This window comes from Suncus etruscus, chromosome 16 (genome assembly GCF_024139225.1).
Source record: "Suncus etruscus isolate mSunEtr1 chromosome 16, mSunEtr1.pri.cur, whole genome shotgun sequence".
Classification (NCBI taxonomy): domain Eukaryota; kingdom Metazoa; phylum Chordata; class Mammalia; order Eulipotyphla; family Soricidae; genus Suncus; species Suncus etruscus.
In genome coordinates, this window is record NC_064863.1 from 86,193,449 (window position 1) to 86,264,439 (window position 70,991).

Consider the following 70,991-nt stretch of genomic DNA (forward strand, 5'->3'; position numbering starts at 1 on the left):
ACTTGTTCAAAAAAACTTGAAGAGGAGGGTGTAGAGAAGGCCCTTTGCAGTAAATGCCTGCCATGTGACAATGTGATGTCTGTTGTGAAATGCATCAACCAAATCAGATCCAGGGGCTTAAAGCACAGGAGGTTCCGTGCTTTTTTAGAGGAAATGGAGTCAGAATATGGAGATGTGCTCTATTTCACTGAGGTATGTTGGCTCAGCAGGGGAAATGTCCTGAAAAGAGTTTTTGAGTTGAGAGAAGAAGTGAAAGCCTTCATGGAGAAGGATGGTAATGCTGTTTCTGAGTTGAGTGATCACAAATGGCTCATGGACTTAGCTTTTCTTGTTGACATCAGACATAAGCTGAATGTACTAAACAAGATGTTACAAGGCCCGGGGCAGCTTATCAGTGCTGCCTATGACAACGTGAGAGCATTCTCCACAAAACTTGTGTTATGGAAATCCCAGCTCTCTCAGACAAACCTTTGCCATTTCCCAGCATGCAAGGAACTTGTGGGTGCAGGCATACCATTCAGTGATGAGAAATATGTTGATGCTATTTTAAGCTAGAGAAGGAATTTGATCACAGATTTGCAGACTTCAAAAAGCACAGAGCCACTTTCCAAAATTTTTTTTGGGGGGGGCCACACCCGGCGTTGCTCAGGGGTTATTCCTGGCTGTCTGCTCAGAAACAGCTCCTAGCAGGCTTGGGGGACCATATGGGACACCGGGATTCGAACCAACCACTTTTGGTCCTGGATCAGCTGCTTGCAAGGCAAACGCCCCTGTGCTATCTCTCCGGGCCCGCGATTTCTTTTTTCTTACTAATGCGATTTTTATTGCGATTATTCGGTAAGCGAATAATCCGCAAATACTGCAATATTTAAAGGCCGGCCACAGGCCACAAAATGTTGTACGGAGGGCCGCAAGAGTTGAGACCCCTGCTTTACAGCCTGTTAAAACAAAATGATATATATATAAGGCCGATAAATTTGTCGGTGTTGTATGGCCTACACTTATTCGAGTCGCAGCATCCCTTGAGCACTGGCAGGAGTGATTCCTGAGTGTCGTCAGAAATCAGCCTCTGAGCACTGCTTTGCTGTTCTGCCAGGATGTCAGTGCTGTGAAGTTTGGAGGAGGTGTTGTTGAGTGGCACATGAAGCATTGAGCCTGGGGAGCTGGGCTGTTTATATGTCAGAGGTCGGGTGTGGCGGCTACTGGGCCTTTTCATAGCGGAAGGGAAGCTTTTGCCCCCATTCCAGAAGGCCACAGTGGTGCTACTATTTTATTTCTTGGTTTTGGTTTTGCAGCCACACCCAGCACTGTTCAGGGCTTACTTTTGTCTCTGCACTCAGATCTAACTCAGGTTACCTGCGTGTAAATTTTTACTTTTTTTCTATATATAAATGTGTTGTAATATCAGAATTGTTAGTGTGGTCTTGGCTTTGTTAGTTGGGTTTTGATAGTGGGATTTCATTTCCATTGCAGACACCGTTCAATTTTGGCATGAACCACAGAAGCCCGCCCTACCCTGCTGGGGATCATTGCCTCCTGTGCAGAAGTGAGCGGAAAGATCCAGTGTTCTCAGAGAGTGGCCTCAAAAATACTAGCAAGCTGGCCCTGTCCATGGCCCCCAAGGGCAACAACGTGCTGCATCTGCCTCTGTGGGTGTGCCCCGACTGCCGGCGCACTGTGGAGAAAGAGGACAGGCCCAGCCTGGAACAGCCCTCGTCCCCACCGGTGAGGTGAAAAAAGGAGACTCATTCTTGTCCAGGTCTAGATGAGACCCAGTGGGGTTCCATGGATCTGGTGCCTGTGGGGCTCTAAGGGTAGTGTAGGAAGATTCCCTTCTTCAGCACGCACCTGCCTCTGAATTCAGGGCTTTTATTTTTGTGGTGCTAGGGGCTCCCACATACAAGGCCAGGATTCAACCACTGGATTCATACCCCCAGCCCCTGGGCCCTGCTTTTGAAAGGACCCACCTGCACTTGTGGGGCTGCTGGGCTCTGTTCTCTCTTTCATTTCTGCTCACAGCAGGGACTCCCTGCTAGTTAGGGACCCTTCCTAGGCCCCTTTTCCTGGGCCTAGACCAGGTGGTGCTGTGCTACCAGTTTCCACATGGCCAGAGCCACCTTTGACTAGAATCTCAGGTCTCCCTGCTACTGCTACTAAGCCAGTAGCTTCTGCTCTGCACTTCCTCAAAAGGAGAGCCTCAGCTCTAGTGTCCTGAATGAGAGAGTTACACTTAGGCTCCTGCGTATGCCCATCACTGCAAAGTGCCACAGGCTCCCTCCCCCACTGTCCTGTGTCATTTCCTACCCACTTCTTCCTTCCGTGGTCCTCAGGTAAGTGAGGTGCTTTACTATTCCTGTTCCCCTGATTTCCTCATCTCATTGAACTTTGAGGGGTTTGTTCATTTGAATTCCCCCACAGGCAGCTGACAGATTTCTGCCAGGACTGGTCTGCCTTTTCTACAACTGAATTACTGCCTTGATTTTTTTTTTCTTCATTATTCCTGTGGTGCTTGGGGATTACAGTGCTGTGGTAGTACCAGGGCTCACTCCTGCAGAGTACATACTGGGTCTCTTCTTTTTTTTTTTTTTTTTATTTTTGGGGCGGGGAGCGCATTGTTTTTTGGCCCACACCTAGCGGTGCTCAGGGGTTACTCCTGGCTCTTCGCTCAGAAATCACTCCTGGCATGCTCAGGGAACTATATGGGATGCCGGTAATCGAACCCAGGTCCATCCTGGGTCAGCCACGTGCAAGGCAAATACCCTACCACTGTGCTATCTCTCCGGCCCTATGCTGGGTCTCTTTAAACTTTCTCCTTGGCTACTTTCCCCATTTTTCGTGTGACTGGGATTTGGTTTGTTCCTTGGCCTCTGAATCTGCTCTTTCTGGGCTGCCTCTGCACTTTGTTAGTTTCCCGGATTTTACCATCCTTGTGTCCTTTGTCCTGGCCTTCTCTCCTCTTAGCCTGCCTGGAAGCTGCTGTTTCAGAGGCAAGTGAGAACACAGCCCATCCATCCCCTTCTTAAGCTAGCCTGGGGGCTGAATCTCACACTACCCCAGGGCTGATGCTGGCCTATATTTGTGTGTCAGAGGCCTTCTGTTGTGGTGGCCCCTTCCTTAAAGCTTGTCAGTCAAGAGTTGGTTCCGGAGCGGTGCCACTAGAGGTAAGGCGTCTGCCTTGCAAGTGCTAGTCTACGATGGACCGTGGTTCAATCCCTCAGTGTCCCATATGGTCCAGGAGCGATTTCTGAACTCATAGCCAGGAATAACTCCTGAGCATCAAACAGGTGTGGTCCACAAAAACTAACAAAAGCTTGTCAGAGTTACTAGGTACAGTCACTTCTTTAGGGGGCAAGAGCAGTAGCACAGCAGGGATGGTGTTTCCCTTTGCATATGGCCAACCTGGGTTCTATCCCCAGCATCCCATATTGTCCCCTGAACCTGCCAGAGGTGATTTCTGAGCATAGCAATGAATAAACCCTGATGTGTGTGGTCCAAAATCAAAATAAGGAGTCACTTCTTAGAGCTGGTTAGAATTACTGACTTTTTGGGCCCGGAGAGATAGCACAGCGGCGTTAGCCTTGCAAGCAGCCAATCCAGGACCAAAGGTGGTTGGTTCAAATCCCGGTGTCCCATATGGTCCCCCGTGCCTCCCAGGAGCTATTTCTGAGCAGACAGCCAGGAGTAACCCCTGAGCACCGCCGGGTGTGGCCCAAAAACCAAAAAAAAAAAAGAATTACTGACTTTTTAAGATTAAGGCTCGGACTGGACAGTGGCACAAGCAGTAAGATGTCTGCCTTGCCCGAGCTAGCCTAGGACGGACCGTGGTTCGATCCCCTGGTGTCCCAGATGGTCTCCCAAGCCAGGAGCGATTTCTGAGTACATAGCCAGGAGTAACTTCTGAGAGTCACCGGGTGTGGCCCAAAAAAAACAAAACAAAGACTGAGGCTCAATATTGAGTAAAACTTCTGCTCAGTGCATGTCCCTGCTGGTCAAGCAAGTGTTGTGGTGAGCCTGCTGGCCTGAGAATGCTGAGGCCTATTACTGTTCATGAAGCTGATTTCGAGGAAGACTATGAGGCACACTGTGCAGTTCATCATAGACATTCTCCCCCCTCCATTTTTGTTTGTTTTATTTTTTATTTTGGACCACACCTGGAGTAATTGAGTTACTCCTGGGTCAGCCGTCAGGAATTGAACCCAGGTCAGCTGTGTACTTAGCAGATGCCCTCCCTAGCCATTGTACTAGTGCTCCAGCCTGTCCATACCCTTTTGCAGGCTCAGCTCATCAGCTGCTCAGCCTCATGCTTCAGGGATTAAATCAAAATGAGGGCTAGGGCAGTGCTTCTCAATTATTTTCTGTCATCCCCCCCTAGGAAGAAGAAAACATTTTTGCACCCCCCCACACGACTGTAAATAGTATTATTAAAATAATTAAAAATCAATTTTAAAAACTTTTTTTTTTTTTTTTGGTTTTTTGGGCCACACCCGGTGACGCTCAGGGGTTACTCCTGGCTATGCGCTCAGAAGTCGCTCCTGGCTTGGGGGACCATATGGGACGCCGGGGGATCGAACCGCAGTCCGTCCGAGGCTAGCGCAGTCAAGGCAGGCACCTTACCTTTAGCGCCACCGCCCGGCCCCAATTTTAAAAACTTTGACCTGCAAAACATAAATAATTTGAGCTGATTTTTTTTTTCTTTTTTTCTTGTGGTTTTTGGGCCACACCGGGCAGTGCTCAGGGGATACTCCTGGCTCCATGCTCAGAAATTGCTCCTGGCAGGCACGGGGGACCATATGGGACACCGGGATTCAAACTGATGACCTTCTGCATGAAAGGCAAACACCTTACCTCCATGCTATCTATCAGAGGTGATGTCTGGATCAGTGGCTACAATGAGCATGTTTTGCAATGCCAATCAGATGCTCCATTGTTCTCTGATTGGATACAGAGACACTTGTTAGCAGTGTTTTTCGAGGTCAAGCGCGCCCCCCCCTTGTGGAGCCTCATACCCCCCCCCCGGAGGGCGTGCCCCACTATTTGAGAAGCACTGGCCTAGGGGAAGGCACCTGTCTTGGGTATAGAAACCGGTATCACTTATTTGTGAGCTCCAAGCACGAGCAAGTACTGGGCTCAGGAACTCGACCTCTGACAAACCCCTCACCTGCTGGTGCCTGTGTGATGGACGCCTTGGTCTCAGCCAACACAGTGGTGGGAATGCAGGGTTTCAGGGCCTAGGATCCCTGATACTCAGGCATCGAAGATCTGTCCCTCTGTTCCAGCTCAGGCACTCCAGAACTGTCCACAGTTTAGATACCCAGGGATTGCACCACATCCATCTCCTGGCCACTTCACCATGGGTCTCTGGGGATACTTTGCACTCCCATGGCTTTCAGGTTTTGTTTGCTTTTGGTTTGGGGACCACATCTGATGGTATTCAGGGTTTACTTCTGGCTCTGCCCTCAGAGGACCACATGGGGTATTGGGATTGAAACCTGGACCTAGTCCTCCCTGCCATGTTATCACTCAAGCTCTCACCTCATTTGTGTTGACAGGTCAGTAGCAGACATGTACATCTGTGTCTGATGGATTTGTTATCATATCTTCTTTGTGAGCAGGGCCAGGACTTTCTTCACTCTCCTCTGGGCGGGTCGCAGCCTGAGGCTGGCAACGGGAGACTGGCACTGGGCAGTCAGACGATACCCACGGCAGGCCTGGGCACCTCCACAGACTCAGCATGTGCTTGCGAGGCCTGCAGTGAACGAAGGTAGAAGAGTGGTGCTGGGACAGCGCTGGCGGATGGGGGTGGTAAAGATGGGTGGGGCTTCTGAGGAGAATCTAGCAGCCCAAGCATTGGAGAATTTGGGTAGCTACAGCTGGGCCTCCCAGGACACGGCTGCCCAATGACACTTCTCTGGGGTTGGAAGCAGCAGCCATCTTACTTGTCCACAGGGGTGGCAAGTGTCCTGTCTCGGGAAGAAAGGGTACCTAGTACTATACAGACACAGCTGGTCCCTCTGCAGCTGGAGCAGGAGGGGCTCTGGTGGGGAAGAGGGTAAGCAGATGCCCCCTGGTGCTCCCCTGACCCATGTTCTGCATCTTCCCAGAGAGATTTCGGTGGAGCCAGAGCGGGAGCCTCAGCAGCTGCAAAAGTGCTGGTCTGAAGTGCGGTACATGGTCCGCTGTGTCTATCGTCGGGCGGGGACCCCATTGGCAGATGACCAAGACCAGTCTCTGGTGCCAGACAAAGAGGGGCTGAAGGAGCTTGTGGACAGGTTTGTGCCACCGTCGTTACTGCCTTCCTCCAGGCTCTGACTCTTCCCCTGAGCAGGCCTCCAGCCCTCCTCCTTCTGCCCGGGAAGCCAAGGAGGCACCCCCGTGCACCCTCAGGGTCTGCCCTAGACTGTCACATTTGGTTGTCATGGTGGTGTCAGGGGCTTTAGCTGCACATGTGCTGTGTGAGGAGCCTATGGGTGGAGAAACAATGGAGACAACCATATGTGCTGGGGGCCTCATCTGCACGGCTTCCCCAGCCCCAGTGAGGTGGCCTTTTTCCTAGAGAGTGAAGAAAGTCCCTCACCTATGTGTCATGCTGGCAAGTTGGTAACCCTCCAAACCGCCCTCTATCTGCCAGCAGGGGACAGAGCAAGCAAGCACAGCAGGAATTCTGGCCTGTGTACATTGCTGTCTTTGCAGTGCCTGGCCCAGCAGTCCCTAGTGTGCTGGGATCTGCTGCTCCCTTCCAACCACAGAAGCTCCCAGACTGGGGTTCTCTTGGGTACCTTGGGCCTGTTGCTTCACCTCGTGTGCTTGCTCTGCCCCCTGCTGGCCACGTAGGCACCCTTTGGTTCTATGGCTTCCCACTTAGTGGTTCTACAGTGATGAGCCTAGTCAGGCTGTGTGAATCTCCTCATCGCTGCTGAATTTTGGGCAGATAGAGAGTGGTTTGGGGAAGGTTCCTGACTTCCCAGCATGGCTTCCCTTCTATGGTATGCCACCGTGTACCTCACACAGGTTGTTCGTTAAGCTGGTGGTCAAGGCAGCAGGAGAGATAGCACAACAGGGAGATGTCTTGAGCACAGCTGACCCTATTTCAATTCCCAGCATTTCATATGGTCCCCAAGCACTTCCAGGAGTGATTTCTTTTGTGGGGACATACCTGACAGCACTCTGTGCTCAGATATTGCTCCTGGCAGGCTCGGGGAACCATATGGAATGCCAGGGGATCCAAAGTGGGTCCATTCCAGGTCAGCCGTGTGTAAGGCAAATGCCCTATCGCTGTGCTATCTCTCCAGCTCCAACCAGGAGTGATTTCAGAGTGCAGTGCCAGGAGTTAACCGCTGAGCCACTTGCAGTGCCCCAGATGGCCCATGTGATGCCTGCTTCTCCCTGCAGGCTCTGTGAGCGGGACCCCTACCAGTTGTACCAGCGCTTGGAGCAACAAGCCCGAGAGTATGTGCTGGAGATGAAGGTTCGTCTCCTCCGGCAGCTGGCAGCTGCGTCCAAGGTGAAGGCGCCATCAGGGCTGCAGGGCCCGTCGCAGGCACACCAGTTCCTCTCCCTCCTCCTGGAGGAATATGGTGCATTGTGCCAGGCGGCACGCACCATCAGCACCTTTCTTGGCACACTGGTAAGGGCAAGTGCCATCCTGGTCTGCGCTCACTGGGGAGGGCCGAGGAGAGTATGTGGAGGTACAGAGTGACCACAGGTCTGGCTGTGGTGAGGAGGATGGGGGAGAGGGAGAGAAAAGAGAAGAGAGAGAAAGACTGTTTATTTGGGAATGGAGAGCAGCCGTCAGCACTTCCCATGTCTGTCTAGGTGCACAAGGTCTGGTGGGGAGAGAACCTAGCAGGAGAGGAAGCAAGGTGGGGTGCTAGAGGAGCTGTCCCTTGGAGATGGACTGACACAGGCGCCTTCAGCGCTGGCCACTGGCCCTGTCTCAGCCTACCCTGGATAGTTTGTGGGACTAAATCTGGGCACAGTCTCTGGCATTTGCTTGCTAACAGATTTACACTCAAGGCACAGCAGCAGCCAGTGAAGCCTGAACTCTCAGCCATCTGAGACTCTCACTAGAGAGTGAGTTCTCAGTGTGTTCCATTTAATTTGGATACAGTTGAAGCTCACAGTATAAGCAGTCCTATCCACTCCAGGGTGTCATCTTCCTCCACCACTGTCTGAAGGTCATTTCAGGTGGAATGGGCTGTGACTGAGAACAGCAGCTGCCCTCCATCCCTGCGACTTCTCTCTTGGTGTTCTCTGCCCTAGAGGCTTAGCAGGAGTCCCCGCCTATATTCTGGGCCATCAGGGGCTGGGGCATAGCCCAGCTGTATAGATCTGACAGAGGTAGAAGCGTGGTCATTGGTAGAGAGCAGGCATGCACAGGGCCTTCTTGACACTGGGTAGCCCTCAGAGGGCTTGCGTCTCTTCTGTCACACTTCAGGGTCCCCTCACTGGGTGGGTAGAAATCTGCTGCAGGGCAGCATGGGGACACTGGGGTACTGGGCCGATACATGCAAGACACAGGGAGCAAAGCCCAGGAACTCTCGGGTGGGAAGGGTCTTCATCCTTTCAATTCGTCCTCTCCATTGTTTAATTAGGAAAATGAACACTTGAAGAAGTTCCAGGTGACGTGGGAACTGCATAATAAGCATCTGTTTGAAAATCTAGTCTTTTCGGAGCCACTTCTTCAGAGTAACTTGCCGGCACTAGTGTCACAGATCAGGTACTTGGTTTCTCTGGAGGGGCGCACTGGCCATTTTGGGCAGTGGGTGCTACTGAGATATTCTGCGGACGCCCCTGCTTGAGGGAATCTGAATGGAGAAGGGGGTTCAGGCAGAAGGAGAGCGTGGCAGTGCCCAGGGCCATCACACTCTTCCTCATGTCTCTCTGATTTCCCCTGACTGCATACGGGAGCTGAAGGTGGAAGCAGATTCTGGTACTTCCTGGGGAAGGGGGGAATCATCATACTCTCCCTCACTTCCCCTGACCACATTTCTGAGCGTTTCCCGAGGCTTTCTCAAATGCACTGGAGTATTCTCCCAGTAGTTGAGGAGGAGCGCGGTGCCAGAGGAGGTAGTCTCGATTGGCCTCTGTGGGGCCACGCCATCCCCGGGTTCTGTCCTTCACTGCGCACTATGCCAGATCTGCCCCTGAGCTCCTCAGATCCTGGGTGTGTGCTGCTGTCCTGCAGTTGGGCCTGTTTGGCATGATGGATGGAGAAATCAACCTTTGGAGTCACTTCTGCCCTGGGCCCTTTTTCTTAGCAGTTCTCAGCCAGCTAGGATGTGATTCAGTGCTAGGGCCTGAGAATGGACCCTGCTTAGCCTTACATATGTGGCCAGCAATCATCTGTTCTGGTGCTGTTTGGATTCGCTGTGTTCCGGGACTAGAACTATGTTTTGCTCCTCCTCAACTTGGGTGCTCTGTCCAGCCTAACACTGGTCATTTTTCCTCTTCTTAACCCCTATGTCAACCCAGTCTTGGTTCTAGTGGTCCCAGTTGTACACTTAGTGAGAGCTGTGTGGCATAAAGTGGGTTCCGTTTTCTGGGTCTGAAACCACTGCTGTGGCTCCTGGTCAGACTGTGGGTGAGTGGGGGTGAGTGGGTGACAGATGACTTGGATTGAATGTTCTATTGTTCTGTTTTCCTTCCTTCATTGGTAAGGTGGTGAATCCCTCATCTGCAGCATACTCTCAGGCTAGTGGGGTTGGGCTATAGAGCAGAAGCTGGACAAAAGCTGGCCTATCCTCAACCCTAGAAAAAAAGAAATTCTCTCCATGTTGAAGCTGCTGTTGTCTGGGTATTCCCAGAGCCCTTCCGGGCTAAATTTTGTTTTGGTTTGCTTCTGGGGCCACAACCAGTAGTGCTCAGGGCTCACTCCAGCTCTGTGCTCATGAGATAAGTTATTCAGTACTGCAGATGGAATCAGAAGGTACAGCCAGCACCGGCCCTTCACTGCCTCTTAGCCCATGTGCCTGTCTGTTTCAAAAAATGTAGCATCCTTGGGCCATCACTTTGGAGCCCTGGGTGCTTTGTTTTGGAGGCCACAACTGGTGTTCTTTGGGGCTGCCCCCAACTCATTGCTTCAGGGTTGCTCTCATCTATGCCTAGCAAGGGGGAATGGGGTCTGGGGATTTGCCTGAGCGGTTCCAAACTGCCCACATGCGTGTGGTAGCTCAGCCCTTTGGCTCTTATTCTTGTGGCTCAGTCGAGTATTTTGATTTTATTAGCATGTGGTCTCTGTAAACCTCTGGGTAGGTTTTTCTTTCCCATCACCAAGTACAGCCCTCCCAGAAGGTTCTATTGAGCAAATGTGCAGGTAACAGGCTGTACAGAAGACAGCACACACACCCCTGCATGTGACACTCAGGCACTTGCCTGCAGCTTTCTTCTTAGTTGCCACCCACCCCTTTTGTTTTGGGACCACATCCTGAGATGTTCAGGGCTTACTCCTGGCTCTATGCTCAGGAATCACTCCTGACTGGATTCTGGGAACAGCTGGGAATTGAATTACCTCTCCATCCCCATGCAACCCTTCTTTATATTGACACCAGTCACCCACAGACTGCCCTCTTTGGTGTAAGAAAGGTGTCTTTCTTTTCTAAGAGCTTTATGAAGATATGGTGTACATACTATATAACCCACTGATACAAGTGTATGGTCTATTGGCATTTGTCTTAGCACTCTCTTGACTTTTTAAGCCTGTAGTGAATGTGTAGTATATTAGCTGTAAATGATATAATACAGAATAAATGAAAAATAATAACAATTCTTCAATGAGAGCAAATGTTTTGATGTTTTGCTTTGCTTGGAAACCTTCTGACGGAATTTCAAAACCAAATTTTAAAACCTTTGCAATCAATCACTCAGGGCACAAAGCTGCTGTTGAGAGTTGGGAGTGTTTGTGCATCCATCTCCTCTAGGCTACCAAGTGTCTCTTTGTTTCTAGTCCATGTGCTTCTGGAGGAAGGAGTTCCCAGCCCCAGACAGGAGGCTGCCCTGCTGGGCCTTGGCTCTGTAGGCCTGTGGGTGGTGAGCTGTGGTGGTGGCGAGATGCTGACACAGCAGGGGCTCCCCTTTGTCTCGGCAGAGTCGGGGCCCTTTGTAGCACTGACTGTCTCTCCCTGTTCCACCCACAGGCTGGGCACTACGACGCATGATAGTGGCAGCGAGGATGCCTATAGCAGCTTGCTGCAGCGCTATCAGAGCTCTGAGGAGGAGCTGCGCAGGGTCGCTGCTGAGTGGCTGCAGTGCCAGGAGAGGATCGATGCCTACGTAGATGAGCAGGTGAGGCCTCGGCTCCCGCCTGGGGCCCTGGGAGCCACTGAGTTGGGCCATTTCAAAAACCTCAGGCTCTTTCATCCTGGACCAAATTGGCCCACAGGGATGGGGGCGGTGTGCAGAGGGGCCCTGGGTGCCCAGCCTTGTGTCCGTTTGGCAGCAGCGGTGGTGCAGCCTGGCCTGACCCTGACACCCAGCCTTCCCCCCAGTACGTTGCCCCCTCCCTCGGAGTAGCCAGCAGTACAATGAGAGATGAGGGTGTGTGTGCTGTGTGGCCCTGTGAGCCCAGTGGCACTCAGCCCATCTTTGCCCGTGTTCTTCCTGTGCAGGTGCCAGTATCTTCGGCTGCCCACACCTGGCGGGACTCAGCACTGTGGGGCTTGGCCTGGATAGTTAGTCTGGGGACCAGGCCCTCCGGTTTGAGCCAAATGAAAGGCTACTCTACTCCCGGTGCCCTTTAACTGCACCTGGGCAAAGCTGTTTCCCATGGGTCCCCATGCGTCTGTTCTTGTTGTGACTAGACTGTTGTGCTGCAGGCCATGGTACCTACGACTCAGGCCAGAGAAAGCTGGGCTGTCCCTGCATGGCCTACAGTGTGGGAGCCTTAACCCTGGCTGTCCTGACTAAGAGGAGTATGTGTGGGCCTAGAGGCCACACACCTGTCCCACCAGCAGACAGCTATCTCTGTAAGGAGGGCTCCAGGGGAGGCTCGAATACAATGGTGGTGGTGGGGTGGTCTCCCAGGCCTCTGTGCTTGAAGGGAAAGGGCCAGCTTAGACAGACGGCACTGTCAGACTGTAGCGGAGCTTCGTGCTATATGATCCCGACTCCGCTTTCTGTGTGTTGTTCTTTAGAAGCAGAGCTGCCCTGTGCTGGACTGTGAGGGCTGCCTAGAGAGCAGAGGCCATGGCAGTCAACTGTGCTGCTTTCCTGAGAGGTCAGAGGGCAAGGGAGAGCCCTGACTTCCAGGGACTCAGGTCATCGACCCTCGGGAAAGGAAGTGCCTTAAGGTACCAGCCTCTCTCTGCCACTGCCTGTCACTGGGGCTCAAGCAGGTCATAGAGGATACCGCTGTGGGCCCTGATTTGAAGGAACAGGGCTGTGGGGAGACAGAGGAAACAGCACCCCTGGGTGAGGCCCAAAATTAAATAAATGCCATATCAAAATAATGCACTATTTTTGGGAGGGGTCCACAGCTGATGGTGCTCAGGGACCACTCCTGGAGGGCTTGGGGACCATATGGGATGCCGAGGATCAAACCCAGGTTAGCCACATGGAAGGCAAATGCCCTACCCGCTGTACTATAGTTCCGACTCCAGTAACCCACATTTTTATCTCTACTCTGATGAAGATGGGGAGTGCATAGAAAAATATGTGATTTTTTTTGAGGGGGGTTTGGGCCACACCTGGTGACACGTAGGGGTTACTCCTGGCTATGCACTCAAATCGTTCTGGCTTGGGGCACCATATGGGACGCTGGGGATTGAACCTAGGTCCATCCTGGGTCAGCCATGTGCAAGGCAAACACCCTACTACTGTGCTATCGCTCTGGCCCTGATTTTCTTTTATTTTAAATTTATTACTTTAAAACAAAAAAAGATAAAGAATCTGCAACCTAATTTTGTAACATAAAGAACAAAAAATACAGATGACCTCTAATGATAGCAGAAGAAAGAAAATATCAGATTAGAGCAGAGATAAAACAAGTAGAGTAGAAAGTAAAGAAGATACTTAAAATCAGAAGTTGGGAAAAAAATCAGAAGTTGGTTCTATAGAAAAGTAAGCAAAATTATGAGCTTCAATTCACCTAAATAGGTGACAAATAAGAAAAAAATTTTATTGAAGTTATAAGAGGGGCCAAAACAGTAATTCAGCAGGGAGGGCATTTGCCTTGCAGCTGGCCACCCAGGGTTGATCCACTACTCCCTCTACAGTCCCCTGAGTCTTCCAGGAGTGATTCATAAGTGATTGATAAGAGACAGGAATAATTGGGTGTGGCCCAGAAGCCAAAAAAAAAAAGTGATGAAGTGAGTGCTTTACTACTGAATTTCCGAGATATGAAGGATTCGCAAGAGTCCTATGAACTATCTTTGGCCAATATGTTGAATGACTTGGCCGTGGGAGCAGAGATGGAAAACACCCTACATGGAGTGTTGTGAGAGATCTGTGAGTGAGATGATTTCATCCTAGTCAGGCAACCGTGGACAGAAGTGGCTTCCCTGTGAATCCACAGATACTGAAAGTATTGATTCCAACCCTTATTCTACCTGACTACCTAACTTATTTTGTGGCCTGCATTATTGCCATAGCAGAAACAAGAGTTGCTACCAAAAAAACAAAACTGGTGGTGCCAGAGTGATAGCACAGCGGTAAGGCATTTGCCTTGCATGCGGCCGACCTGGGACGGACCCGGGTTCAAGCTTCAGCATCCCATATGGTTCCCCAAGCCTGCCAGGAATGACTTCTGAGCACAGAGCCAGGAATAACCCCTAGCACCGCCAGGAATGCCCCTTCCCCCCCCCCCCCCCACAAAAACAAAAACAAAAACCCTGGAGATCTGTGCAAAATGAAAGAAAGCAAATAGTTCAGAAGAATGTTAAAATATTATTATGTGATCAACTGGGATTGATTAACTGCAACTTTAGTTTGATGTAAGAAGACTTCACTAGGAGGGAAAATTTAGACTCATTTCTGTTAATAAAGAAAAAGTGGCGAATTCCACACCCTTCTCAATAAGTAAACAGTGTAATAATAGAACAAGGAAACAGCCTCTGTAGCATGAAAAGCCACTTGTCAAGGATGCACAGAAAATGTCTTGTGGTGTCTCTGTAGTAGAAACAAGACACGGAGACCCACTTTCTGTGGTCTGTTCAGACCATGCTGTAGGTATTAGCAAGAGATTGTTGTTGAGCAAAAGAGGGGAGATACTTCCAGGTTTGAAGAGCACACTAAATTCTTGGTGTGCAAAGTCCTAAGGACACTGAGAAAAACATCTGCTAGATCTAATGGATGCTTGTTGCTAACACAGTTCACGGTCAACATTCATGATCATACAAATGAAATAATGTAAAGAGGAAATTGCAAGAACAAATCCCATTTCCAGTAGCCTCAAAAGAGAGTAAAATACTTAGGAATTAATTTACTCAAGGATTGGAAAACCTGGGACGATTGAGAACTAAAAATGTTGACGAAATTAAAGATGTGCTTGAATAAAAAATATCTCCCTTGTGCCTGAAAGGAGACATCGGTACAATGTCATTCTTTCCCCAGCAGTCTGCGGCTTCCATGCAGCAGTCCCTTTGAAACCCTAGTGAAGGGTGACAAAGCAGTCCTAATGAAATTTCTAGAGAGAGGGGTACTCATCCTAAATTTCATATAGACTCATAGGCAGAGTGGCCACAGTAATCTTCTAAAAGAAGGGCTAATCTAGAGTGCTCACTTGTGCTTTCAAAACTCACTCCAGAACTCCTGTAACCGGAAGTATCATGTAGATATAAATGTGTGCGAGGGACCTGAGCAATAGCACAGCAGGTAGGGTGTTTTCCTTGTACATGGCCGACCCCGGCTTCTATCCTCAGCATTTCAGACATCCCTGATCCTTCCAGGAGTTAACCCCTGAGCGCCTCTGGGTGTGGCCCCAAAACCCCAAAAAGTAAATGAATAAATGTATGTGAGGCAAGAACTCATTTTAGTTCAGGCACCTGGAGGCCCTTTCCAGAGACTTTTCCCCACTACAGTGCTACAAAGCTACAATACTTCACTGTTCAGACCCAGGGACTTGGACTTAAACCAAGTGTTGCTCAGGAGTGACATGAGCACTAGAGAGAATGTGGAGCCTGGGCCTTGCATAGGAAAGGGCCCTGGTTTCATCACAGACCTACATCCCACCACTCTGTCCTGCAGAGTTCTTGGAATTCTTTGTTCTTCCTGGGGAAAACTCTGGAAAACTAACTTTTGGGTTCATTGATCACATCTGCTGCTTTCTTTTCCCAAAAGATACTGCTTTTGTCTTTTACCCCTTCCTTGTTTCCTGATTTCTTACTTTGCTTATGTGGAATGCTGACTTTTTGGTCCTTTTTGTTCTATTTTGTTCACCCACCCATATTTCTGTACGTTTTCTACTAAGTAGGGATACATATTATAAAACTTGGTTTGTGTGACTGTATAAACAGACATTTCTATTTTAATTTCTTGTCTTAGAGTTCCTTTTTTCCCAAGTACACTGGATTTGATTTTGGGAAATTACTCTTGGGGTAGGTACTTTTGCTGTTTGACCACCCTCAGCAGTGGTCAGGTTATTCCTGGCTCTTCTCTGAAATCACTATTGATAGGCCTGGAGAACTATATGTGCGGTGCCAGTGATAGAAATCAGTCAGCTGAGTGCAAGGCCTGCACCTTAACGCCTGTATTCTCTCCCTGGCTGTGGAGTGTTTGTTGGTAGTATTTTCTTATTTGTCTTTTTTGTTTTGTTTGGGGGCCACTTACAGTGGTGCCCAGAGCTTAGTCTGGTTTTTTGCTCGGAGATTACTCCTGATGAAGCTCATCTGGCTGGGCTGATCAGTACTGGTTTGACCACATACAAGGCAAGCACCTTACCCACTGTGCTATTGCTCCAGTCCTTGTTGTATATTATCTTGCCTGCAAGAGTGAATATTAGTTTACTTCCTTTTTTTCTTCTAATATTATATATTAACATACTATATTGCCTTAATAATTTTCTTATAACCAATTTTATGTTCTTTTAGTGGTTGCTCTTGTTTTCAGTAATTCTAGGAATATGGGGCCAGAGAGATAGCACAGTGATAGGGCATTTGCCTTGAACACGGCTGACCTGGGACAGACCCGGGTTCGATTACCAGCATCCCATATGGTCCCCCAAGCCTTCCTGGAACCATTTCTGAGTGCAGAGCCAGGAATATCGCCTGTGCGCCCAAAAACAAAGGGGGGAAGGGATGATAGCAGTGCTAAGGCATTTGCCTTGCATGCAGCCAACACAGGACGGATCCCGGTTCAAATCCTGGCATCCCACATGTTCCCCCAAGCCTGCCAAGAGCGACTTCTGACTGCTGAGCACCGACAGGTGTGACTCAAAAACCAAAAAAAAAAAAAAAAAAAAAAAATTCTAGGAATAAGAGCTAATCATGTTCGGCCCTCCAGGCACACAGGGAAGAGTGTCTGGAACCAGTCTTACCCCCGCCCAACCTTTCCCTTAGACAGGAGCAGTGTTCTTGCCTGCAACGTGACCCCTGGGTGTCCTGGCTAGTGGTGTTCAGGGCTATTACTTTCTGGATCTCATACTGGGTCCCCACTGAACCCCCCTGAACACGAGCTATGGTAGGGGCTCCTGCCCACCCCCACTCCTCTCCACAGCCCATCCGACATACTGGGCTCTCATGTCTTAATTTTTGTCCCTGTGATGAGGAAGTTGTGTGAGGAGCTGCACAGGGGTCTGTGGCATTGGCGTTTCTGTCTGACGTGACGTTCCTTGGACACATCATTCTAGACTCACCCAGGAAAGGGGCCGGGCTGCCTCCTGCCGGGACTAAGGCTTTGTTTCTCGCGTGTCCTTGTCAGATGACGATGAAGACTAAGCAGCGGGTGCTAACAGAAGACTGGGAGCTTCTCAAGCAAAGGCGCTTCATCGAGGAGCAGGTGAGCCCTCAGCTTCCTAGCCAACCTCTGCAGTCCCCAACCCCACTTTTCTTCAGTTGTGCTGTGTGTCTGCACTGGCGCCCCAGTACCCAGCTCAGATCAATGGCAGAGGCATAAGTTTCAAGACCAGACTGGCTTCCCCCTGCCCTCCACAGCCTTGATAGGCTGGAGCTCACCCCGGCCTGGTTTGGAAACAGATGTATGTGCCTCTCTCCTGAACTGTATTTCTTAGCCCCTCACACCCCATCTCATTCCTATTCCTATAATCTGGGCCACATGTACTCTGGCCTGCTGGCTGCTCCCTCTGGCTTTCCCACTTGGGCCTGCCCTTCCCGCCACTGCTATAGTGGTCCAGAAACCCCTTCTTGAAGTTGTGTTGCCTGCCCTGATACCTTCTCAGGGACCCAGGCCCCTTCTAAGGATACCAGTCTCATTGGCACAGGATCTCTCTGTCCTGCTCATGTGCTCCCAGGAGTATCACAGAATTGAGAGGACAAACTGGCCCCCAGCCCTGCAGCCTCTATGGGCCCCTTCATCCTGGTCTCTTCTCTCCCTGGCATTCTTGTGTGGCTCCCTCAGAACTAGGGCTCCTGGGCAGTGTATATCTCTACATCTGTGTGCCTGGGCCTTCTGGGCATATAGGTGGGGAGATCAAAGGGACGTGGAGGTCCTGGCCTTTGTTATGCACAACCGGGTCTTCTCCCTACATTCCTACATACATCTGCTGGCCTACTTGGAAAAGTTGTGCAAAGGAAGAAAAAGAACTCTGGAACAGGCTGAAGAAATGGTTCAGTAGGCTGAGCACAGTCAGCCTGGGTTCTGTCAGGCATGTCTCCCAGGCAGAAACAGCACGGGATGAAGGCAGGTCTTGCAGAATTAACCTGCTGTGCACACATTGCCCCTAGTTGATTACCAAAAAGGCGGTGGCTGGGGAGAAGAGCTTCACGGACGCCATGCGGCACATGCTCTCATCTCGGCTGAACATGCCCGACTGCCCCAACTGCAACTACAGGCGGAGGTGAGCCCCGCACTGCCCCGTGCCCCTGCGGCCTGGTGCATGGTCGCCTCGGTAACTGACCTGTGTTCCCTGTCAGGTGTGCTTGTGATGACTGCAGCCTGTCCCACATCCTCACCTGTGGGATCATGGACCCACCGCCCACCGGTGACATCCACATCCATCAGCTCCCGCTTCAAGTGGACTCTGCTCCTGACTGTCTGTCGGAGCTACGCCCACCAAGCGTGTCCTCAGCAAGCTCAGGGTCAGGCTCCAGTTCCCCCATTACCATGCAGCAGCATCCCAGGCTCATCCTCACAGACAATGGCTCAGCGCCCACTTTGTAAGTTGGACTTTGCAATGAGTTGTGAAAACTTGAGAAATAAGATAGTCCTGTCTGTGGAATACAGAGAAGCTGTAGTGTGCCTTTTTCCCCTTAGTTTTTTCTTTTTTAAAGCCAGCAGCTTTTTATTTTCACTCCTATTTTATAGGCAGGCTGGAGCAGTACTGCGGAAAGGGTATTTGCCTCGTATGACGCCAACCAGGGCTTAATCCCTGGCGCCCCATAGAGTCCCCTGAGCACCACCAAGAGTCATCCTTGAGCACAGAGCCACAGAGCCAGATATAAATCCTTAGCCCCTGAAAAAAGTATTTCTTTCCTGTTTGATAGAGTAGACAGGGAAGCGGGAGGGCAGGGCCCCAGGAACGGGCAGTTGTCTGCCTCCCCAGCTGACAAGTGGTTGGCTGTCCAGCCCTGGGCAGTCCCGTGTCACTGCAGCTTCCCATCTCCCCTGTTTTTGGCTCTGGGACTTGTAACCTTTCTTACAAAATCTCTGTCCAAGCTCCCCCAGATTCTGCAAGAGATTGACCTCAATCCCATTCCACTCCATGGATAGATCCTTTCCTTAGATATTGCCGGGTGAGCCTGTGGAGGATGCAAGAGGGAAAGCGGTTCCCGCCCTGCTTCTCAAAGACACAGCCCTAAAGGGATGTATGTCGAGTGACCCGAGCTCTGGTGACACTTTACCAGCTCCCAAGTCTGCTGCTCAGAGCAGGTGTGGCCCCTATGCTACCTGGGGAAGCAGCCTTGGAAGACAGACTGAGCCCTGCACCACCATGTGGACACTGCCTGCATGGCAGCCTTATTCTGAGCCGGTGCCCCCAGCTTTCAGGATTCCTGGGCCCCTGGGGCTGGCAAATCTGCCCTCATCAGGGCGAGGAACAGGGTGTCGTGTCTTTGCGTCTGGAGGAGTGTCCTCACCTAGGATCTGTGGGGATGGTCCCTCAGGAAATGTGGGTACCCTCGCCAGGTGGAGCCATCTGGAGAGTGCCAGCAGCACCTGCAGCCACACATTGTCCTGGTGTCTCATTTTCCACGAACAGGAGACTCCTGAGTCTGGTGATTCTCCGTACTTTCCAATGCCCCAAAGCCCCTCGCTTATACATTTTCTTTCCAGAGTGCGCACTGTGTCTGACTGAGACTGGAGCACACAGACAGGGCATGTCCAGCAGGCCACAGGCATCTGTGCTGGTCAGGCCTCACACCCTTGGCTCTCGGAAATCTGCCGGTTCTCTGCCACTGTGCCCCCGGGGTGGGGGGGCAATGTGTGCCGTGGCCTGACACCCTTCACTGGAAACTGGCTTCCATCTGCCCATTTGCCCAATCTTGCTAAAGTTGATCCTCAGTTATTGTCATATCAGCCTATATTTTGATAGTTATAAAGAACAGATGCTAAAGAGCTCAGACTGGCCTCTCCCTTTCATGACAAGCAACTAATGTGATTTCTGGGCAATGGCAGAAAACAGCTGTATTGCACTGACTTGTCCCCATTTACACAGCATCTCCTCAGCCTTTAGTTCCTGATTTGGGATTCAGTACCTGTTCTTTAAGTGCTCCCAGGCTTTTCCTCTGGAGGTGGAGTCAGGCATTCGTCATGTGGTTGGTGCCCACAATGATATTCTTGCACATCAGAACTTGGCTGTGTTGAGGAGTGGCAGGAACTTGGTTGTGGTCCCCTGGGTGGGCACTCACTGCTCACCCTCTGCTCTCTCAGTTGTAGTGATGATGAAGATGTCGCACCACTGTCAGCGAAATTTGCTGACATTTATCCGTTGAGTAACTACAATGACGCCGAGGTGGTGGCCAACATGAATGGGAACCACAGCGAATTGAATGGTGGTGGGGAAAACCTGGCTCTGAAGGAGGAGGTATGGGCCCTGCTCCCCAATTGGAACAGAAAGTCAAGAATGGCAGCCTAGCACCCTTTGGTCTGTCTGGTAGTTGGATCCGTGACAAAAACGCTGTTTCTACAGTCCCCTCAGGTAAGCAGTACCAGCTGTAGTTCTTCTGAGGCTGGTGATGAAGAAGTGGATGGTGAGAATAGTGGGGAGCCACCAGGAGCCCCAAAGGAAGACATCGCTCTAGGGAACGGGGTCCCCAGGAAAGAGGAGAATCAGCTGGAGAGCCCTCCGCCAGCCTACCCAACTCAGCAGGTACCACCTTGTTCCTGTTTCGCTGTGTGCATTTCTAAAGCATAAGTGTTATTGGCTCTAGAATTTAGGGATTTTTTTTTTCTTGGTGCTTGGGACTTATTCCTGATTCTGTACTTAGTGATCACTCGTGGTGGGCTCGGAATCATATGGGATGCTAGGTCTTGTCTCAATTTGTATTCCACTTTTTTTGTTTATTTTTGAGCCACAGCGGCGCTCAAAGGTTCCTCCTGGCTTTGCGCTCAGAATCGATTCTGGCAGGCTCAGGGGACCAAATGGGATGCTGGGGATCAAACGCAGGTCGGTCCTGAGTTGGCTGCATGCAAGGCAAACACCCTGCCACTATGCTATCGTTCCGGTCCTGTATTTCACATTTTGTGGACAAAGTTTTGTGTACTTTAACATGTTTAAGAGCTACTCATTTCCTTTTCTTACCATGAAGTTTTAAGAGGTTAGTTTCGTGTGTGTGCGTGCATGCATGCGCGTGCGAGCGCTTTGGTAAGGTCTTGACTCTTACTTTGGAGAAGCAAGGCTGTTTAGAAAGATGTGAGGAGAGAAAAAGGAATAAGTACATGTTGGAGAGAGAATACAGGCGGTGAGCAAGAGACATGTTCAAGGGAGAACATGGGCTTGAAGAGCCTGTGGTAAATAAAGTCTTTAGCACTTGTTAGCTTACAAGATATTTTGTCATGTTCTATTGTGTATCTCTTCATTTATATGGGGTATTTATTTTTTATTTTTTATTTTTTTTTTAGTTTTTGGGCCACACCCGGCAGTGCTCAGGGGTTACTCCTGGCTGTGTGCTCAGAAATAGCTCCTGACAGGCACGGGGGACCATATGGGACAACGGGATTCAAACCAACCACCTTTGGTCCTGGATCAGCTGCTTGCAAGGCAAACACCACTGTGCTATCTCTCTGGGCCCATATATGGGGTATTTTTTTTTTTTATGGTTTTTGGTTTTTGGGCCACACCCAGTGATACTCAGGGGTTGATCCTGGCTATGTTCTCAGAAATTGCCCCTGGCTTGGGGGACCATATGGGACTTCGAGGGATTGAACCGAGGTCTCTCCTAGGCTAGTGCAGGCAAGGCAAGGCCTTAACCCTTGTGCCACCACACCGGCCCCAAAGCAGGGTTTTTTAAAACTCATTTTCAGTTTTTTGTCTTTTTTTTTTTTTCTTATCTGGATGCTGACTTTGATCTTCTCCAAGAAAACTTCTCCTGACACAAAAGGCTGGAAGCAAAGTACTGAGAGTCGAGCATTTGCCTTGCGTGGTAGCCAACTTGAGTTCGGTCCCCAGCACCCTATATAGACTCCTGAGCCTGCCATGAATGATCCCCAAGTGCAGAACTGGGAGTAATTTCTGGAGTACCACTAAATGTGGTCCAAAACTAGAAAACAAGCAAACAAAACACCATCAATTGCTTGAATTTTAATAAAAATTGCTCTGAGAGGACGGAGCAGCGATGGCACTAGAGTTAAGGCATCTGCCTTGCAAGCGCTAGCTAGCCTAGGACAGACCGCAGTTCAGTCTCCCAGCATTCCCATATGGTCTCCCAAGCCAGGAATGATTTTCTGAGCACATAGTCAGGAGTAACTCCTGAGTGGTCAACGGGTGTGGCCCAAAAACACACATAAAATGTGAATATTGGATAGAATTCACCGAACGAAGTCCTCTTAACCCACCACTTTTATTTGTGAGGTGATATCGCTCCTTTGGGTTGGAGGTGGGAAAATCTTCAAGGCTGTATACATGCTGTATCTTTTCAATTTATTTAATCGTCTTTAATTTCAGCAATTATTTCCATGCCTCTGGGGCCCTGCGCTTACTTTTTTGGGGGTGGCCACTCCCAGCAGCATTCAGGGATTCCTCCTGGTTCTGTGCTGAGAAATCGCTCCTGGCAGGCTCAGGGGACCATATGGGATGCCGGGGATCAAACTCGGATCTATCCCAGGTGGGCAGCATGCAAGGAAATGCCCTTCTCGCTGTGCTATCACTCCAGTCCCCTGTGCTTACTTTTAAAAATCAGTCTTAGTGCCGGAGAGCTTTGCCTTGCATGCGGCCAACCCAGGACAGACGGGGGTTCAATTCCTAGTTTCCCATATGGTCCCCTGAGTGTGCCAGGAGCTCAGATCTGAGCTCAGATCCAGGAGTAACCTCTGAGTGCCGCTGGATGTGACCCCCAAAACCAAAGAAAAAAATCATTCTTAAATGTTTCTCGAATCAGGGGCCGGAGCGGTGGTACAAGCAGTAGCATGCAGCAGCCTAGGATGGACTGCGGCTCAATCCCCCAGCATCCCATATAGTCCCCCAAACCAGGAGTCACCCCTGAGCATCACCGGGTGTGGCCCAAAAACCAAAAAAAAAAAGTTTCTCAATTCTGCAGTAAATGATAGCTTCTAGTTTTCTTTTTTTTTTGTTTTGTTTTGTTGTTTTTTGGGCCACACCCGGCAGTGCTCAGGGGTTCCTCCTGGCTGTCTGCTCAGAAATAGCTCCTGGGGGCCGGGAAGGTGGCGCTAGAGGTAAGGTGTCTGCCTTACAAGCGTTAGCGTAGGACGGACCGCGGTTCGGTCCCCCGGCGTCCCACATGGTCTCCCCAAGCCAGGGGCGATTTCTGAGCTCATAGCCAGGAGTAACCCCTGAGAGTCAAACGGGTGTGGCCCAAAAACCAAAAAAAAAAAAAAAGAAATAGCTCCTGGCAGGCACGGGGGACCATATGGGACACCGGGATTCAAACCAACCACCTTTGGTCTTGGATCGGCTGCTTGCAAGGCAAACACCACTGTGCTATCTCTCCGGGCCCAGCATCCTTTCTCTGCTCGCCTTCTCAGAGTCTCCTGTCCATGCTCAGGCTGGCAACAGGATGTGAGCAGCAAGTGTGAGTGGCCTTGAACTGTATCTGGGGATCCTTGTATACCTCTTGCCCTCGTGTGTGGCTTGGAGCCAGTCAGCAAAAACCTTGCTTCCCTCAGTTGGCCCCTTCCCGTGCCACTACCTAACCCAGCTCTCTCTTGCCTTGCCTTGCAGGCTGAACAGGCTGCCAACACGTGTGAGTGTCATGTCTGTAAGCAGGAAGCTTCGGGGCTGACCGCGGTGGCGATGACAGCTGCTGCCCTCCCCCCCTGGACATCAGTTCCTGAGCCCTGAGAAACCCACACACCCTGCTCTGCACCTCTACCCCCACATCCATGGACATGTACCCTTGCACGCCGTGCCACACCTACCGCGCCCCCTCCTCCACCCTACTCTGTATGCAGCGCCCCCCTTCACACACAGTAAGGTAAGCTGGCGGCCACCTCCTCTTCAGGACCTGCAGGTCCACTAAGCCGATGCCGTGGGAGCACTTCTGTGTGTCCTCTCATCTCCCTTGTGCTCATGAACTTCTGGGTGAACTGGAATGAATAGAGTGTGAGTCCTCCTGGCCTCCCCCTAGCTGTGAGGGAGAGCCTGGCACCTGGAGCAGATTCTTGGCCCAGAAAGCCTCTACTTCAGTTGGGAAACAATCCATCTTCACCTCTACTCAGAGCAAGTCTTCAGTATCCTGGAATCTGTGCCCAGTTAGGTCTATTGTCATTTTTATTGCTATTTGCCTCTCCCACTTTGAACTAACCTTGACTGAGGGGCCGGAGAGATAGCATGGAGGTAAGGCATTTGCCTTGCATGCAGAAGGACCATGGTTCAAATCCCGGCATCCCATATGGTCCCCCGAGCCTGCCAAGAGCGATTTCTGAGCGTAGAGCCAGGAGGAACCCCTGAGTGCTGCCGGGTATTACCCAAAAACCAAAAAAAAAAAAAAAAAAGATTTGACTGAACTAACCTTGATTGGCACATCAGCTCTGCTTGCTATTGGTATTACTGTTCCAGTTCAAAGGTAGACCTTGTTGATAGGATTTTTCCCCTAGATCAGTGTTTCTCAAATAGTGAGGCACGGCCCCCAGGGGGGGGTACAAGGCTATGTAAAGAGGGCCACTTTTGACCTCAGCAAACACTGTCATAGCAAGCTAAGCCCCGTGTTTATGTCTCCGTGTCTCTGGAGCTGAGAGTTGCTATGTCCTGCTTCAAACCCCACTTTGAAAAGCTATGCATTGCAAAACGTGCTCATTGTAGCCATTAATCCAGACATCACCTCTGATTAAAAAATTAGCTTGAGGGCCTGGAGAGATAGCACAGTGGTGTTTGCCTTGCAAGCAGCCAAATCCAGGACCAAAGGTGGTTGGTTTGAATCCCGGTGTCCATATGGTCCCCCCGTGCCTGCCAGGAGCTACTTCTGAGCAGACAGCCAGGAGTAACCCCTGAGTACCACCCGGTGTGACCCAAAAAGCAAAAACCAAAAAAAAAATTAGCTTGGGGCCGGTGGTGGCGCTAAAGGTAAGGTGCCTGCCTTACCTGCGCTAGCCTAGGACGGACCGCGGTTCAATCCCCCGGCATCCCATATGGTCCCCCAAGCCAGGAGCGACTTCTGAGCGCATAGCCAGGAGTAACCCCTGAGCGTTACCGGGTGTGGCCCAAAAACAAAAACAAAAACAAAAAAAAATTAGCTTGAATTATTTTACATATTTTTGTTTTACAGGTTAAAGTTTTTTTTTGGTTTTTTTGTTTTTTGGTTTTTGGTTTTTGGGCCACACCTGGTAACGCTCAGGGGTTACTCCTGGCTATGCGCTCAGAAGTTGCTCCTGGCTTGGGGGACCATATGGGACACCGGAGGATCAAACCGAGGTCCGTCCAAGGCTAGCGCAGGCAAGGCAGGCACCTTACCTTTAGCGCCACCGCCTGGCCCCTAAAGTTTTTTTTTAATAAAGATACTACTTACTTACAGTTGCGCAGGGGGCGCGAAAATGTTTTTTTTTCTTCCTAGGGAGCATGACAGAAAATAATTAAGAAGCACTGCCCTAGATGAAGATACATTTGGTCATCTAAAACATTGACTATTCCTGGAAGAGAAAAACTGGGGACATGGTAGTAGTGAGCAGGGGTACCTTGCTCTGAAGTAGGGAGTAGATACACATAAGTGGAGTGCATTGTTGGTTTTCAGGGATGAGGAACAACTGGGCAGTTCATGAGTTTTAGTCTAGGATCGAATCTCTTTCTCATGATAAATTCTGATCTATCTTTGGTTGTTGCCCAGATTCATGCTTAAATCTGACTCAATTGGAAATGTCATTAATGGGCTGGAGAGATATCATGGAGGTAGCATGTTTGCCTTGCGTGCAGATGGACAGTGGTTCAAATCCTGGCATCGCATATGGTCCCCCAACGTGCCAGGAGCGATTTCTGAGCGTAGAGCCAGGAGTACCCCGAGCGCTGCCGGGTGTGACCCCCCAAAAATGTCATTAATGCCTTTACTATTCAAAGGATTGGAAACCGTGTTTTGAGGCACATATTCAAGACCAGGCTGTTGGCCTGATCCAGCTGCCTGAGTTCCCGACCCTGTATTCTTGTGGCCCTAGGGTACTCTGATTTCCACAAGCAGAGTTCTCTTTCTCTCTCTTCCTTCTCCATGGGCACCACATTGACAGACAGGGTTGGCTGTTCTCTTGCTGGCTCCTAAGAATCTTCAAGTCCAGTAACATTGGTTACTCCCAAAAGCTGTGCTGACTCTGTCATAGAGCTAATTCTTTCCTCTTTCTTTGGTGTTGGGACATTTGAGATCACCTCACAGAAGGATAAACGAGGCTGGGAAGAAGGCACAGAGCCAGGGATCCCACCTCATTTTGAACCCTGGTGCTCTGTGATCTTCTGAGCATAGTCGTGAAGGTCCCTGAGGACCGCCAGGTAGGTGGCCCTGGCACTGCTCAGATCACCAGCATTGAACCACCAACCTGGTTGTCCTGGTGTCACCAGATAGTCATGCAGTGGCTTCTGAATGTGGCTTGGAGACGTGTCCCCACCCAGACTCAGAACCAGACCCGGAAGGGCACATGGAACTTTACCTGCATCTCACATCTGCCTGAGTGTTGATCATGGAAAGGCATGAGCAATAGGGAAAGAGGTACATCCAGATGACTAGCTGTCAATGTTGGATTCTCTCCTCTTTGCTTTTAATGCCAGATCCGTTCATTGGTTCATTTAGTTTTTTTGGGGGAGGGGGCCACACCCATCACTGCTCAGGAGTTACTCTTGGCTCTGCTACTGGTGGGCTCGGGGGACCATAAGGGATTCCAGGGATCTAACCCAGGTCAGCCACATGCAAGACAAATGCCCTCCCTACTGTGCTATTGTTCCAACCCTTGTTTAGTATTATGGAGCACATGCCTGTTTTTTGGTCCCCAGTGCCTCACAGTCCCCTGCAGACTTCCAGGAGCACTGTGTCAAGAGCAGCTCCTGTGTGATGTGGCAGTCACTCTATATATCCATCATATGTTGTGGCAGAAGAGAAGGCTTTGCTTGCAGTGGTTCCACAGTCACCCCCAGCACCAGTGCTTCCCTGGGCACCACAGTCAGTAACCCCTGAGCACCGAGCATGGAGCATTCCAAATTAAGTCAAAATCATTGACAGGGTGCCACTTTTAATTTGGAAACATCCTCTGTATTATTTATAAATACCTGGTATTGGGGTCGGAGAGATAGCGTGGAGGTAAGGCATTTGTCTTTCATGCTGAAGGATGGTGGTTCGAATCCCGACATTCCATATGGTCCCCTGTGCCTGCCAGGGGTGATTTCTGAGCATTTCTGAGAGTAACCCCTGAGCGCTGCCGGGTGTGACCCAAAAATGAATAAATGAATGAATGAATGAATAAACAAACAAACAAACAAATAAATAAATAAATACCTGGTATTAAAGTATTTGCTTCTCCAAACAAGCTCACCTTCCCTCTTACCTGGTCTTGCAGAGTAGTTGAACTTAGTAGATTTCTTCACTGCATCATGTGGTAAATTATGTATGAAGCTTGTATTTTTTTTAATCCCAACCACCCCCCCTTTTCTTTCTTTTTTTTTTTTTTTTTTTTTTTGGTTTTTGGACCACACCCGGTAACGCTCAGGGGTTACTCCTGGCTATGTGCTCTAGAAGTTGCTCCTGGCTTGGGGACCATATGGGACACCTGGGGATCAAACCGGCGGTCCGTCCAGGCTAGCGCAGGCAAGGCAGCACCTTACCCTTTAGCGCCACCGCCCGGCCCCCACCCCCCTTTTTTGGTATGAAATCTTGTACAAACCCATTCAGTCTTGGTTGGAGGTTTTTTCTCTTGATTTTTTTTTTTTTTGGTTTTTGGGCCACACCCGTTTGACGCTCAGGATTACTCCTGGCTATGCGCTCAGAAATTGCCTCTGGCCTTGGGGGACACATATGGGATGCCGGGGATTGACCACTGTCCGTCCTATGCTAGCACTTGCAAGTCAGACACCTTTACCTCCAGCACCACCTTCCCGGCCCCGATTTTTGGTTTTTGGACCACACTTGGCAATACTTAAAGTCTCTCCTGACTCTGCACTCAGGGATCACTACTACCAGTGCTCGAGGGACCAGATGTTGTGCCAAAGGTTGAATTATGGCTCTCTACTTGCAGGTTAAGCACCATGCCTGCTATCTCATGGTTCAGACCCAATGATCTGATTGAGAACGCTGCTGGGGAAAGTTCTCTGAGCCTCTCAGATCATCAGGTGCTAGATAACAGTCATTGGGAGCCCTGAGGCAGTATAGGGACCCAATAAATATTGTTCAAGGTCCACCAGCTCAGGAGTATGTGATTCCCAGCACCTAGTAGACAGAGCTGTGTGTGCAAATGCATTGCCTCTGGTCCCAAGTGCTGTGGACGTGCTGTGTCCCTAAGCAAGACCTTAGTGGGGTCCGTAAATCCTCACTGGGAGAAGCGGGTACACGAAGCAGACGAATATGAAATATGAAATAATGATACCACACGCAGTATGTGTGGGGTCAACACATCTCTGGCAAGAGTGCAACAAATAAAATCTTCAGGCAAGGGAGTATATAAAGGGAGAAAGAGGCAGTCATAACATGAAAGGAATGCAATGTACATTGTTTGATTTTAGAACAAATACACATAGCTTTAGGTGGTTTATAACCTTTAGTAATAGAATAGGTTTTAGTTAGGAGTTAGAGGATAAAAAGGAAGAGTAAATTCTTACATATCAAAGAAGTTCCTGGCCCTAGGTGTCATTAGTGATGTAAATTAAGGGATGGCAGGAATCCTGGTTTACTCCTGATAACAAATATTCTTAACCTGAGGGAAATAGTATTCTAGCTAGGGGCTAAGACCCACTTCCTATGATCTGGTACTAGAAAGAGAATAGCACTAAAGAAAGGGATACAATAATTATACCTAGTGAAATAATCTAATTCTACACTGACCAAACCTGTTTGTAAGCAGGTATTCAAAGTGACAGGGAGAGTCCCTGAGACAAATCATTTGCTGTTGTGCTCAAGGGCAGGGAGAGAAGACCATTGTCTTGAAGATGCTATGTTTTGACTTGGCCTTAGGAAGTGAGAAGGCTGACAGAAAGAGAGAGCTGGCTGGACTTTGAGTTGCAAATATACTGTGCCACCGCTCTGGCCCCGGAAATGATTATTTTAACATTCATCTTGAATTTTTATCTTGAATATTTTTAAGGTGAAACCTATTTACCCACAAAACATCCAAAGTAGGAGCATTAGAGTAATAGGAAAGTAGGAAACATGTTTTCCTTGTTAAGGCTGACCCTAGCATCCCATATGGACCCCTTTATGCAGAGCCAGAAGCTACCCAAGCACAGCTGGTGTGGGCTATAAACAAACAAACAAGACAGAAATTTAAAAATGAAAAACCTGGGCCCGGAGAGATAGCACAGATAGCACAGCGCTGTTTGCCTTGCAAGCAGCCAATCCAGGACCAAAGGTGGTTGGTTCGAATCCCGGTGTCCCATATGGTCCCCCGTGCCTGTCAGGAGCTATTTCTGAGCAGACAGCCAGGAGTAACTCCTGAACACCGCTGGGTGTGGCCCAAAAACCAAAAAAAAAAGAAAAGAAAAACCTGGGGGTCCAGAGCGATAGCATAGAGGTAGGGCGTTTACCTTGCAGGCAGAAGGATGGTGGTTTGAATCCCGGCATCCCATATGGTCCCTCGAGCCTGCTAGGAGTGATTTCTGAGTGTAGAGCCAGGAGTAAGCCCTGAGCGTTGTCTGGTGTGACCCAAAAACAAAAGAAAAAAAAGAAAAATCTAGGGCCAGAGCAATGGTACAATGGTAGGGTGTTTGCCTTGCACGCAGCTGACCAAAATGGACCGCAGTTGGATCCCCCAGCATCCCATATGATCCCCCAAGCCAGCCCCCGAAACACACTAATTTAATTGAATGAACAGCTAACAACTAGAACTTATTAAAATTTCTACCGTTGTATTAACAACTTCATTGGAGATACAATACTTTTCATAAACTTTATTGTTGCTGTACTTTTTCGTTTCCTTTTTAACATTTTTTTCCTTTTTTTTTTTTTTTCCATTTTTTTTCCCCCCTCAATAACTTTACTTTCAGTTATCTAGAAATGGGTCAGAGAGATAGCGTGGAGGTAGGGTGTTTGCCTTGCATGCAGAAGGACAGTGGTTTGAATCCCATATGGTCCCCTGCGTCTGCCAGGAGTGATTTCTGAGCATAGAGCCAGGAGTAACCCAAGTGCTGCCAGGTGTGACCCAAAAACAAACAAACAAAAAAACACTTATCTGGAAACAAATGTATTATGATCAACTATGTCAACTATCTGATGCATTTTCTTTTTTTTTTTTTTTAATGTATTTTCTTTAGATAAAAAATAAAATATGGGACCAGAGTGATAGTACAGCAGTAGGGCATTTACCTTGTACATGGCCGACCTGGTACAGATCTGAGTTCGATCCCTGGCATCCCATATGGTCCCCCGAGCCCAACCAGGAGCAATTTCTGAGTGTAGAGCCAGGAGTAATCCCTGAGTTCCACCGGGTGTGACCCCAAAACAAACAAACAAAAAACAGCAAAAGAGGGGCTGGAGAGATAGCATGGAGGTAAGGTGTTTGCCTTTCATGCAGAAGGATGGTGGTTCGGAATCCCGGCATCCATATGGTCCCCTGTGCCTGCCGGGGCGGGTTTCTGAGCATAGAGCCAGAAATAACCCCTGAGCGCTGCCAGGTGTGACCCAAAAAAACAAAACAAAAACAAAGAAATAAAACAGAGCTAACCCCAAGAAAGAGCATGCTTAACTTCTTACTCCCTACTCCTGAGAGGATGGAGGAAATGGACACTATGCCCCCACTGACCAAGAGTGAAAGTCATCACACATAGCCCACAAAAATCAATGGATTGTGGGCTCTCAGAATGTGCCCCAGCAAGCAGAGGGAGTGCACAGCAAGGGGGGAATAAATGGTCAGGGAGTAGGGCCAGTGGGCAAATATGGGTAGCCAACAAGGGGCCCAGTGGGTCTTTTGGGCAGGGCCCACATCAGGGGATCACTCTGGTGAGCAAGGGGGGCCTAGAGCAGATACAGGGGGAATCACTGATAGGAAAACACATACCCAGAAATTCAGAACAAGATCATAAGGTGCTTACTCCCAGGCCCCTAGATGAGAGAAGTTACAAGTACAAAGCCAGCTGGGGCCCTCCCTATGATTTAGAAAATAGGGGCCGGGCGGTGGCGCTAGAGGTAAGGTGTCTGCCTATGCTAGCGCTAGCCTAGGACGGACCGCGGTTCGATCCCCCGGCGTCCCATATGGTCCCCCAAGCCAGGAGCGACTTCTGAGCGCAATAGCCAGGAGTATACCCCTGAGCGTCACCGGGTGTGGCCCAAAAACAAAACAAAAAAAAAAAAAAAGAAAATAAACTCCCTGGGCCAGAGGATAGCATGAAGGTAAAGCATTTGCCTTGCATGCAGAAGGATAGTGGTTCCAATCCCAGCATCCCATATAGTCCCCCGAGCCTGCCAGAGCGATTTCTGAGCATAGAGCCAGGAGTAACCCCTGGGTACTGCCGGGTGTGACCCCCCCAAAAAAAGAAAAGAAACTCCCTGTCATGGCTTCTCAGGTTTTCTCTAGTGCTTTTCTAATACATTCCTTCTGCAGTAAACCAACTTTCAGTATCAATGTAAGGTGTTTTTATTTATATGAAGAAAACTGAAAGAAGCAAGTCAAATTTTCTTAAGCTGTTTGTTTGTTTTTTGGGTCATACTTGGGCGAGTTCTCAAGGGATACTCCTCGCTCTGTGCTCAGAAATCACTCCTGGCAGGCTCAGGGGCACTATGGGATGCCGGAATCAAACCCAGATCTGTCCTGGGTCAGCTGCGTGCAAGGCAAACTCTGCAACCGCTGTACTACTACTCTGGCCCCATCCACCTACATTTATAATAATATGCCCCTAGAGCTTACAGTATATTGTTAAGTCATATTCTCCTTCTCAATCTGTCAGTGCTTGTGGAGTGAATGGGATTATTCTTTATGACAATTTTGTCATTATTATGCATACCAAATTAGTCATCTAGTCCAGTATTTTTCTTTAAGGGGTATTTTTAGATTAGTCAGTTACTAAGAAAAATCAAAAATTAGGGGCCAGAGCAGTAGCGCAGTGGTAGGGCGTTCGCCTTGCACGTGGGGTGACCCAAGATGGCCATGGATTCGATTCCCGGCATCCCACATGGTCCCCTGAGCATGCCTAGAACAATTATCTGAGCACGAGAGCCAGGAGTAACACCTGAGTAACCACTGAGTGTGGCCCAAAACCTAAATTTAAATCAATGTTTAAAAGAAAAAAAAATTTATTTTATGTTCTTCTTTATGTATAATCCAAGTCTCCAACCTGGGATTGGTACGACTTGCAGAAAATCTTGGAGGTCAAGGCTCCAGGTTGTCAATTTCCCTGAATTTCTTTTTTTTTTTTTTTTTTTGGTTTTTGGGCCACACCCGTGATGCTCAGGGGTTACTCCTGGCTATGTGCTCAGAAGTCGCTCCTGGCTTGGGGGACCATATGGGACACCGGGGGATCAAACCGTGGTCCGTCCTAGGCTAGCGCTGGCAAGGCAGACACCTTACCTCTAGCGCCACCGTGGCAGCCCCAAGTTCCCTGAATTTCTGTTTGAGGAAGTCTTGATTTCTCCTTCACTATTTTTGTTTTGTTTTGGTTTGTTTTTTATTTTTTGGGTCACACCTGGCAGTGCTCAGGGATTACTCCTGGCTCTCCACTCAGAAATCGCTGCTGCCAGGCTCAGGGGACCATATGGGATGCCAGGATTCGAACCACCGTTCTTCTGCATGAAAGGCAAACTCCCTACCTCATTGCTAATCCTCCTCCGGCCCCAATTTCTTCCTTCACTATTAAAGGGTTGGTTTTTCTGGGGGCTGGAGAGATAGCACGGAGGTAGGGCATCTGCCTTGCAATGCAGAAGGATGGTGTGCTTGAATCCGGCGTCCCATATGGTCCCCTGAGTGGTTTCTGAGTGTAGAGCCAGGAGGAACCCCTGAGCGCTACTGGGGTGTGACCCCTCCCCCCCAAAAAAGAACGGTGGTTTTTCTGGATTTACAGTTCTAAGTTGTTGTCCCCTGCCCTTTCAACACTTTAAACATATTTCATGCCCTCACATGTTTGCCTGCATTCTAAGTAGATGTCCTTTGTAATTTTGGGGGTCACACCAGGCAATGCTTATAGGTTAATTATGGCTCTGTAGGAGTACTCAAGACCATATGGGATTCCAGGGATTCAACCTGTGTACAGGGCCTTACCCAGTGTACAGTCTCCAGCCTCACTGTGTAATTATTGTTCTTATTCTGTAGATATTAGGGATTCCTTTCTGGGTCTGACTGATTTGCCTATTGATTTGAATATATGCATTCTGTTTGTTATCTCTGCTTCTGGGGATCTGTGTCTTCAGTCATTTGAATCATCTCATGGTTGTTGGGGTTCTGTTGTCTTTGTTGATGGTTATACCTACTCTGGAAAGGTGAGGGTGGGGAGTGGGCTTGGGGAAGCAGGAGGGGCCCCAAGGTTGGTGAAGTCTATCAGTGTCTCTAGACACAGTGCCCTGTTCACTTTGGCCTCTGCTGCCTTTCTGTCTGGTGGAGACGAGGGCTAAGGGGCTCGCTAACTCTATCCCAAATTGCAGCTTTATGGCTACTTCTCAATGAGCTCAGTTCTGTTCAACATTTATTGAGCATCCGGTATGTGCTGAGCCCAGTGGTAATTGCTAATAAAGACAAAAGTTTAAACCCCAGCCCTGTTTTCAGAGATCCGTAGTACAAAAACAAACCTTTATTTATATCTTTGCTCAGGAAACCCAGTTTGCTTCCGAGTGCCAAGCCATAACTGGCCCAAAATAAAAATAAAATTATGGAAGTCAGTCCCCTGAGGCATCATTCTAGAGACCAGATGAGACTAGGGAAGAAAACCAACTACCAGAGTCCTGGGATGGTTTGCTTAGGAGCTGGTACCAGGCACCAGGGCACCAGAGCTCTCTAGGCCAGGCCAAGACCTTCCCAGTGACCTCCCATGTGTGCTGTCCCTCACTGGCCACAGCTGCTTGCTCCCCTGCTTCTTTTTTTTTGGGGGGGGGAGGTGTTTGGGTCACGCCCGGCAGCGCTCAGGGGTTACTCCTGGCTCTACAATCAGAAGTTGCTCCTGACAGGCTCTGGGGACCATATGGCATGCCCGGATTTGATCCACCGTCCTTCTGCATGCAAGGCAAACGCCCTACCTCCATGCTATCTCTATGACCCCCTTTCTTCTGCTTCTTGACCTGCATCCCATCCCAGGGAGTCCTTCACCTTCTCTTGTCTCTTCACCACCCCTGGGCTGCCCAAGCCCCTCAGCCCTGCCTCCTCTCCACATCTGCCTTGTCATGGCCCCAGGGCCCCAAGCTGCTTACACCTTCTACCCAGAGGCACAGAACTCAGCACACTGGTGTCTCAGTATGGCTTAACAGATAGGTGTGGCCACACTAGAGACAAACTGAGGCCCAAAAAGTGTAGAGGATTTGCCTGAGATCACATGGCTAGAAGGGTGAAGATAGAGCCCGCTCATGAGCTCCCATGTGGGCACCAGCCACTGTCGCCTCTCTCCCTGCTACTTCGCCTTCCCTGCTGCTGGCTGCTGTGCCTGCTCTGGCACCCTCATTGAGTCTCTGTGCCACTGTCCCCTTCCAACCTCATTCTCTGCCCCTCAGGATCTCCTCAAAGCCCTCCTTGGCACTCGGGGCCCCTACTGAGGGACACTGAACCATAGCAGAGGGAGGCAGAGCAGTGTCCATAGGAAAAGATGAGTGGAGTCAGCCTTGTTGATTCTCGGAACGTGGGGGTCGCAGTGCCAGTAGCTGGGCCGGGGTCCTGGGAGGGTGAGGGCAAGAGGTCTAAGGCCTGAGCTCAAAAGCTGTGGTGTACGTTGTAGGGAGCATGATGGGTGCCTGGGGCTCTAGCGGGGCTGGTGGCAGTAAGACAAGCCCAGGGCAGGCCAGCAACACACACCAGAGGACTACCCCACTGTCCTGACAGTGGGGGAGGCTATCGCACAATGCCCCTGGGCCAGACTTTGTGCTGAACAGAGATGTGCTGCCTTCCCATACCTGGGGAGACCAGGACAGTACAGTCTTAGGGCCAGGTGCTCTGTGCTGAGCAAGAAGGTGCTAGGAGGAGCTTCAAAGCTACCAAGTTCTCTGGTCTGTGAACTGTGTGCCTCAGTTCACCTTAGAGCCTGACCTACCTGCCACGTCCCCTCGCACCTGGCACCCACCCTTGGGGGATGTGCCAGAGCCACAGCCAGCAAGGGAGCAAGGGCATGGCAGCCTTCCCGGTCTTTGCTGTGACTGTGTGTGAGTGTGTGTGTGTGATAGTTGACTCCTTAGGCCAAAAGAAGTAAGTCTGATATGTGATTAGAGCATTTTTTTTTTGTAGGCTTTACCGCCAGCACCTGTTCAGAATCACACAAATAAGCATCAGGTATTCAATGCATCTCTTCAAGACCATATTTATCCAAGCTGTTTTGGGAATACTCCAGAGTGGAATAGTTCTAAATTTATAAGTCTTTGGGGATCAGAAGTGATGAATGATAAGAACTGGAACTCTGGCACTTTCCTGCCAGATACAATTTCTGGTAAGGAACTCCTTAAAACTTTCTTCAAGGTTGCAGGGGTCTGAGCCGAGTACAGTGCCTCCCTGCTAGAACCCCGAGAGCCAGGAGGTGCTTCCCATCCACCTCTGGTAGGAGGCCCCGGGCCATCCTCCATTGTTCCCTCCTCCCTTTCCAAGCCGAGCCCCATCCCTATCTGTGGGCCCTGGGGTGCTTGCTAATTGTGCAGTGAGATGAACAGTCCCAGACTCCACTCCCTTGCCCTCTTGAACTCAGAGGCCCTGCGCTTTGCCTTTGCTTCTTGAGCAGCAGAGCCAAATGCCCTCAGTTCCAGTTACAGAGTCAGTGGCACGGGCATCCGAGTGCTGTGGCTCCTGCTCCTTTCCTGTTTCTATTTGGCCCTAAGTGGGCCTGTCCCCTTTAACCAGCTCCTTACCCCAGCTACCTCCCTGCCAGTTGGCAGGAATAGACATTCCTGATATGGGGCTGTGCCTGTACATCATTGCCTATCTTCATGTGGTAGTGCTGTTTGGGTGGGGGGGGGGCACCATGAGGCCCGTCTCTGTTCGGAGACAGCAAGCTAGACTTGATATCTGGGGCTGTGGGGAAGCTTCTAGCTGTGTGACCATGGGGAAGCTGCTTAGCCTCTCGGTGAGCCTCAATTCCTTCCATCTTTAAGATGGGAATCATAACAATATCAGCCTTAGAAAATTCATTTTTCAGGCAGTCAGTACCATGACTTTGAAAGGCACCTGATGCAGGAGTTGGCTTCATAACTGGGTGCTCAATAAGGTTCCTAGATAAAACTGGTCAGTATCTAGTCAGCAACATGTTCTGTGGGTGTGCTGTGCCCCTAAGAAGCCTCAATTCTCCCCTTCTTTTCAAAGGCAGTGAAATCCTCGGGCCTGCACTCTCCGAAGCTAGACCAGAAGCCCTGCCCCAACCAGCTCCCATCGAAGGAACGGACAGTAAGGAGAAAAAAAGCGCCGTCAAAAAGAAATGTCTATACAATTTCCAAGATGCTTTTATGGAAGCCAACAAAGTTGTCATGGCCACTTCATCAGCCACCTCCTCCGTGTCCTGCACAGCCACCACAGTGCAGTCCAGCAACAGCCAGTTCAAGGTGTCGTCCAAGAGGCCACCCTCCATAGGTAAGGTCGTGCCTGTCTGCTGGTGTGTGGGAGAGGCTGGTGGTTGAGGTGATTGCCTTGTACCTGGCCATCCTGGAAGTGAGCTCTTAGTACCTCTGAGAGTGGCCCCAAAAGGTAAAGGTCATGTATGCGGACCTCTGTTGTATCAGAGCCCTTTGGATAGGCTTGCATGGTGGTGGATGGTGATAGAGGCCTTTCTCTGCTGTCCAGGCCACGTGGCTCCCCCTTCTCCAGCCGGCGGTCTCTGGGTTCAGGAGAACGGCGGGTAGAAAACTCACATGCAGTCAGGCTTCTTTAGGAGATGACATCTTTATTTGCCTGCCAACATGTGTGGCCTATAATCTTAAACCTAATGTAAGCATGGTCCTTGTCAGCTTGCCCTGCTTCTAGCTTCTTTCAGCCATCTCTCCTCCAACCTCCATTCATGCAAATCTCCCTTTAGGCCCATGAGGTCAAACCCTTATGTAACATCCCCAAGACCCCTCCCAGAAATGGGAGGGGTCCTTTTTTGTAGGGAAGCTTACGCAAAGGAATAGGTAACAGGCATCTGGGTCCCATTTGGCTTTCCTGTGGGCTTTGCCACTGCTCTGGGTTGTGTCTGCTCCCCAGCTGTCAGCTGTTCCAGCACTGGAGCCTAAGCCTGGCATGTAAGCTGTTTAGTCATTTTCAGGGGTTACGAGAGGCTTCTCTCCTAAGTGTTTGGGGCATCGGAGAGAGTGACAGACTGTTATGTCTGCAGCCCGGCCCACTGGTGTGCAGTTTTTCCTGGGCCACCCTCAGCTGACTGGCACCTCACAGGGAGGACAGACGCCTGCATGCCAGAGGGACCTGCCACATTGCCCCACTCCCAGCATCCCCAAGCAGAGGCCACCCTGGCAGTGGGAATCTGTGTCTTCAGACAGAAGAGAGCTAAGGGCCATAGAGACAGCACAACTGGGCAGGAGGTCATTTGCCTTAGGGTGACTGACTAGTTTGATCCTATTATCCCATTGGTCCCCTGAGCACTGCCAGGAATAAGTCCTGAGCACTACTACAGGGTGTGGCCCCAGAACAACAGAAAAGATGAATTTTCTTTTCGAAGCCTAAGCAAGAGTACGTCAGGGTAGGACGGTTGCCTTGCATGCAGCTGGCCCAGGTTTTATCCTCAGCATCCCAGATAGTCTTACAAGCCTGCCAAGAATAACTACTGAGTGCAGAGCCAGGAATGAACCCTGAGCACCTCTGGGTGTGGCCTTAAAAAAAAAAAAAAAAGACATAAAAGGGACAGACAGAACAGATGCCAACATCAGCATGTTCGTGGCAAATAATCAGTTAAGCCTAATCCTGGAGGTCTCTGCCTGGGGACAGCACCCCTCAATTTAGCCCATGAGCTCTGTGGACGGCCAGAGCTCACGCTCAGGCAGACAAAGCCTGTGCTGTGCATGGGTGCTGTAGGGCATTGGTGTCGCCCGCCCCCCCCCCCAACTTGTGTCGGTGTAGCTTGTCCCCTGATGGAACTAGAATCTGGCACTAGATGAGCCAGGGAACAGGGGCCACCAGGGTCAGTCCTTCAGATTCTCCACTGAGCTACACAGACTGAAGTGTCATGTGTTCTTTTATCCACCAGCCATGGAAGTAACCCCTTTGTCTATGTGCAGGGGACGTCTTCCACGGCCTGAGCAAGGACGACCACCGGCTTGCCATGTCTGTGGCACCCAGGAGCAGCCCTACTGGTCTGTCCCCGCTTCCCACACTCTCCCCTGCCACCCTCGCTCCAGCCTCCACACCTCATCTGGCCAGTCTCGCAGCCCCGTCCTTCCCCAAAGCTGCAACCACAGCGCCCGGGTTTGCAGAGCCCCGCAAGAGCTTCTGTCCTGCACCTGTGGCCCCCCCGACCCCCACCACAGATGGCTCCCTCAGCGCACCGCCCAGTGTCTGCAGGTGAGCAGGGGCTAAGGATGCTCCCACACGGCCCCATACGTGCCACAGAGCAGTGGAGGGCCTGAGCGCCAGCTGTCATCCTCAGTGTGCAGCATCAGCAAAACCTGAGGAAGGCCATGTTGTTTTTCAATTCTACACACTTGGCTCTTTGTGGGGGACAGGGAGCCTACCTCACTGGGGCTAGCTCGCCCTTTGACAAAGTGTGTGAATAGCGGGGCCTTGGGCCAGGAGCTCCCTGCACCTTGCCTCTCTCCCACTGTGGGGGTAGGGGACTCGTTACAGTGCATGTGTTTGCTTCCGCAGCGACCCCGACTGTGAAGGACACCGCTGTGAAAACGGCGTGTACGACCCCCAGCAGGAAGAGGGTGATGAGAGTGCTGATGAAGACAGCTGCTCTGAGCACAGCTCCAGCACCTCCACCTCCACCTAACCAGAAGGGAGGGCAAGTACTGTGGACTGCTGCTACTGCGAGTTTCTTCGGGCATGGTGGGGTAAGTGCAGGATCCACAGGCAGAACATGGGGCTGGACTTCTTCTGCTGTGTACAGGCTCCGTAGGCAGCCTAGTCAGCTCCTGAGACTTGAGGGTGAGGAGCCAGGAAAGTGTCATGTCACCCAGGTGTGACTGTTTCCTAACTCTGGCAGGGGCCGGTCATAGAGGCTCATGTGTTACTCCTGCAGTTTTATGATCTTCCTGCTCTTCCAGCCGTGTCTTTTTTTTGTATGTCTTTAATGGTAAGAAAATACCATTTGGCAGTTGGAGCCAAAGCTATATAGTACAATGGGGAAGGTGCTTGCCTTGCATGTGGCAGACTCAGGTCCAATCCCTAGCATTCCCTCCCATATGGTCTTCCACTAGGTATAATTTCTGAGCATTGCTGGGTGTGGCCAAAAATAAAATTACTGGCAGTGAAAGGGAGAACGTTTCTTTCTGGCTCAGGAAAGTTTCTATTTATTGGCAATTAAAATTAACCCTGCTGGGAGCCGGTGAGTAGTAGTACAGCGAGTAGTGTTTGCTTTGCAGTTGACTAACTTGGGTTCCTGGCATTCCCATTCGGTCCTCCGAGCCTGCCAGGAGTGATTTCTGAATGCAGAGCCCCTGAGCACCACTGAATACAGCCTAGAACAAAATAAAACAAAACAAATTAACCATACTGCAGGGGCTAGAGTGATAGCACAGTGGCGGGATATTTGCCTTGCACACGGCTGACCTAGTATGGACCTGGCATCCCATATGGTCCCCTGAGCCTGCCAGGAGCAACTTCTGAGCACAGAGCCAGAAGTAACCCCTGAGTACCGTTGAATGTGGCCCCAAAACCAAAACAAACAAAAAAAATACATACTGCAATATTATAAAATAGGTTATTCATGTAACTGTTTCTTTCCTACTTAAGAAATAAACCAAAAACACTGAAAGGCTGGGGAGATGGACTGTGGATTAGGGTACCTTACATGTGGCCAATCCTTGTTTGAATCCTTGGACCACATATGGTCCCTAGCATGGTGGGAAGTGGTTTCTGCCACTGCCGATGGGAACCATGCCCCTTCCCCCCACCAGAAATGCAAAGCCCACTTAGGGTTCTAGAGAGCCCAATATTCTGGAAGGTGCTTTGCATGCAAGAGACCCAGGTCAGATGCCTGCACTCAAGAGTTTAGGGTACACACCACTGGGTAATGACAGAAAACAAAGCAAAATACTCTCTATGTGCATGAGTTACCTAACTGCACCAGATAAACTGTACATTTGATCAGTTAGCACTAAAATACTGCCTGCTGGTGGTCTTTCTCTCCCTCCTTGGACCTCATTCCTAAGATGATTACAAATACAAAGGTATGTTCTGGGGGGGAAAAAATTAATATGTTCTGGGACCGGAGAGATAGCATGGAGGTAAGGCATGCAGAAGGACGATGGTAACCCCTGAGCACTGCCATGTGTGACCCATAAACAAAAACTAAAGAATATGTTCTAGGGGCCACAGAGATAGCACAGAGATGCATTTGCCTTGCATGCAGCCAATCCAGGACAAAATGGTAGTTCGAATCCCAGCATCACCATTTGGTTCCCTCATGCCTGCCAGGAGTGATTTCTGAGCACAGGCCAGGATTATCCCCTGAGCGTGGCCAGGTGTGACCCAAAAAACAACAACAACAAAAAGAATGTGTTCTTTTTTTTTTTTTTTTTTTTTTTTTGGTTTTTGGGCCACTACCCGGTAACGCTCAGGGGTTACTCCTGGCTATGCGCTCAGAAGTCGCTCCTGGCTTGGGGGGACCATATGGGACGCCGGGGGATCGAAACCGCGGTCCGGTCTCCTAGGCTAGCGCAGGTAAAGGCAGGGCACCTTAACCTCCAGCGCCAACCGCCCGGCCCCTGAATGTGTTCTTTTTTACAGAGCTAAAGTAATAGCACAGCAGGAAGGGCATTTGCCTTGCACACGCTGACCTAGGTTGGATCCCTGCCTTCCCATATGGACCCCTGAGCCTGCCAGAAATAACTGAGTGCAGAGCCAGGAGTAACCCCTGAGAACCTCCAAGTATGATCCAAAAACCAAAAAAATAATATGTTCTTTCTCTCTCTTGGTTTTGGGCGACAGCAGTGCTCAGAGACTACTCCTGGCTCTATGCTCAGGAATCACTCCTGGTGGTGCTCAGGCGATGCCAGGGATCAATCCCGAATCAACCATGTGCCAGGCAAATGCCCTACCCACTGTACTATTGTTCGAACCCCAAGAATCTGTTCTTGTTTAAACCTACAGTCTCTGCTTATTCCATTCAGATCGTTAATAGTGGAAGGGCCAACATGATAGTACAGCGGGTATTTATGCATGCTTTCCTTATAGTCCCTAGCCCCACCAAAAGTTAAAGCTTTGTTTACTTTTGTTTCCATTTACGTGAATGTCAGCCTCCAGCAGCACCAACAAGTAGAAATTACGCAGAAATGAGGGAGAAGCTTCGGTTACGGCTGACTAAGCGTAAAGAAGAGCAGCCCAAGAAGGTGGAGCCGCTGTCAGAGCGGGAGAGCATGGTCGACCACCGCAGAGTGGAGGACCTGCTGCAGTTCATCAACAGCTCTGAGACCAAGCCCGTGAGCAGCTCGCGTGCTGCTAAGCGGGCACGGCACAAGCAACGGAAGGTGAGGCCACAGCTCATCCCCACTTGGCACTAGCCCTTTGGGTGACAGGTGGGTTCATGCACCTGGAACCAGCATCGGGTTTGAGCTGCTGGCTCAGGGGTCCCCCAGCACATTCTGTAGAGACTGTACCCTGAGGTAGATATGAATGAGACCAGAGGCAGAAGTCCCCTGAAGACAGCCTCTGGTTTCCCCTCCAGTGGAGGCAGCCTGGGCAACTCCCTGATAGTGCCAAGGGGACTCAGCGCAAACAGGAGGACTCTGCTCTGAGCATGGGAAAGGTTAGGTAAAGGAAGGGAACATCAGCACCTCCAGTTTTAGAGAATCTTCCAGTGATCTTCCTGGCCTCACCACCTAAGATGCCAGAAAAGAAAGTACAGCGGGCAGAGCATTTGCCTTACACACAGCCAACTACCTGGGTTTAATTAAAATGTCAGGCTTTCAGCTCCAGCCCCCAACAGATGGACAGGGCTGCACACAGGTAGAGGTATGTTAGTTTTGGGAAGGTGGCATAATCTCTACATGAACCACCCGGGCAGACCATGCGCTCATGGGCTTATTTGTGCAGGCTGCAGCGTATCTGTTTGCCACTCAGTATGGTGCTGGTTTGATCTGAGCTCGCTGCCTACAGGGCACCTGCTGCATCCTGACACTGCAGGGATAATAAGACGAAAGGACAATCATGCGACTGGTGTGACTTTGGGTAAATCATGGGCTCTGTGGGCACTCAGCCAGGACTAACTGACAGGCCTTTGGGGAGGAGCTGGCTCTGTAGGTGAGGATTCGAGTCCTCTGTCTGTTGCCCTCCTGCCCCTGGAATTTGCTGACTGGACAGCCAGAAGTTGATGTCAGGACCCCTCCATGGTGTCAGCCTGTAACAGGCCTTGTGCACAGCCTGCCGATGCCACTACCCTTGAAGGCCTCCACTGCACATGCACTGAGGGGTTTTGTGTGTGTGTCAAATGCACATAGAGACGGAAGGGCTGGGGAGCACTCAGTGTGCTCTGGAGCCCCCACTCAGAGCACTAGTTTAGTGGTTTTTGCTTATTTTGACAGCTTTTTAAAAATATGTTGTTATATTTTCTGGGCTTTTTCTTTATTTTGAGGCCACATCCAACAGTGCTCAGGGCTTACTCCTTGCTCTGGACTCAGGACTGAATCCTGGAAGTACTCAGGAATCTATATGATACAGGGAATTGAACCCAGATTGGCCACTTGCAGTACAGGTGCCTTGCCCCCACTGTTACCTTTACTGTTATTAACATGTGATAGTGAATTTACTGGGGCCGGCGAGGTGGTGCTAGAGGTAAGGTGTCTGCCTTGCAAGCGCTAGCCAAGGAAAGATCGCGACCGCGATTCGATCCCCAGCGTCCCATATGGTCCCCCCCAAGCCAGGGGCAATTTCTTTTTTTTTTTTTTTTTTTCCGTTTTTGGGCCACACCCGACAGTGCTCAGGGGTTACTCCTGGCTGTCTGCTCAGAAATAGCTCCTGGCAGGGCAGGCATGGGGGACCATATGGGACACCGGGATTCCAACCAACCACCTTAGGTCCTGGATCAGCTGCTTGCAAGGCAAACACCACTGTACTATCTCTCCGGGCCCACCAGGGACAATTTCTGAGCGCTTAGCCAGGAGTAACCCCTGAGCATCAAACAGGTGTGGCCCGAAAAAAAAAAAAAAAATGTCATTTACTCCGTCACCATAGGAAAAATCCCTTGGGAGTAGGGTTTGCCTACTCAGGGGGGCAAAGGAATGGGAAAGGGTTTGTTTTGTTTTGGGTCCACACCTGGTAGTGCTTCCTGGCTCTGCGCTCAGAAATTACTTGTGGCAGGTTCAGGGAACCATATGGAATGCTGGGGATCGAACCACGGTCAGCCACATACAAGGCAAATGCCCCACACGCTATGCTATGGCTCCAGCCCAGGGAAATGGGAAGGTTTTGGCCCAGGCTGTGGCTCTGTGGCCACTTCCTCCTCACCTGGAACTTTGTCGCTCATGCTGGCCGAGTAAGGCCCATATCCTCTGAAGGGTACTCTGCCTACCCTGTGGGTCTACCCCAGCTGTCAGCAGTCCATTACCTGGTGGTTGTAAATCTCGTTCTATGCCTGACCCTTCCAGGGAAGTTTTGGGAAGTACCTCTGTTCTAGTAAAGAGCTACCTGGGCTACAGTAATCAGCATATACTCTGTCCAGAAGAGGACAAGGCAGCCTTGTTGTATTTCCTTCTTGGGTTTATTTCCTGCTAGGCACCTCATTCTTTCCTTTTGCTTTCCTGAAAATCTGGCTGACAGTTGTTCTAAATCGCCTTGTTCTTTGGTTGGCAGCTGGAAGAGAAAGCACGTCTGGAGGCGGAGGCCAGGGCCCGGGAGCACCTGCTCCTGCAGCAGCAACGGCGGGACGAGGAAGAGGACGATGACGAGGCGCAGCTGCAAGAGGAGCTACAGCGGTTGCAGGAGCTGCAGAAGCTGAGGGCTGTGAAAAAGAAGAAGAAGGAGAGGCCAGTCAAAGACTGTCCCAAGCTGGACTTGCTGGCCAGAGAGTTCCAGACAGCTCCCGAGCCAGTGTCAGAGCTGGACCACATCCCTAACGGCTCCCTGGAGCAACCCGAAGAAGAGAAGACCTCATGCCACCCCCCCTTGTAGACTTACAGACCACACAGAACCCAGGCCTGGGCCTGGGGCAGAAGGGGATGCTGTGAACACCAGAGACTCCAAACTCCTCCTACAGAAGAGGGTCAATGGGAAGCAGCCCGAGCCACTGTCCTTTCTCCTGGACATCATGCAGCACCACAAGGAGGGGACCAGCAAGCAGAAGCTCAAACACCTCAGCAAGGCCGGTGGGGAGCAGGGGAGGAAGCCCCCAGATGCCTCTAGGGCTGCCGAGGGCTCGCCCCGGCCACGCCCCCCCATTGAACCCAAGGCCAAAGCTGACCTGCTGGTCCCTGCTGTACAGAAACGAGAAGAGAGGAAAGTCAGCAGTATCAGCAGCCACCGGAAGCAACTGAACCACGTGAAAGAAGAAAAGGTTGCCCTGGTCCCCGTGGAGCCTGCTGCCCCTGGTGAGCCCCCACAGGACAAGCTGGCACCAGCAGACTCTCCTCAGCCCAAGAGCAAGACCAAGAAGAGCAGGAAGAAGAAGGGAGACCGAGTCAGCACTTCTATCGGTAAATGCTTCCACGGCCCTCGGCCTGCTTGATCTGGCTTTCACCAACATTGAGGGATGAGCAGCCTCAGGCGCTTTCTCTCCAGTTCGGAAATTTCCATTCATTCCTTTATTAAAATAAAATAAAGTATAAAATTATATTATAATATATGACATAATAAATAATGAATGTAAATTATAGAGTAGATCATAAAATTCATTTTAGACTCACCCAAAAAAATCGACGAAGAGCTGAAGCTATAGCACAGTAGGGAGGACATTTGCTTTGCATGCAGCTGACCTGGATTTGATCCCCAGTATCCTGTATGGTCCCCGAGCACCACCAGGAGTAATTACTCCTCAGCACAGAGCCAAGAGTAACCCCTGAGCACCTCCGGGTGTAGCCCCAAAAGACTCTGGGTTTCCTGAGATGCTGACATATTGCAGCGTTTCCTAGACAGTTTTCCCTCATTCTCCAAACCCGCGGAGGGTGCCTGCAGGTGTGATGCCCCTGACCCATGGGTTCCGTCCTCCCGCAGGGAATGGATCTGGGACCAGCTCTGTCTTCGCTGCAGGTCTGTGCAGGCTGCGCCTCCCTGCTGCTCATCAGCTGCCCTCAGACCCATCTCCCATGGGACTATGCCTTTCCGATGGCCTCCCCTAAGGGTCTGGGTCCCTGTATCTACCGTACAGGCCCTGTGTAGTCGTGTCCCCCTGCCTCCCACCAGCTGCTCCTTTTTGTCTGTTCACTGGTCAGAGAATATAGATGGGTTGGGCTTGGGTTCACAGGTTGAGGATAGCTCTCAGCAGGCCCAGGCATCTCAGGGCTACTCCTGATGATACTCGGCCAGCAGGGCCAGCACCAGTGCTATCTCCTTGGGCCTGCCTTCCCTTTCACTCACAGAAATAAAATCACAGATGCCCCTGTGCTGAAACCCTTTCTCACCGCCCAGGCAGGCATGTGCAGTCCTGTGGGACTGGGCATGAGCCCCAAAAGCTCTGCACCATCCCAGGGACAAAAGTTTTTTCCGCAGAGTTAGATGTTCTCTTTAATCTCACGGTTGCTCCTGGCTCTGCACTCAGGGATCATCCCCAGAAGTGCTCAGGGACCATAAGCTGCATGTGAGGTAAGTGCACAAACTGCTGTGCTGTCACTCAAGCCCCCTGTAATTTTTGTTTTGTTTCGTTTTGGGGTCACACCCGGAGGTGCTCAGGGAATTACTCCTGGCTCTGTGCTTAGAAATTGGTCCTGGCAGGCACAGGGGACCATATGGGATACCGGGATTCAAATCACTGTCCTGCAAGGCAAACGCCCTACCGCTGTGCTATCTCTCTGTGCCCCACCCCCTGTAATTTTAAGAGAAGTTTTGGGGACTGGGCAGAAAAGAAAGAACAGTGGATTAGAGCTCTTGTTTTATATATGGCCAACCTGGGTTCAATCCCAGTCCCTGAGATCCCTGAAAAGACACCAAAAATATAAAGTGAGTGTTTTTGGTTTGGGTTTTTTTGGAGGGTGGAGCCACACCCAGAAGTGCACAGGGGTTATTCCAGGCTCTGTGCGCAGGAGTGATGGTGCTCAGGGAAACCATATACAATTTGGGAGGTTCCAACAGGGATCAGCCATATGCAAGGCCAGTGCTCTACCTCATCTACTGTCTCTAGCTTGATTACCATTTCTTTTTATTGGTTTTTTTGGCCACGTCAGGAGACCATTCAGGACGCCGGGGATTGAACCGAGGTCCATCCTGGACCAGCCGCATGCAAGGCAAACGCCCTACTGCTGTGTTATTGCCCTGATTCAACCATTTCTTTTTTTGGGGGGGGTTAGATTTTGGGGTTACACTTGGTGGTGCTCAGGGGTTACTCTGAGTTCTACGCTCAGAAATCACTCCTGGGGGCCAGAGAGGTAGCATGAAGGTAAGGCATTTGCCTTCCATGCAGAAGGATAGCAGTTTGAATCCTGGATTCCCTTGTGGTCTCCTGAGCCTGCCAGGAGTGATTTCTGAGCATGAAGCCAGGAGTAACCTTTTGAGTGCTGCCAGGTGTGACCTAAAAAAAAAAAAAAAGAAAGAAATAATAGCTCCTGGCAGGCTTGGGGGACTATATAGGATTCGAACCACCATTCTTCTGCATGCAAGGCAAACTCCCTACCTACCTCCATGCTATCTCTCCAGCCCTGATTACCATTACTTAATCCAACTATTTAAGTGGCACTTTCGATTTTTCTTCAGTCATTCACTTAACTATATTCCAGGAGCTGGAGAAATAGTATAGCCAGGAGGTCACTTGCTTTTGCACACAGCTAATCTGGATTTGATCCCCAGCATCTCCTATGGTCCCCTGAGCACAGCTGGGTAATGGCCCATGAACAAGCAAAACGAAGGAAGGAAAGAAGGAAGGAAGGAGGGAGGGAGGGAACGAGCGAGCAAGGGAAGAAGATAAATGCATTCAGGGTTAGAGTGAGTTCTCCATGGACTAAGTATATTGCAAAGCTGTCTGCATTCTGGAGGCCCAGATCTAATCCCTAAACATTGCTGGGAGCAACCCTCAAGCACAACACAAAACCAGGAGTAGCCCCTAAATACCAGCAAGTGTGTCCCCAAATCCAATCCATGGTAAATGTATGAATGTTCAGGGTGGCCTAGGGTGCATGCTTTGCATGCAGGAGGCCCAAGTGTGTTTTCAAGCGCCACTAGGATCTACTTCCGGAGCCCTGATCTCCAGCAGATGTGACCCAAACAGAAACAAAACAATATAATTTTTGATAACATTTCCTTTTTTTTTTTTTTGGCCCACACCCGGTGATACTCAGGGGTTACTCCTGGCTATGTGCTCAGAAGTCACTCCTGGCTTTGGGGACCATATGGGACGCCGGGGGATCGAACCACGGTCCGTTTTAGGCTAGCTCTGGCATGGCAGACACCTTACCTCTAGCACCACTGCGCCAGCCCCAACATTTCCATTTATAAACTCAGGTATAAGTAACTTCCTGGTAGTATCTTCCCTTCTCTTTAGAAGTTTGCTTAGGTGGCATTTAGGCTTCCCCAGCAGTGCTCTGCACTCGGGGATCGCTCCTGGTGGGCTTGGAGGATCCTATGGGATGCCAGGGAGCAGGCAAATGCCTGCTATCCTATATCTTATGCCCCACTATGTTGTATTTTGTGAGAGGTTGTCGCTCCTTTTCCCCCTCTTGGCTTTTCTCCAGTGGCTCGTGTTGCATTGTGTGCTTGGTGGAGAGTGAGGCCAGGTCATTGCTACAACTGATAGGGCTAGGGGTGCAAATGACTCTATGTAGCTTTGGGCATTGGAACGAACGGGCAGCAGCTCCCTCTGGGATCACCTTGGGATCTGGGCATTTTGGAGGGCCAGGATTCCAATATCTTCTCTTAGTCTCCTGGGGCCAGTAAGCCTTACACAGACTCTCACTTTCCACAGTTGAAATCTTGGGAAATTTTTGTGTGTTTGGTTTTAGTTTTCAGGCCACACCCTTGGTGTTCAGGACTTCCTTCCGCCTCTACACTCTTGGATCACTCCTGGCGGGCTCAGGGAACTATTCGGAGTGCTGGGGGTCAAATCCACCTCAGCTGCTTGTAAGGCAAGCGCCCTAACCATTGTACTATCACTCTGACTCCCTCAAATTTCATTTAACCAAAAAAAGTTTTGGAAAGTAGTAGACGCTGAGCGAGATCAAATGACATGCCATGCTCAGATCCGGCTGCTGCTGTCTCTCCAGTTGCTCTTTGCTGTCTTCCACAGACGATGTCTTCCTGCCCAAGGATATCGATCTTGAGAGTGTGGATATGGATGAGACAGAGAGGGAAGTGGAGTATTTCAAAAGGTAAGTGCCGATGCCACGTGTGAAGGAGCAATGACATCTCGAGCCCTTCACTGGGCCCCTGGCTCTGCCGCCAGGTTGGCAGACTGACCACTCCCTTTCCCCTCAGCCTCCTTTATTCTCTCCTCCCATGTGCACTGGCTGGTCCTTGCACTTTCACTTTCCAAGCCTTAAAGCAGGGGTGGCGAACAAGTTCAACACAAAGAGCCAAAATTTTAAACTGTGAGAGTCAGAGAGCCACACCACACAGTGACCTGCCAAAACAGAGAAACACTCACACAAAAGCATCTAATTTTAACAATAATCTATTAAACACATATTGCATTTTGCCATTTTGAGTGAGGGTCAACATCCTGTTCGCCACCCCTGCCTTAAAGTTAGTTATCAGAGGGGCGGGAGAGATAGCACAGCAGTAAGGCATTTGCCTTGCATGATGGTGGTTCGAATCCCGGCATCCCATATGGTCCCCTGCAGGGTGGGGGGGGGGGCGCGATTTCTGAATGTAGAGCCTGAGCACTGAGCACAGGTGTGACCCAAAACCAAAAAAAAAAAAAAAGTTATCAGAAATAAAGTTAGTTGGGCGCCAGAGTGATAGCACAGTGTGTAGGGCATCTCCCTTGCACCTGGCCAACCGAGGTTTGATCTCTGGCATCCTGCCAGGAGTGACTGTGCCACCAAGTGTAGCCCAAAAAAAAAACAAGCAAACAGAAAAAAGTAGAATTATCAAAAGCTAGAAAGGCAGCGAGTTAAGGATTTTATTGGAAAAATAAGGAAAAGGGGCAAGAGCCTTGTACACAGCTGACCTGAGTTTAATTTTTTTTTGTTTGTTTTGTTTTTGGTCACACCCATCAGCACTCGGGTTCCTCCTGGCTCTGCGTTCAGAAATCGTTCCTGGCAGTCTCCAAGGACCATATGGGATTCCAGGAATAAAATCACTGTCTTACCTGGGTTGGCGGCGTGCAAGGCAAATGCCCTACTGCTATGCTGTCTCTCCAGCCCCCTGAGTTCAATTCTCAATATTCCATTGGTACCCTGACCAGAAGTGACCCCTGAGCCCAGAGAGAGCTAAGTGTAAGTCCTGAAGACTGCCAGGTATAGACAGAAGAAAAAAAATTAGGAATAAACCCAAAGAAAGTGAAAACTGAAAAAAAATATATGTAAAATAATATAAAGGAAAAAGATTAGATGCTCAGCAAAAAGAAAATCAATTGTTTGCAAGGTTTTTGTTTATTTTTTGTTTTTGTTTTTTGGGTTTTTTTGTTTGTTTGTTTGTTTGTTTGTTTTGTGGTTTTTTGGGTCACACCCGGCAGTGCTCAGGGGTTATTCCTGGCTCCAGGCTCAGAAATCGCTCCTGGCAGACACGGGGGACCATATGGGACACCGGGATTTGAACCGATGACCTCCTGCATGAAAGGCAAATGCCTTACCTCCATGCTGTATCTCCGGGCCCTGTTTGTTTGTTTTTAGTAGTTGGGCCACACCCGGTGATGCTCAGGGACTACCATGGCTATGCACTCAGAAATCACTTCTGGCTTGGGGGTCCCTAGGGGACACTGGAGGACTGAGCTGTGGTCCATCCTAGGCTAGTGCGGCCTTACCATTTGCACCACCACTCCGGACTCTGCAAATTTATATTAACCTTTGGTGATGAAAAAAGAGGAGAAAAGACACAAAATACCAGAATAAGATAAAGAATAAAAGTTGGGAATTGCTGACATCATTCATCACCAGTCCCAACAAAGGTTTCCTTTAATGCTGTGACTATAAGAACACTGAGGAAGATAACAGGGATATTGGGTTTTGGAAAGGGCCGAGAGCACTGGGAGCGACTTCATAGTCATTTCAATACTGAAAAGAGGGAGGGGCTGGAGCAATAGTACAACTGGTAGGGTGTTTGTTGTGTATGTGGCTGATCCTCAGCACTCCATGTGCTCCCCCAAGCCCTCCTGGAGTGATCCTGAGTGTCAAGCGTCAAAAAGAACTTGCTACGAAAATTAAAAGCAGGTCCAGAGCAATAACATAGCTAACCCAGGTTCTATCTTGGCATCCCATATGATTTCTTGAGCACCTCCAGGAATATTTCTTGAGTGCAGAGCCAGGAATAACCCCAGAGCATTGCCAGTATTGCTAAAAAAGAAAAGAAATTAAAACTAGTAATGGTATCTTCTAAGGAGTCCCTGCTGACAAGTCTATGTATCTACAGAAAATTTTCCTAAGCTTCCAAGAACAAATTATGCAGTCTTGAACAAAATCTCCCAGAAAATAGAGTGCCCTCCATGTGTCTTATGATACAAAACTTCTTTTTTTGTTGGGGTGGGGGAACCATACCTGGAAGCATTCTGGTTACTCCTGGCTCTGTGCTCAGAAATTACTCCTGGCAGTCTCAGGGGACCATATGGGATGTCGGGGATCAAACCTGAATAGTCCCCATGCAAGGCAAACACCTACCCACTGTGCTATTGTTCTGACCCCCACAAATAAAACTTTTATGCCCAAATCTGCTTCAGAAAATACTTTTATCTCCAGAGAGAGAGCACAGCGATTTGCCTTGCACACAGCCGATCCAGCATCCCATATGGTCCTCCGTGCCTGCCTGCCAGGAGCGATATTTGAGCGCAGAGCCAGGAATAACCTGAATACTGCCGGGTGTGATCCCCCCCCCCAAAAAAAAAAAAAAAAAACTGGGATATACAGGAGGACTATAAATTTTTTGTGAACATTAGAAGCAAAAATTATCGATAAAACATTGGCATTAGGGGCCGGAGAGATGGCATGGAGATAAGGCATTTGCCTTGCATGCAGAAGGACAGTGGTTTGAATCCTGGCATCCCATATGGACCTCTGAGCCTGCCAGGAGTAACCCCTGAGCACTGCCGGGTATGACCCAAAAACCAAAAAAAAAGCATTGGCATTAGAATTCAGCTGGGTTTTGGTTTGGTTTGGTTCTTGGACCACACCCGGTAGTGCTTGAGGAGGACTTTGTTGTGTGGGGCTTGAGCCTGGGGCTCCAGCATAGAACAGGTGTCCTAGCAAGCCCTCTAAGCCACTCTCAGCCCCCAGATCAGTCGATGGTTTCATCACTGTCACTTCATCACTTAGGCACTATGTCACCTGTGATGCTTGACTTTGTGTCTTCGCAGGTTCTGCTTGGATTCCGCCAGACAGACCCGACAAAGACTGTCTATCAACTGGTCCAATTTTAGTTTGAAAAAGGCCACGTTTGCTGCCCACTGAGTGCGGACCGCAGGAGAGAGACTAAGGACAGCGGGCCGGGCCATAAGCACGTGCTGGCCCGGGGCTGTGCAGCCGGCTGGCCCAAGCCCCGGCTGCTGGTCCTGCGCTATTAGCTCATGTGCGTGTAGTCTATGAGTGAGATTTTTCCAGTGTCACTCTGCTATCAGCCTGGAGCGATTCTACCTGCCCTTTCTTATACCACGCAACCAGAGCGAGTGTGCGTCATCCACGTGGCTGTCACTCCGCATCTCACCCTGTCCCTTCATCTGTCCCTGCCAGGGTGTTGCTCGCTGTCTCAGCTCTCGTGTGCCCCGCGTCCCACTGAGGCGGGCTGGGCAGGGCAGGCACACTTCCGTTCTCCTCCACAATCTACTGTTCAGAGTGTCCACGTTGCGCTGTTTGTGTCTGATCCCCCCGACTTGTAGCCAGCTTGTGTAAGACCCCTGCAGAAAGAGGAAGTTGAAAAACAAGCCCCCAGTACTCACCACCGAGTCTGTCAGAGTGTACGACTATTAACACGGAGGCCTGCCTGGCTACCTTTTTAACATATTGTTAAGTAATATTAAAATCATGTCTTTCTTTTTGAAAGATGGAATACATTAGTACAGCAGAAGACCTGGCGTGGCTGCTTTCTGCTGGGGGCTGGGGTCAGGAACCAGGGCGCCGCCTTCCAAAGCACCGCAGGGTTCCTGTGGCTTCCCATCCTCCAAGGCATTGTCCAGGCATGCACTCCTGGTACCAAATGAATACTGATGTGGGAGGCAGTGCACCCAGGCCTCTGGGCCAAGGAGGGTAGAGCATAGAGGGCAGGGAAGGAGGCAGATGGGTCAGGCCCATCCCACCCTGTTGGGAAATGGGATGAGTGAGAGGGAGGCAACTGCTGTGTGCCTGTGTTCTGAATTCTGGCAGGGCACTGCTCCATTTCAGTCTGGCTTCCCTGGCTCCCGCTGCTGCACCCCTTGGGAGACTTGCCTGCCCTGTGTGTGCTAGACCTGGTAAAGAGTGCTAGGAATATCTGGAAGCATTCGGAGCCACAGGTCTTGCCTGTGACCAAGGAGAAGGTGAGGTGATGGCCTGGAAGGGCCATCCAACCATGTCTGGGGCCCTTAGACACCCATTGATGTGTGGAGCTTGGGTAGCTGTTTATGGATAGAAGTCTTCTCTAAAGCCTGCTCATCAATCATTTGTCCCTGCCAGGTGTTGCTCACTGTCTCTTGTGCCCTGCATCCCACTGAGGCAGGCTGGGCAGGACAGGCACACTTCCGTGTGTATATTCTCCACAATATACTGTCCAGAGTGCCCACATTGTGCTGTTTGTGTCTGAGACACACACACACACACACACACACACAACTTGTAGCCAGCTTGTGTAAGCTTGGCCATTGGGAGTCAGTGTAGACAGCATGGGTCTTGGCCCCAGAGCCAGTGCCAGGAAGGGAAGTGCCAATGCAGTGACTTGTGGGAGGCAAGAGGGTTGCAGGCCTGGAGATTACTTTTTTTGTTTGTTTTGGTTTGGTGGCCACACCTGCCAGTGTTCATGGTTTACTAGTGGTCTTAGGACCATATAGGATCCTGGGGATCGAACCCATGGCGGCTGCATGTAAGGCAAACACTCTTATTTGCTGTCCTATCACTTGGACCCTGGCCCGGGGGACTCCTGAGCTACAGCTACTGACCAGCTGTGTTGTTTCCAATCAGTTCTGTATGGCAGGGGGAAACCCCTTTGAGGGGTCCCATACCACCCCTTCACTGGGCAGGAGAAACATGGAATCACAGATCACCGCAGGCCATCTCCCTTGTCAGTTTGCACCCCTTGGGCTCTGTCTCAGCACACACACTCACCGGGGGTCACGCTTTATGTCTGAGATGCTCAACACCTCTTTGTTGCACATTTTAATTTGAGAAACCCTGCACTGCTCCTCAGCACCAACATTCCTGAAAGGGATGCAGAAATGCCATCCCAGACAGTGGGACTCAAAAGGTCATCCAGGTCAGTACTTACTAGGCCATGCACAGAAATTGAGTAAAAACCATAACCAGGGTTGTATCAGGTATTAGAAACCAACTAGGAAGAAGGCCAGGACCTCAGATGACTGAGCTACAGTAAGCTCAGTAACAGGCGGACAACTGGGAAGGAAACCAGGAACTAGATGAAGCTATTGAACAGATAAAAGGACTCAGGCTGCTCGGAACTAGCCTGGACAGAATCATATTGGGACTTTCAAAAGATAGCTATGATACTGAGAACGAGAATAGAACGCTGAGTACAGAACAGGCTGGAGTAGGCGCCCACGAGAACATCAGAATAGCAAGTATAGGGGCTGGTGTGGTGGCGCTAGAGGTAAGGTGCCTGCCTTGCCAGCGCTAGCCTAGAACAGACCTCAGTTCGATCCCCTGGCATCCCATATGGTCCCCCAAGCCAGGAGCGACCCCTGAGCATTACTGGGTGTGCCCCCCCCCAAAAAAAAAAAGTATAGATCAGGATTCTGGCAGAGGGAGAATAACATCCAAATGACCCATAAGTGGTACAAGACCAGTACTCAGACGGCTGGTACGACACCATCAAATTGAGTCATGAATGGAGGGGCAGCATTGGAGGTGCATGGTTCTGTGTTTTTTTTTCTCCTTTTCCCCCCTCTTAACTCCCCAGCCTCACCCGGTATGTGCCCTTGCTCCCTGTGGGCACTAGTCGGAGAAGCCCCAGGAAAAGTGGAGAATTCAGTTCCCAATAGTGCTTCATACTGGGTCTCATTTGGGCATTTATTTCTGAATTGGAGCAAAACCTCGTCTTCACCTACTGGCCTTCAAAAATGCTGGATGAGGGCTGGAGACGACGGCACAACCGAGAGAGCGGCCAACTTGGGTGCCATCTCTCTCACCCCAAGGAGGAATCCCCTGAGCACTGCCTGATGACTCCAATGGCTTTGCCTGCCTACCTCATTACCACAATGATCAGCTGTATTGTCCTGGTTTTGTTTATTTGGTTTGAGAACCACATCCTGTGGTTGTATTATGTTGTACTATCGTTCCTCCAGCCGCTGCGTCCTCTTATTTGGGGAAAGCATGATGAGCAGCTACTGCTGTCCACTCCTCACAAATGACTGGATGAGAAAAGAGGACTGCCGAGTCAAGCAAATGTTTTCTTGCATCCACAGACACCTGCACCAAAAAGTGGATTGTATAGAGATAAACATCAAGAATTGGAGCCAGAGGGGGCCGGGCGGTGGCGCTGGAGGTAAGGTGCCTGCCTTACCTGCGCTAGCCTTGGACGGACCGCGGTTCGATCCCCCGGCATCCCATATGGTCCCCCAAGCCAGGAGCGACTTCTGAGCACATAGCCAGGAGTAACCCCTGAGCGTCACCGGGTGTGACCCAAAAACCAAAAAAAAAAAAAAAAGAATTGGAGCCAGAGAGATAGCCTAGTGGTAGGACGTTCGCCTTGCAAGTGGCCGACCCAGGACGACAGTGGCATCCCATATGATCCCCTGTGCCTGCCAGGAGCGATTTCTGAGCATAGAGCCAGGAGTAACCCCTGAGCACTGCCGGTGTGACCCAAAAGCTAACAAAAAGGAAAACATCAAGCATTTTCTTAATGCTTGGGGCCAGAGCAGTAGCACAGGGTGTTTGCACGCAGCCAACCCAGGTTCGATCACAGCTCGAACCCCCGAGCCTGCCAGGAGTGATTTCTGAGCGCAGAGCCTGGAGTAAACCCTGAGTGCCACCAGGTGTGGCCCAGAAACAACAAATAAAAACTGCATTTTTGTTTAGCAGGGGCTACACCCAGCAGCTCAGGGTTTCCTCCTGCCTCTGCATGCAGGAATCACTCCTGGTGGTACTCTGTGGACTATCTGGGATGCCAGAGATTAAACCCAGGTCAGCCACGTGCAAGGCCAAATTCCTTCCTTTGCTATTGCTTGAGCCCCAAAATATGGCATTTCAGGGACTGGAGAGATAGCATGGATGTAGGACGATTGCCTTGCATGCAGAAGGGTGGTGGTTTGAATCCCATCTGGTCCCCGAGCCTCCCAGGAATGTTTTCTTTTTGTTTGGTTGGGTTTTTTTGTTTTTTTTTTGTTTTTCCCCAGGAGTGATTTCTGAGCATAGCATTGCCGGGTGTGACCCAAAAACAACCAAAACAAAACAAAAAAAACCCTGCATTTTGTAAATAAAACACTAGTCCTTAAGACATAGATCAGTAAAATGGATTTGTAATTCCAGTAAGCAACATACATCTGGGGCTGGAGCAGTAACAGTCAAAAGGGCGTATGCTTTGTACACAGCCAAAACCAGGTTCAATCCTTGACATCCTGTCTGGTCCCCTAAGCACTGTCAGGAGTAATTTCTAAGTGGAGAGCCAGGAGTAACTCCTGTGCACTGCCAGGTGTATCCCCAAAAGAAAAGAAAACCCTTATCTTTAGTCCAGTTGGTTTTTTGTTTTGTATTTGGCCCACACATGGTGAATACTCAAGTGTTACTCGTAACTCTGCACTGTTATTACTCCTGCAGGACTCAAGACCATATGAGATGTTGGGGATCAAACGCAGGACTGCCATGTGCGAGGCAAGTGCCTTCCCTGCTGTGTTATCACATGACCTCAGAGTTAAGATTTTCGTATAGTTCAGACAGCTCAGGTACAGCAGAAGGTGCCGTTGGTATAGAGCACATGTTTATATGCAGGAAGCCCAGGCTTGAGCCCTGGCTCTGGTTTTCAGAAACCCCAAACATGAAGTCTGGAGGGGCCCCCAATATGTCATGTGTGGCACCCACAAAAAAAGAAAAAATAATGTAATTGGTACTTATGTCAGGAGTCCAAGGACCCAAGGGGCCAGAGCACAGTGGGTAGGATGCTTGCCTTGCATGTGAGTAACCTGTGCTCAATCCCTGGCACTATGGTCCCCCAAGCATGCCAGGAGTGATTTCTGAGTGGAGAGCCAGGTGTGGTTAAAAAATAATACCTAAATAGAGCCAAACACAAGCCTCTCAGAGCCTAGAGACCATCACCTGAATCTGGCAGATAAAAAATAACTTTAAACCTCAATCTTTTGTGCTTCAAAGGGCATCATCAGGAACATGGGAAAAATGCACCTCAGAATGTGAGTGTTAAGTTCAGGAGAGTGATGCGCCGTTCAAAGACACCAAGACCACAGTCTCATGCAAAAGCAGGGGGTTTATTTTCTTACAAGCATATGCAGGGGCTGTGCTAGAATCCAGCATAAGCCAGAAACTGCCAGCCCTGAGCCATGAGCTTACAAGCTGTATATAGTATTTCAAACAATAGAAAGGTACAGTAGATTGATTGGCTTTAGGAAGTACATGACATCTGGCATTTGCTCAATCACATTTTTGCAAGGTGCAGGTGCAAGCTTACAGGGTTAACACGACCAGGTTAAAACCATGTAGGAACAGAAAGAAAATTAAACTGTAACTGGGTCTACAAGTTCCCACAATTGTGGGGGGGGGGGGGGGTAGGTGATCAGGGCAGTCAGGAAACTCGGGAAACTTTTCCTTTACAGTGAGAAAGTATTTGCAAATCAAAAGCTTGAATATCTACCCAAATAGATAATGAAGTTTTCAACTCATTAAAATCCCAATTTTGGTTTGGATTGGTTTTGTTCTGCATCACACCTAGCTGTGCTCAGGGCTTCCTGCTGGCTCTGCACTCAGAGATTACTCAAGGGGTTCAAAGGACCATCTGGGGTACCAGAGAGAGAACCCACACCAGCTGCATGCAAGGTGAGTGACCTACCTATTGATCCAGGCCTGAAAAGCCAGTTTTCAAATAGGAGCTTATGCTAGTCTACAGGGGGAGATTGATGTTCAGATGTTCCACAAGCTGAGACCCCATCTAGATGCAAAGGGCCAGCCATTCCTCTGCACGCTGTCCAAAGCACTGACCAGGAGAAATGTTATGGCCCAAAATCTAAAAGGAATTCATACAAGTGACCAATAAGCACAGTTTAAGATGTTCAGCATTCAGACTGGAGAGGGAGTGTTCAGCCTCCAGGTGTGGAGGATTGAGTCAGGTGTAGCTAATCAGCTGATGGGAATGGAAAACAATTGATCTGCTTTGGAACTGTTCAAATTCCTGTGTCATTGTTGCAAGTCAGCCCCTGAAGAGGTTGACTGATGGAGGGATGGAGGATGAAGTCTTTCCCCTTCAGCTCGGAGCACGCGTCTGCCACCCTGTCCAGCCGACGGTTCTGAGGTGAAACCATGGGTAAACAGCTCGCAGACAGTCAGGCTTGTGGAAATATTAGCTTTATTCGGTGGACAAGACTGAAGTCCAAAGACTCAGCCTCAGTTCCAGCAAAAAGCCCCTCGCCTTCCACAGACCCTTGTTTTTATCCCCCAGAGTCAGGTACCACCCAATGGTGGGATCAGATGTTGCATCAAATAATTAAGGATGGGGCTGGATGGTGGTGGATGCCATCCCAGGCCACGTGGTTCCGCATCCCCCATTCAGCCGGCGGTTCCAGGCCCAGGTGAAAGGCGAAAACAGACTCACTCACAGGCAGGCTTCAGGAAGCATCAGCTTTATTCATTCCCTATTCACCACATGTGTGTGGCCTATCTCATAACCTTTTAAGCATTCAGCCATTCTAGGCTACCCTGCGTCTAAACCCTTTCAGCCATCTTCCCCTTGGCCTCCATCCTGGTCCAAAACCAAAAGAGGCAGAAACCCTAAAGCCAGAGAGCTCAGCAGGGCCAAAAGGGCCCCGACTCCCCTGGCTCCAGGGTTTATCTACCTATTCCAAGACCCCTCCCAGGAATGGGCCGGGTCTTGCAGGTAAGGTCACACCTAATATCCGGTTCCCAAGACCCCTCCCAGAAATGGGTGGGTCTCAGGTCGCTACACGTAAATCCAGGGTGGAGTAACATTTCCCCCTTATTTGAAATATAAAAAGAGCCTTTTGTAATTTTGACTTTACCTTTAGCCAAAGGTGGGTTAATATTTTTATGCAGCAACGTAATAAAGTGAAAATTAATATACCAGCCCTTTTCAAAAACATAACATTTTTGCAAAATATACTATACACCTGTAACCTAAAATTCTATTAATGCTTTTTTACCAAGCACTATTTTGGAACTTTCATGTTCCTATACTTTTAAACTATATTGGGGGAACTTCCTGTTCCTATAAACCTTTCCTATACACAAGTACTACAGCATAGATGCATACCATACATTTTAAAAACAGGCTAAGTACATTAAAATACACACAGTAAAACATTTTGCAATTGAAAATATTAACTATGAAAGACAACAAAACACATTTAAATTATAAAGAAAATGACTAAGGCAAAGATGCAGGTGGTTAGAAATCAGATGTTTAAATGGGCTAAGCTGTATTACCTCCCTTTTTTTTTTTTTTTTTTTTTTGTGGTTTTTGGGTCACACCCGGCAGTGCTCAGAGATTTATTCCTGGCTCCAGGCTCAGAAATTGTTCCTGGCAAGCACGGGGGACCATATGGGACGCCGGGATTCGAACCGATGACCTCCTGCATGAAAGGCAAATGCCTTACCTCCATGCTATCTCTCCGGCCCCCCCCCTTTTTTTTTTTAAACCACTAACTCACTAAAACTTATTCCATCACCAACTATGAGTGAAATATATGACTACCCGCTTAGTCCCTACACTTAAAATCATAAGTTCAGATGATTAATTTGTCCCACGCTGATCTCACCATGTGGCTTCTGTAAACTTTGTGCACGCCGGCCGGTTCGCTCGAGTCATTTCACCTTTGTGATTTGGAGGGTGGAGCCGAGCCGCTGCTTGGAGCTTTTTGCCGCTTCTTTGATGCTGGACGGGCTTCACCGCTGCCTTTTCTTCCCTCGGGCGCACTTTGGAAGCAGCTTATGGCCCACATCTTCACAGGGCGCTTTTGGATGTCCAGAGTTCCAAGTGATTTAAACTAAAAGTTCAGTCCGAAATTTCCAAAGTCGAAATCCAAATTCAAGCCAAAGGTCATTCTCAGAAAATCAGTCCATTTTCAATAGTCTTTTTTCTCCTCCGTTTCCAATTTAGACTTTTAATTAGTCTTTGAGTAGGCCGGGGTTTTTGTTTATTGTAACAAAGTTTCAGTCCTGGGCCTTGGATGGGAGTGATACAAGTGTTCAACTCCCCTGTATTACTGAAATTTCTGCCCCTAGAAGGGGTCGTGGCCATCTTTCAGCATGGCTTCACGTGGCCAAACCCTTTGGGCTGACTCCATCTGAAAAGAGCTAAAATCAAACAGAAGAGCAGAAATCTCACCATATTTGCTGTTTTCTTGGGTCCAGGATTCAGGTCAAAGTTCGGCACCCGATGGTGGGATCAGATACCACCCAATGGTGGAAGCAGAATCAGGTACCACCCTCGGGTGGGGGCAGAATGCCAGGTCACTCCCTAGGGTAAGGCACAATCACCGGTCAGGGTAGGGTCAGTAATATAATAATCCCCTAAAATATTTGCATACACAACATGTCATGAATACAGAGAAGTCCACTAACTGTCAGTTCCAGGCAGGGGGGAAAAATAGTTCTCCCAAAGTCTTGTACATGGACAGTCTGAGAAGCCTTGTTCACAAAAGCCAAACTTAGGGATCAGAATTCAGTGGTTTCCATTGCTGAAGGGCAGAGTGGAGTGTGACTGAAATACCTCAGCTGTGAAAAGGAATAGGGGGCCAGAGCACATGTGGGGTGGGAGGCCTGAATCCAAGTCCTGTCATCATGTGGGCCCCCAAACATTGTCATGTGTGACCCCCCCCCCAAAAAAAGGGGACAGCCAGAGCAACAGCACAACAGGTAAGGTGTTTGCCTTGCACACAGCTGACCTGGGTTTGATCGCCAGCATCACATATGATGTGATGAACCTGGAGTGATTTCTGAAGCCTCCGGATGTAGCCCAAGGGGGTGGGTACTTCAGGGGCTAGAGTGGTGACTCAGCGGTAGGGCATTTGCCTCGCACGTGGCTGACCTAGGACAGACCGTGATTCCATCCCCTGTGCGTCCCATATGGTTTCCCAAGCCAGGAGTGATTTCTGAGCACAGAGCCATGAGTAACCCCTGAGCGTCATTGGGTATAGCCCAAAATAGCCCAAAAATAAAACAAAAAAAAACCCTGATGGATGAACCTTGAATATCGGCTGAGTGAGAAGCCTGCCACAAGCACCACATGGTCCCCGTGCTCATGAGGTGTTCCGGCCTTAGTGGAGGAAGGTGAGGATGATGGTGGCAGGGATGGGAGGCTGGAAGGCATGAGCTTTTTTCTTGACAGGTTGCAATGGTGAAAATTGGTTGTAACAGTAGCTTCCCAACACCTGCAACCACAGGCAGTAGTGTCTGACCAAAGGTACCTCCAGTGTTGCTCCATCAGTAGGCAAGAACCTTCAGAATGTGATTGGCACCCCAGTGCTCTGAGAATGGCTGTACTTGAGCCAGAACTCTGAATACCAAGTTTTTCAGCCCATCAGCTGGTCACAGGGGACCACGTGAAGCAAGTTACATAGTTGTTGGCCCTCCTGGGGCAGCATGGCACTGTTGTGTGGGTGGCCTTTTATTAGCCTGTGCTATAGACTTTGTTATCATAACATTCTTGGGGTTTTCAATCAGCTTTTAAGTCTACTGGCTTTTTTTTTAGTGGGGGAGGCCACATCTGATAGTGCTCAGGGCTTACTCCTGGCTTTGTGCTAAGGGGACTCCAGGGTGCAAGGGATCAAATCCAAGAGAGAAAATGTTTCAAAGCTCCCTTTTCATTATTCCCCTGGGACGACGCTTTCACCTCAGTCTTCCAGGCTTTTTCATTCCTTCTCTGGAAGAACACAGGACCCCAAATGTAGCTGGCCTGCACCCCTTTCTGAAAAGAGCCATTCAGTCCCCCCAGAAATCTAATTCTCTAATCAAAGTGACCCCCTGACATTATGACCAGCCCATAGTTCCAACAAGGCAGGATGTCGGGAGTGGAGAGAGGTAAAAGTTACCAGCCTGGGGCTGGAGCAAACACATATGGTTCCCTGAGCCTGCCAGGAGTGACTTCTGAGAGCAAAGCCAGGAGTAATTCCTGAGCACTGCCTGGTGTGACCCAAAAACAACCAACCAGTTATCAGCCCCTATGGGAAACACTGGGTACAGAGTGGGGACAACATGAGTGTCACTTACTAGAACTCCCCTTTTTTTTTGTTTTGTTTTTGGGTCACACCCAGCGGCGCTCAGGGGTTACTCCTGGCTCTGTGCTCAGAAATCGCTCCTGGTCGGCACAGGGGACCATATGGGCTGCCAGGATTTGAACCACTGTTGGTCAGTTGTTTGCAAGGCAAATGCCCTACTGCTGTGTTATCTCTCCAGCCCCTGGCCCCCATATTCTAGTCATTTCTGCTGTATAAATTTAGAAGTATTTTCCTGGTAAATTTGTTCTTTTATCTTTTTTTTTTTTTTTTTTTTTGGTTTTTGGGCCATACCCGGCGGTGCTCAGGAGTTACTCCTGGCTGTCTGCTCAGAAATAGCTCCTGGCAGGCACGGGGGACCATATGGGACACCGGGATTCGAACCAACCACCTTTTGGTCCTGGATCGGCTGCTTGTAAGGCAAATGCCCCTGTGCTATCTCTCCGGGCCCTGTTCTTTTATCTTTAAGCAACATGTAGCATATTGATTTTTTGTTTGCTTTTTTGGGAGTCACACCTGGCAGCGCTCAGGGGTCACTCCTGGCTCCAGGCTCAGAAATCGTTCCTGGCAGGCTCGGGGGACCATATGGGATGCCGGGATTCAAACCACCGACCTTCCGCACGCAAGGCAAACGCCTTACCTCCATGCTTTCTTTCCAGCCCCACTTATATTGATTTTTATTTTTACTTTTTTTGGGGGCCCCCCACCCAGCGGCAGTCCAGTTACTCCTAGCTCTGCACTCAGAAATTAGTCCTGGCATTCTCAGGGTACTACATGGGATGCCGGGAATTGATTTTTTGTTTTGTTTTATTTTGTTTTTGGTCACACCAGAGGTTACTCCAGGGGTCACACCAGGGGTTACTCCTGGCTTTGTGCTCAGAAATCCCTCCTGGCAGGCACAGTGAACCATATGGCATGCCAAGATTCCAACCACCATCTGTCCTGGATCGGCTGTGTGCAAGGCAAATGCCCTACTGCTGTGCTATTACTCTGGCCCAATTTTTTTTTTTTTTTGAGATCCCAGGGATTGGACCTGGGTTGGCTGCATGCAAGGCAAGTGCACATTCACTCTGACCTCTCTTTTAGTTCTTTTTTCCTTGTCCGGCTTTGGTTAATACATATTTCTATTTTCTTTTTTTTTTTTTTTCTTTTGATTTTTGGACTACACCTGGCGGTTCTCAGGGGTTATTCCTGGCTGTCTGCTCAGAAATAGAAATAGCTCCTGGCAGGCACGGGGGACCATATGGGACATCGGGATTCGTTTTTGTTTTTGTTTTTGGGCCACACCTGGCGGTGCTCAGGGGTTACTCCTGGCTGTCTGCTCAGAAATAGCTCCTGGCAGGCACGGGGGACCCGCTGTGCTATCTCTCCAGGCCCATATTTCTATTTTCTATTCTGTTTTCAGTTAAATATATTAATTGCCATTTTAGTGTATATCTTAGAGAACATAATATGTCCTTGGGCCCAGAGAGATAGCACAGCAGCGTTTGCCTTGCAAGCAGCCGATCCAGGACGAAAGGTGGTTGGTTCGAATCCCGGTGTCCCATAGGGTCCCCCGTGCCTGCCAGGAGCTATTTCTGAGCAGACAGCCAGGAGTAACCCCTGAGCACCGCCGGGTGTGGCCCAAAAACCGAAAAAAAAAAAAAAAAAAGAGTCTTTAAAAAAATAATAATAGGGGCCGGGCGGTGGCGCTGAAGGTAAGGTGCCTGCCTTACCTGCGCTAGCCTAGGAGACGGACCGCGGTTCGATCCCCCGGCGTCCCATATGGTCCCCCAAGCCAGGAGCGACTTCTGAGCGCATAGCCAGGAGTAACCCCTGAGCGTTACCGGGTGTGGCCCAAAAACAAACAAACAAAAAAAATAATAATAATAATAATAATAATATGTCCTTAATCTCTCCCTACACGAAGGCAATACATACAAAGCTTTAGATATTTTGTGGCCTTTTTTTTTTTTTTTTTTAGTTTTTTGGGCTATACCTGGTGACGCTCAGGGGTTACTCCTGCTACACGCTCAGAAATTGCTCCTAGCTTGGGGGACCATATAGGACACCAGGGGATCAAAGCATGGCCTATCCTAGGTTCGCAAGGCAAATTCCCTACACTTCTGCCACTGCTCTGGCCCCCAAAGCCTTAGTTTTATAATTTTATTTATTTAATTTTTTTTATTTTTGGGCCACACCCAGTAATGCTCAGGGGTTACTCCTGGCTATGTGCTCAGAAATCATCCCTGACTTGGGGGACCACACCTGGGGATCAAACCGAGGTCTGTCCTAGATTAGTGAATGCAATGAAGATGCCCTACCGCTTGTGCCACCGTTCTGGCCCCTCAGGTTTTTTTTTTGGGGGGGGGGGGGTGCAAGGATCATGTATTTTCTGCTTATCACAAACCCCATGAGTTATTTAATCTACATTTAGAACAACAAGTTTTTTGTTTTTTGTTTTATTTTTGGTTTTTGGCTCACACCCGACAGCACTCAGGGGTAACCCCTGAATGCTCTACGCTGGCTCTATGCTCAGAAATTGCTCCTGGGGGGCCGGAGAGATAGCATGGAGGTAAGGTGTTTGCCTTGCATGCAGAAGGACAGTGGTTCGAATCCTGGCATCCCATATGGTCCCCCAAGCCTGCCAGGAGCATAGAGCCAGGAGTAACCCCTGGGCGCTGCTGAGTGTGACCCAAAAACCAAAAAATATAAAAGTAAAAAAATAAATCGCTCCTGACAGGTTCGAGGGACCATATGGGATGCCGGGATTTGAACCACCATCCTTCTGCATGCAAGGCAAATGCCCTACCTCCATGCTATCTCTTCAGCCCCCGGCCCCTCAGTTTTATAATTTTATAAGTTTATTAAACACTCCCTGGCCAGAGTGATAGCACAGCAGGAAGAGCATTTGCTTTTCACACAGCCAACCCAAGTTCAATACCTGGCATCCTATGGTCCCCTGAGCCTGCAAGGAGTAATTTTTGAGCGCAGAGCCAGGATTACACTAACCCCTCAGAATGATAGGTGTGGCCCAAAAGCAAAAACAACACTCCCTTTCTAATAGGCTTCTGTGGTCATTTTTAAATGATTTAAAATCCTAGAGACATTTTTTGGGGGTCACACCAGGCAGTGCTCAAGGGTTACTCCTGGCTCCATGCTCAGAAATCGCCCCTGGCAGGCACAGGGGACCATATGGGATGCCGGGATTCAAACTACCATCCTTCTGCATGAAAGGCAAATGCCTTACCTCCATTCTATCTCTCCGGCCCACTAGAGACATATTTTGAAAGTTACTATTCATCCCTATTTGCCTATCCCATACTCGTTCTTTTTTTTTTTTTTTTTTTTTTTTTTTTTTGTGGTTTTTGGGTCACACCCGGCAGTGCTCAGGGGTTATTCCTGGCTCCAGGCTCAGAAATTGCTCCTGGCAGGCACGGGAGGACCATATATGGGACGCCGGGATTCGAACCGATGACCTCCTGCATGAGAGGCAAACGCCTTACCTCCATGCTATCTCTCCGGCCCCCCCCATACTCGTTCTTGCTGTGTCTGTTCTCTGAGACCATTTTCATTCAGCCTGGATAGGTTTTGTCTAAGATATTCCTCATACTGGGCAGGTCTGCAAGTCTAGTACCGTTTGTTGTGTATGTAAACATTTTTTTTTTTTTTTTTGGTTTTTGGGCCACACCTGGCGGTGCTCAGGAGTTACTCCTGGCTGTCTGCTCAGAAATAGCTCCAGGCAGGCACAGGGGACCATATGGGACACCGGGATTCGAACCAACCAACATTGGTCCTGGATCGGCTGCTTGCAAGGCAAACGCCGCTGTGCTATCTCTCCGGGGCCCCATATGTAAACATTTTTATGGGATTATTATGTTACTAACCCTACCCTGATCCATGATTGTGCCCTACCCTAGGGTGTGACTTGGCATTCTGCTCCCACCCTAGGGTGGTACCTGATTCTGCTTCCACCATTGGGTGGTATCTGATCCCACCATTGGGTGGTACCTGATTCTGGGGCATAAAAGCAAGGGTCTGTGGAAGATGAGGGGCTTTTTTCTTGGGGCCTATTCTTAGGCCTTTTGGCTTCGGCCTCTTCACGGAATAAAGAGCTGTTTTCTTCGGAAGCCTGACTGCCTGTTGGCTTTCTTCCCACCGCATTCACTTCAGAACCACCGGCTGAACAGGGTAACAGACGCATGGTCCGAGCTGAAGGAGAAAGGCCTCATCCTCCATCCCTTCTTCAGTCAACCTCATCAGGGGCTGATTTGCAACACCGTTGTCCAGAATAGAGCTCAGTCACAGAAGACAGGCCTTCCTCCCCCAGCCCCGCCATCTCTGAGGCTGACCTTTTCTATGCACAAGTATGTGCCGGCCACTGCCTGGCCCACCCTGTGGTGCTTGGGTAGCTAAGCACCTTCCATCCTCTCTCTAGTCTGAGTTTGGGTTTTTGTCTCCCCTCAGGGCCCCTCTATAGTCCCTAACACATATGTCCCCTGGATCCCAGGGTTTTCTGAGCATGTGTCACCCAGGGCCACCATGCACCGCTCTTCTTTGGGTTGTTTCCTCCTGAGCTTGGGTGTTGGGGAAGAGTGGAGGGTGTTTCACAGGCCAGAGGAATGCTTGGCATTACACAGTTCCCTAACACTGACTGGAAGGCTCCAACGATAAATAAGAATATCTCAGAATTTTTGGAGCTGGACAACTCAGGTTCATTACCCAAGTCTGCCAGGAGTGATTCCTTAGTTGACAGCCAGGAATAACCCCTAAGTGCCACCAGATATGGCCAAAAAACAAACAAAAAATTTTCCGATTTCAAAGAGGAAAATGGAGGAAGAAGATGTGGCCGCACAGACAGCGGGATCCATAGGCTGGGATCCACACCTGTTACTGACTTCACTGCTACACAGGACAGGGGGCAGCACATGGCCAGGAACATGCTTCTAGTCCCAGCTGGCACTTTGAGCACAGACCATCTCTGGCTACACAGAGGCTGGCAGATCCCTGAACCCCCACAAAGCCATCAGGGTTTACAGAGTGAGACTTCAGAGCAACTTCCAGCCTGTGCTGCCTTTTCCCAAACCTGCCTTTGCCTGCCTGGCTGTGAGACGCCGTCCTCAACAGCTTCCCAGCTGAGGATCTGGGGGCCTGCCCATTCCTCAAAGTAGGAATGGGTCTGCAACTTTCAGGATAGCGGCGGGTAGAAAACTCACAGGCAGTCAGGCTTCAGGAAATATCAGCTTTATTCAGCCCTGGCCAACATGTGTGGCCTAGAATCTTAAACCTATTTAAGCATTCTCTCCTCAGCTTGCCCTGAGTCTTAGCTTCTTTCAGCCATCTCTCCTGCTGCTTCTCTCTTCCAAAATCCTCTCCTCAATCCCCCGCTGGCCTCCGGCCAAACCTCTTGAGACCTCCACAAGACCCCTCCCAGAAATGGGCAGGTCTTACCCTAAGGTAAAGTTATGTAGAAGATGGAGGTGGGATGACAGGGACAGCCAATCCTGGAGGGCAGATGGGGCCTCTCTCAGGCCTTCCTACCAGTGAGCTCTTCACCTCCCCTGGTGCAGACAGGGCCAGGCGGGGGACCCACTCTCCACCCCAGAATAAAAGAGGCCCTCCTTAGAATGCTGCTCCACACCCCCTCTCTGCTAACCAATCTGGCTCTACCAAAGATCCACTAGAGCCCGAGATGGCCACTGGAGGACCGGGCCAGGCCTCCTCTCTGGCAGCACTGGCCCACGTGGTGTGAAGAGCTCATCGCCTTGTTCATCGCTGAAGCACTTCAGGCAGAGAGGGCACGGCAGATCCCCATGGGGCCTGCCCTCTACGGGGTGCTCCAAGCCTTCCCCCCGCCCCGGTGTAGCAGCTGATGGCCACAAGGATCCAGCAGTAAGCTAGTTCCATGTTCTCCTGGAAGGGAGACAGTGCATGCTCAGCACAGCCTCCCTTCCCTGGCCTGGGGCCCAGGCAGACATCCCTTCCCCAACACAACCCTCCTGGCCTTAGCGAAGGCCCGGACCTCCCATCCCAGTCCCCGGGTTCTACCTTTTCACACCCCTTCTGTAGGGACGAACAGAGCCCAGAGAGGACCAAGCTCCGATCCCGTGGGCAGCAAAGCATTTGATCGCCTGGCACACGGAAAGACCTCTCATGGAATCTGGTTTTCTCTATGGTGACACAGGACGGAGATGCTCACACCTGTCTCCTGGCATTCTGCTGCAGCAAAGCCATTTTCTCTTCCAGCTCCTGCATCCTGCTCTGCGCCCGCTCTCCACCCGCTCGTCCCCAGGCGAAATCATCTTTGTAGGTGAAAATCTGCAAATCTGCAAGGGAGGCCGCACACCTCACAGGGCCACACGTCGCACCTGACCGCCCACACCGAGGTCACCACTGTCTAATCCCGCCCTTGATGTGACACCAGGCCCTGCTCCTGGGGCCGCCCTACCGGTGGCCCTTCCCTTCCCGGGCCCACCCAGGCGCTGCCCAAGGCCGCACCTGCTGTCCAGCACCTGCGCCCGCTCCAGGCTGCGATGCGCCGGTGTGTGGCTGGACGCAGGCGGTATCTGCTCCTCCAGCTGCCCACTGAGCCGGGCGATCTCCTTCTGCAGCTGCTCGGACTCCACAGGTGCCTGCAGCCCCGCACATACTCATCCCTGCTGGCGTCGTCGCTGCCACTTGGCCTTGAGGTCCTCCACCTGCCCAGTGCGTGAGGTGAGGCTGGGACCCGCTCTCGGGGAGCCCTTAGCTCAAAACGGCTGAGCAGGAGAACAGAAACCCCCAATGCGGGGGCAACGAGGCAGGGGCAATGCCCCAGCTCCGGACAGTCCCGAGCACATGGGGCAGGTCTTGGGGAGAGCCAGTGGGCCCCCCCCCCCAGCTCAGTGGGTGTGGACTGGGCGGTGGGTCACTCACGCGCGCCACCTTCTTTTTCAGAAGGCTGTTCCCCTGCAGCTGCATGGCAGCCATCTGCACTGACGCAGCAACGACTGGATATTTGGTCTGTGGGGAGAGGGGCCAGTGGACACGGTCGGTCCCCAACCCAGGTCACAGAGAAGTCAAGGGTGGAAGATGTTGATGGAGCGCAGGCGTTTGGTCCTGCGGACACTTGGGCTGTCTGATGGACACACTTCGTTCTGGGTCACAGGTCAGCGAGACCTCAGCCCGGAGTGGGTATGGCAGGGTGGGCGCTGACCGGGAAAGGCCCAGGCCATTGACTTTGGGAATTCCCCTCGGAAGGTAAGTAGACGTGTGTCCTCAGCAGTGGCCCAGCCCCACCTCCAAGGGCTAGGGGATAGACAGCCCCCTGCAGCTACTTTCAGATTCCCCAGGAAGAACAGTGACTCAAAAGTGACTGCCTGGGGCCGGTGAGGTGGCGCTAGAGGTAAGGTGTCTGCCTTGCAAGCTCTAGCCAAGGAAGGACCAAGGTTCGATCCCCCGGCGTCCCATATGGTCTCCCCAAGCCAGGGGCAATTTCTGAGCGCTTTGCCAGCAGTAACCCCTGAGCATCAAACAGGTGTGGCCCAAAACAAAAAAATAAAAACAAAAAAGAGGGCCCGGAGAGATAGCACAGCGGCGTTTGCCTTGCAAGCAAACGATCCAGGACCAAAGGTGGTTGGTTCGAATCCCTGTGTCCCATATGGTCCCCCGTGCCTGCCAGGAGCTATTTCTGAGCAGACAGCCAGGAGTAACCCCTGAGCATCGCCGGGTGTGGCCCAAAAACCAAAAAAAAAAGGGGGGGGCTTTTGCCTTGCACGCAGTGGACCCAGGACAAACCGGGTTCAATCCCAGGCATCCCATATGGTCCCCTAAGCCTGCTAGGAGCCATTTCTGTAGGAGCCATTTCTGGGCCCAGAGCTAGGAGTAACCCCTGAGCACTGCTGGGTGTGGCCCAAAACAAAAAAATTAAAAATTAAAAAAATTAAAATAGGGTCCAGAGTAATAGCATAGTGGTAGGGCATTTGCCTTGCACAAGATGGTCCCTCAAGCCTGCCAGGAGCGATTTCTGTGCACAGAGCCAGGAGTGACCCCTGGATGCCCAGGGTGTGACCCAAATCCCAAAAACAACAAAAACAACAAAATGGCCCCGTCAGGAATTTTATTTTTGTTTGTTTGTTTTTGGGTCACACCCGACAGCGAAAGGGGTTACTCCTGGCTCTACACTCAGAAATCGCTCCTGGCAGGCTCGGGGACCATATGGGATGCCAGGATTTGAACCATCCTTCTGCATGCATGGCAAACGCTTTACCTCCATGCTATCTCTCTGGCGCCCCATGTCAGGAATCTTGCAGTAGATACAAGGTACAAGATTGCCAGACTATACGTGTTTCACTCTCAGCCTGGTTTGGATTATTTCATGCACGACCCTGATTCAGACTTATACCTGGGTTTGAAGATGTGGCATGTAGGGTGATTTTTTCTTTTCTTTTTCTTTTTTTCTTTTTTTGGTTTTTGGGCCACACCCGGCGATGCTCAGGGGTTACTCCTGGCTGTCTGCTCAGAAATAGCTCCTGGCAGGCATGGGGGACCATATGGGACACCAGGATTCGAACCAACCACCTTTGGTCCTGGATCAGCTGCTTGCAAGGCAATCACCGCTGTGCTATCTCTCCGGGCCCATGTAGGGTGATTTGACATGGGTCTTGCTGTCTGTCTATGGCTGCTGTCCTGCTGTTTGCAGTCTGTGGTTGCTTTCTGCTGTCTGACTGAGGCTGCTGTCCTGCTATCTGTCTGCCTCAGACTGCTATCTCTGTGTGTCTGAGGCTATTGGTCCTGCTATCTGATTTTTGGGTCACACCCAGCAGCGCTCACGGGTTGCTTTTGACTCTCTGCTCAGAAATCACTCCTGGCAGGCTCGAGGGACCATATGAGATGCCAGGACTTGAACCACCATCCTTCTGCATGCAAGGCAAATGCCCTACTTCCATGCTATCTCTCCGGCCCATGAGTTTGCCTCTTAACTCTCATCTTTCACAGAAGAGAGAAACCTGAAAGAGAAATCTGGAGTAGGACAAAGGGAAACAGGGCCATGGAGATTCCATGAGCTGTC

At 50.1% G+C, this 70,991-nt stretch overlaps 1 protein-coding gene across 1 annotated transcript; it reads left to right on the forward strand.

Moving 5' to 3' along the window:
• Nucleotides 1-1,486: 1,486 nt before the first annotated feature.
• Nucleotides 1,487-52,436, forward strand: FAM193A (family with sequence similarity 193 member A). The gene is given in 23 exon segments (XM_049789699.1): nt 1,487-1,725; nt 5,613-5,761; nt 6,102-6,269; nt 7,390-7,624; nt 8,592-8,716; nt 11,133-11,280; nt 16,849-16,926; nt 17,832-17,944; nt 18,021-18,263; nt 19,975-20,128; nt 20,234-20,413; nt 23,441-23,530; nt 23,532-23,693; nt 35,242-35,440; nt 36,304-36,567; nt 38,205-38,487; nt 38,791-38,959; nt 38,961-38,978; nt 41,385-41,615; nt 43,936-44,241; nt 44,243-44,774; nt 48,509-48,590; nt 51,728-52,436. Coding segments are annotated over 23 exon segments (4,257 nt in total). The 5' UTR covers nt 1,487-1,491; the 3' UTR covers nt 51,822-52,436.
• The last annotated feature ends 18,555 nt before the right edge of the window (nt 52,437-70,991 follow it).